The 69,814-nt window shown below is 53.9% G+C and overlaps 1 protein-coding gene across 3 annotated transcripts; it reads right to left on the minus strand.

Annotated features, from left to right (window-relative positions):
- Positions 1–11,366: 11,366 nt before the first annotated feature.
- WNT4 (Wnt family member 4) lies at positions 11,367–39,810 on the minus strand. Of its 3 annotated transcripts, none has more exons than XM_059996734.1 (5): positions 39,502–39,810; positions 24,381–24,616; positions 15,326–15,457; positions 15,086–15,228; positions 11,367–14,267 (listed from the first exon to the last, which is right to left on the minus strand). In XM_059996734.1, the coding sequence occupies exons 1-5, from the start codon at positions 39,576–39,578 to the stop codon at positions 13,899–13,901; spliced, it is 957 nt and encodes a 318-aa protein (XP_059852717.1). In that variant the 5' UTR covers positions 39,579–39,810; the 3' UTR covers positions 11,367–13,898. The 3 variants fall into 3 exon arrangements, with proteins under 3 accessions (XP_059852717.1, XP_059852644.1, XP_059852605.1); XM_059996661.1 differs by having other exon boundaries at positions 11,367–14,366; positions 39,502–39,803; XM_059996622.1 differs by lacking the exon at positions 39,502–39,810 and adding an exon at positions 24,727–24,833 and having other exon boundaries at positions 11,367–14,366.
- Positions 39,811–69,814: the final 30,004 nt, after the last annotated feature.

A 69,814-nucleotide genomic window follows, 5' to 3' on the forward strand; every position in this document is an offset into this window, starting at 1 on the left:
GGCTGTCATGTAGGAATTCTCAGAGGGTAGAGTGTTTGAGCCAAGGCTTACAGGAGAGGGTGTTCCTGATGTCTTGTACAGTGTACATGGCTTATGGAATGATATCCTCAAGTGATATACATGCTACTTCCATAACAGTAGTGGGAGCTAATATTCAGAACCATCTGACAGAAAATTTAGGCTCAGAGTAGCTAAGTAAGTTGCCCAAGATGAAGCTTCAAAATAGTGAAACCATGATTCAGCTTCAGAGCTATCTGATCCAAAGCCAGTGTGTTTCCTACAAAACATGCTTGCCTCCTCCAAGTGTGAATGAACATTCTCAGAAAGGTTGAGCTCAAAATGGAGCCACACCTTTGGAGGACCTCTGTAAAAAGAGAAAGGACCAGAGCTTGAGGTGGGCCGCATCTGCCCTGTTTTTCTTTCCTAGAGTCAGTGAGTGTGTAGATGTCTTAAGGTTTGGGTTCCTTAAGGTAGGAAGAGAAGGCATCCACCTTTTGGAGGCAGAGGCTGCTCAGGGCTTGGGAGGAGGGCATGAAGCAAAGTTATTGTGGTGGCTTTTGATGAGACTGGTGGTAATACTAGGTTGCATCTGTTCAGGCCAAGTAATCAGTGCTGGACTGACAGTGATAGATGATTCTGTCCCCTAAATGACAACTGGAAAGGCCTTTAGAGGTTATTTAGACCAGCCCTCTTACTCTGGGGAGGTGGTGGTGGTGCAACAATTGAGATATAATTCACATACTATACAATTTACTTATTTAAGGGGTACAGTTCAGTGTTTTTTTTCCTCTTCCAGTTTTGAGATATAATTGACATGCAGCACTGTATAAATTTAAGGTGTACAGTGTAATGATTTGACTTACATGCAACATGAAATGATTATCACAGTAAGTTTAGTGAACATCATCTCATGTAGATACAAAATTAAATAGAAAAAAATTTCTCCCTTGTGATGTACTCCCAGCAACTTTCATATATACCATACAGCAGTGTTAATTATATTTATCATGTTGTACATTACATCCCTAGTACTTATTTATCTTGTAACTGGAAGTTTCAGTGGTTTTTATATATTCACTCAGTTGTGCAACTATGACCATGATACATTTTAGAACATTTTCTTTTTTTTTTTTTTTTTTCGGCTGTGCTGCATGGCATGTGGGATCTTAGTTCCCTGACCAGGGATCGAATCCACGCAGCCTGCAGTGGAAGTATGGAGTTTTAACCACTGGACTGCTGGGGAAGTCCCTAAAATATTTTCTTTACCTCAGAAAGAAACCCTGTACCCCTTAGCTATCACCTCCTAAACCCTCCTCCCCCCACCCCCAGTTCCTCCATCCCTAAGCAACCACTGATACTACTTTCTGTTCCTATAGATTTGCCTATTCTGGGCATTTCATGTAAATGGAATCATACGATGTTGTGGTCTTTTATGATTAGTTTCTTTCACTTAACAATGTTTTCAAGGTTCATCCATATTTTAGCATGTATCAGGAATTCATTCCCTTTTGTGGCTAATATTCCATTGTATGGATAACATTTTGTCTAATTAATTCATCCATCACTTGATGGACTCCTGAGTTGTTTCTGCCTTTTGGCTATTATGTGTCACGATCCTGTGAGCATTTCTGTAGATGTTTTTGTGTGGCCTCTCAGTTTGCAGACAGATTAAGTGGGGTGATTTGCTCAATTCCCAGTGCTGTGCCCCGTGTGTCCTGGGGCTGGAGGAGGCTGTGGTACCATCTACTTGACCAGGATGGTAACTAACTCTGAGGAACTTGGAGCATGTAGGGATTTATGGAAGAACTGAGATTATTTTTAGTTCTGGGGCCTTCTGTTCCTCCAGGTGGGTTGGAGGCATGAGGACGGCCATCATATTTTCCACTGACTCTCAGTGTAACCCTGGACAAGTGACTTGACTTCGGTAAGCCTGGGTTTTCCTGTTTGAAAAGTGGAATCAATACCCACCTTGCAGTGTTATGAAGACCAGGAGTAATGTAGATACAGCATCAGCATAATGCCTGGCTGTCTAAGTGGTACCATTATTTAGGAAGATGTTGGAGGGGCTGAGGGAAATGGCCACAAGGTGGACCTGTAGTGCTCCAGAGGAGCCACTAGATGGCAGAGGAACAGCAAGAAGAGTCTGGTTGGTTGTGCACCTGAGACTTAGCAAGGTTTCTTGAGTTTCTGCCTTTCTCATTGCCCCTGGGAAGAGAGTACAAATTCTCAAACTGCTGGGAAAAGAGCCCACTGCCCGCAGTGTCTTGTCATCCATACCTGCAGCCTGTACCTTCAATTCTGAGACCCATTACTACCCTCCAGAGCCAATGATCTTGCCTCTCATTTCTCAAATAACTGAATATCCTTCAGTTAACCTTCAGCCAAGCATCAGTCTTCATTCTCCCTAAGTTTTTTTCTTTAAATTGGATCATGAACCAAGCCTTTGTGCAGGCTGTCTTTGGGGACCTTGCAGACATGTATAGACAGACATGTTCTGTATAGACAGATATGTTCTGTCCCTACAAGCAGCAGCATCGAATTTGGGCTGCCAGAGAAGAGTGAAACATCTGTGTGTGGCATGGGAGTTGGAGGGAATTGGTTTATTTCAGGGCTGTTGGGCTTGGTTGGAATGTGTGTAAGCAGAGAACTCCTGAAGGTGTACACTGGGACCATCAGATGAGATGACCTCCACGTCATCTTAAGAGTTCTGAGCCTAGATGGCCAAAATGGGTGGGTAAGGGGGATTTTCAGCTTTTCCCTGGGGGCATTCTGAAAGATTTCCTACTGCTTGGTTTTGCCTAGTGCCCTTTTGCTCCCAAGGAGGGAAGTTTATATCTAATAGAGTTGAGGCTCTTTAATTTGGTAAGGTCCACGAATAGAGGATGGAAAAATCAAGGACTTAGTGGCAGATTGGTGGGATCCTGGGGCTGGAAGTATCCTTGAAAGATCATGTCTGTATCCTTGCCTGTGGGCAGATGAATGCCTGAATTAGGGGAAAGCTAAACTTTTAGTCCTAGGGCCCCACAGCCAGGCTGAGAGGACCTTGGGCAGGCCTGAGGCTTAAGAAGACCCTGGCCATTCCTCAGCGGGCCTGGCTCTTCAGTTTGTTGGGAGCCAGTTGGCTGTGGTCTCACACTGTCTGATCTTATGTCTCTGTCATCTTTTCTTACCCTGTGTGTGAGCCTCTCCTTGTATCCTTGTATCCAGCATGGTGTTAAGCACATAGTGAGTTCAGATGTTTGATCGGAAGAAAGGCAGCAAGAAGGGTGGGGAGCCAGGAATGCAAAAGAAACCAACAGGGGAAGAAACCACGCATGGGTCATAATACCATCTATTTGTAAAGCTGTTGATAAAATGCTTTTGTGTTCATCTTCAGAAAAGCCTGTGTGGCAAGTAGAACAGGTGTTTATTTTACAAATGGGAAAACTGGCTTAGAGTTGAGCGTCTGTAAGCTTCACAGATCGAATCAGAGTCTTTTGGTTCTGCGTCCAGTGCTCCCTCTCCGTGAGCCCACCCTTCCGTGTGGATGATGCCCCCTTTCCACTCAGTGGGTCCTGTGGTCAGGAAAGCTAGGACTGGCGTTCCACTGATTCACAAAACGGCTGGGGCTCATCCTCGGCACCTCTTCACGTCTGTTTTCCCTGGTGAAGCCACCCTCCCTTGGGATAGGAGGTGGCTGTCACTTGGTCAGATTGAGGTAGAAATGACTCGGGGAAGCCAGGCCGGCAACTGCTGTTTTGGCTTCTAGATTCGGAGTCTGGGTTTTGCTTCCTTCATGAATTTTTCCCTTCAGATGTTAAAGGGTAAACCTTCTTGCTTTGGAATTGAGCAATTGGACATTAGGGAAGAAGGAGCATTAAAAAGAAGTCTGGGGTTGTGGAGGAGTTTTAGAGTTAACACGGAGGTTGCAGGCTTTGGAGTAAAACAGATCTAGGTTTGAAACCATCTGCTTTCGAATACCTGTGACTTTGGACAAGTGCGTTAACCCCTCTCAGCTTCAGTTTCTTCATCCCTAAAATTGAAGAGTTCCTCTGTTGTAGGTGAAGATTGAGACGTATGCACAGAGAATGGCCTATTCCCCAAATGAGTGCTGTACGTTCCACTTAGTTGTGTGCCGCCACGGGATGGACCCTGGATTGTCTTCTGCTCTGGTGAGCTGAGAGCAGGAATCCCAGGCCTGGTTCTTGGGAAGCTCACCCCAGGGGCTATAGAATCTGATGCATTTGTACTTTCCCAGGAGAAGGGGGTGGATGTCTTTAAACTTCTTGCTGGCTGCTGGGCCCTGGGACAAAGGGGAGACAAGCCCCAGGGCTGAGACAATCATGTCTTTATTATCTCAGATGTCTCAGGCCTGTCCCCCGCCTGGAGATATATGGTCGGGAAGGCTAGCTCCATGGCCTCGGCGCGATTCCAGGTCCTAGGAATGTCTGGCTGTTTTATAGCAAACAGGATCACGCACAACAGCCCAGCATCCAGGCATCTCCGCCCCAGCAAGTTCTTTCTCTCTGCCAGCTTGTAAAACAGTGGGACCTACAGCAGTGTGACACAGACCCTATGCCTCTTGGGGTCCCAGCAGCCTGGCACAGGGCAGCAGTCCTGGGCAGTGGTGAACCCATCCAAGGATCTGGGCACAAGGCCACCAGCGCAGGCCTGGCCATACCAAGGGGCCTTCTTTCAGACCAGGCCCCGCCTGGTTCAGTTCTCACTTGTAAGCCTTGGGCCGCCCTGATTCTAGCCTGCTTCTCTCCCTTTTGACTCCTGGGGAGCAGCTGCAGGGAGCCACTGAGAAGGCTTGTTTACAGATGTGTTTGGCTTGAGATGGGGAGACCAGCAGCGATGAGTCCTTGAGTTCCAACTTCCAGCTGCTCCCAGGTGCTGGGGAGCCTTCCACTCTGGGCCCTGAAGAAAAGAGTCCTCACTGTTGTCTTTGGCTGAGGCTTCAGGAACTTGGAGATGGGGAGACCAGGAGACAGTGGGTCAGATGGCTGTCAGGGCATCATTTATAACAAAGCCATGTGAGCTGGCTCTCCGGGGGGTCTTGCGCAGGGACCAGGGCTTGTGGGCTCAGGCCGGGCTTTTCTCCGGGTCCTTGAAAGAGCTGTGGGGTCCTGTAATCCAGGGGTAGTAGTGGATGGAGATAGTTTACTCTCCTGACTCCGTTGTTCTAGAGAAGGAATCTAGAGTAGCAGCCATACAGCTGTAGTGTTTTAGAGCTTTCAAGGATTCGAGCCCACTCCTCTGCTGCCCTTTATCGGTCCAATAGCTCACCTTGTGCCATCTAGTGCTTGGCAGATGGCTGCATTGCATTTTCTTCTAGAGTGCATGCCTCGGGTCATTTGACATTTATTCAAAGCTTCCTGACACTCCCCTGCTCCCTGCCATGTAAAACAGAAGATGCAGATCCCACCCTGAAGGAGCTCACAGTCTGAGGAGGAGCATGTGAACATTAGAAGCAACAGTGTGTGTGGCACAGTGTGACAGGTACTTCAGGGGAGCACCCACCCATTTTTCTGTGCAGTGTATCTTCTGCCAGCTGAAGTCTGGGGAGCGCACCGTGACGCATCTGGCTCAGCAACGGGAGCCTCCTCTGCTGTTAACAGCAGTAGTGATGGCTAATGGCTGAGCACCAGCTGTGTGACTGGCAACGTGCTAAGTGCTTTATGTGCTTTATCTTCACGGTAGCTCAATTTATAACTGAGGAAACAGGTTAAATGACTTACCCAAGGTACACAGCTAGGACGTGGTAGAGCTGGGATTATCTGACTCCAGAGCTTTTGACCACTACACTTCCCTTGAGGGAAGTATTATCAACAGAATAGCCAGGGGACAAATGGTGTATGTGATTTGAAGTGCTTGTTTCAGTCACAAGATTTATTTTGAAATGTCACATAGAACTAACAAAGCAAGGGTTTTGTTGCTCAAAGGCAGGGGGGCATAGGTTAAAGGTTGAGAACCCCTTTCTTGCTAATGAGCTGAAGCCTCTGCTGGGTGAACTGGACGGAGCTCTTACCCTTGAGGGCAAGTTGGAGGGGAATAACCTGCCTTTCTCCTCACCGAGCTGGGGGCCTGCTATCTAACTGAACCCTGCGGGGCTTGCAGACGGGAACCCGAGCAGCACGGGGCCTAGGAATCATATGGCACGTTGAGCTTCCCCTGGTGCTGAGAGGAGAGGGCTGGGGTATGCGTGGCTGGTGGCTTTGGTACCTGGCTAGGTGGGAAGGGAGAAGGGGGGAACACGTGTCCCAGGTCGAAGTGAAGGGACTGGGACAGAGAACTTTTTACTGGACAGCCACCTACATTATGGTCCAGTTCCCACAGTAGCCTCTGAGTTGGCATAGATGGGGAAGCTGAGACTCACAGGGGTTAACGTATCCGAGGTCACCCTGCTAGCGAGAGGCCCAGAAGAGGTTCAGTCCCGGATCTGTGCAACTGCAGCTCAGGCTTCTTCCGGCACCCCGCGTGCCTGTTCTTTTGAAGAACAATTCCAGAGTCCCCTTTCCTTATCCACTTACGATTTGAATGAGCCCTCTGCCGCTCTCTGTGGACTGAAGCAGTCTGAATTCATAGCAGCAGCCCTGCATCCTCTTGGTCACTTCTCTGGATCCACTCCAGCTCTGTGATGAATCAGAGGGGCAGCAGCTCGCCCTGTTCTGGCTGTGATAACCGTCAGCTATTTCTGAAGTTTCCCAGGTGGCTCCAGCCGCAGGTCCAAGAAGGGGGTGAGCAGGAGGCGCAGGCTGCCGGAGGTGCTGAAAGGAGGGAGGAGGAGGGGTGGGAAGACTCCCAGGAGAAGAGAGACCCCACAAATTCTCCTGTCATCTAAACCTCATGGGACGGGAACCTACGATGCCATCCCCACACCCCCATAGAACGCTTTCCCTCATTCTTAAAGAGCCAGGGTGCTGGCTTATGACAACCGTCAATGTCCTTTACAGCCCTTCCCAGTCCACAAGGCACTTCCCCATTCAGTGTTTTGTGTGGTCCTCTGAAAGCCATAGTGGTGGGGGCAGGGTGGGGAGGCTGTACAGAATAGAAGCTTTGGAGTCAGAAGCGAGCTCAGTCCTGGCTCTGTCGTTATCTTCATCTCTCTTTTACCGATGAGATTTAGAGTTTACTAACTTGCTTCAGATTCCACAGGCTGCCAGCAGTGGAGCTAGAATGACACCCCACCCCCACCCCCGTGTCCCGGTGTCTAGAAGGAGGCTTCATGAGGAGAGAAGGGAGAAGTGGCGTCCACAGGGCTCTGGTTAGGTGCTGGTTAAAGTCCTGCTTAGGAATCTGCTTGTTTCTGTGTACTTATAATCTACTTGTTTTCCTTCAATTTCCTAGTAAAAGATCTTTTTGAAAAATCCCTCCCCTTTTGGCTGAACTGAAGGGGAAAAGGACTCATCTATTCATCTATACCTTGGTCCAAGGCTAGATGCTCTAGAGCCAGGTATGGGAGCAGCCCAAAGGGAGCTCACATCATGAATGTCAGCCCCTTCCTGTGGTGGGCAGGATCCTGACAGCCTGTCTGGCAGGCTTGGAACCAGACCTAGTCTTCTGCCACACCAGCCAGGGCAGGGGGTAGTAGGCAGGGCTGCTGTTTCCAGATGTGGCTTTGTCCACCTTAGCAGAGTGACTCCAGCCTTCCTCACCCTCTGCCCTAGAGAAAGCTGTCTACATAGCCATGTGTAGGTTCCCAGCAGAGTGACAGAGTTGAGCATAGCCCAGCCAGAGACAGATAATGCTATTTTTGTGGGGAGCGGTGGGCTCAAGACTCTTGAGGCTTTTTGACCCGGAAGGGTCTAGGCCAGGGTGGGGTGAAGAAAAATGAAGAGGCTTGTGGGTGGAGCCTGGTGACACACTACATCCTGACCAGGAGCCTGGAGGTCTGGGCTCTGGCTGTAGGCAAGTCTTCCCTTCTGTGGGCTTCAGTGTCCTTATTTGTAACGGGGTAAATCGTGCACCTGCCTCCCAGCTGATTTATCCGACAGGAAGTGTTCCTGTTCCATTATTCGCTTGTGACCATGACACGGGATAGTGCTGGTAGGCAGTGTTGGTGTGGGTCGGACCCCGCAGGCAGTAGATGCTCAGTAAACGGTGATAGTGTTGGCTGTTGATGATCAGCAGTGTCGCAAGGGGCCTGGCCAGGCAGGAGGCCATGTCGCTTTCCCAAGTAGACCCTTCAAAGGGGCTGTGGCTCCTGATGTTGCTGCGAAGTCCATGCATACCTGTGGGGGTGAGGAACCAAACTGAGGATAGAGGGTTTGGCTCAGAACAGAGATGCTCCCAGGCCACGGGCTGATGAAGGTGAAATTGGGCTGGACTCGAGAAGCGGGGATGCAGAGCAGGGCCTTGTCTCTGGGCTCGCTCAGTGGTTGCTGGCTTGAACCGGGACCAGTCTGTGCCAAAGTTGGTTCTGGATCCCTCCTGTCTCCCCATTTATCAATTTCTGGGCCTCAGTTTGTTTCTTCTGGGTCCGCCTTTGCCTTCTCAGTTGTGGGAGTTCTGCCGTGGCGTTTCCAAGTTGGGGAAGTGGCCAGTGCGGCTAGAGACTGGCCCTGCTGCAGGGTCCTACGCTAGACTGTGAGCCCCTGAGGGCAGGGTCCAGGTCTGAATTGCCTCTGGGTTCCCGTGTCCAGCGTGGAGCATGTAATCCTCGAGTCCTGCCTAGAGGGCCCGGCCCTGCCGGCCTCAGTTGTGGGGCTGGCTGAGGCAGCACAAGCCCGGGCTGGCCCTTCTCGCTCACAGGTGGCAGGGCTGGGGGTGGGGGTGGGCACTGAATCAGAGTATATGGCTCCTTGTGTCCAGCTTCCTCTTCCTGGCTGGCCAAAGGCTTGGGAACAGTGGCTGCCTTTCTGGGGCAGCCAGGGCACCTGGCCAGAGTATGCTCTGTCAGGCACTGTCCGCTCTTCAGCGAGCCCCGGTCCTCCTCTTAACCTCGAGAAGGCCCCAGGTTATTGGTGTTGTTCTTGGCAGACCACCGGGCCCCTCAGCAAACAGGGAGGCGAGTGTGTACCCGGCCTGGGCCTGTTTGTGTTGGCCTCGCCAGGCGGGGGATTAGCTCAGCTGGGCTGCTAATTGCCTCCAAAGTGCCGGCCGGGATGCTGACAAGGGCTGGGCCTCTAGGCCCCTCCTACCCAGCAGGCACTATGCCAGGCTTGGGGACCTGGCCCAGAAGGGCCCCTTCTCTCCCCTGTCAGCGCCTGCTTGGCCTAGACCCTTGAGATGCGGGCAGGGGGTCAGCAGGGCTGGCGGCTCAGGAAGGAATGGGGGGAGATGCCTATGAAGTCATCGCCTGGGCCAGGCCAGGCCAGGCCACACTCCGCCCCCTCCCCCCATCCCTTAGACCTTCTCGAGTCAGATGCCTTCTCCTGAAGCTCAGCGTTTTCTTCCTCTTGCTAGGAAGCTGCTGGGCTCCTCTGCCCGGATGCCTTCTGGTCCCTCAGCACCTTCCTCTCTTTCTTCTGGTATCTTTCTGTTTCTGTGTCTGCCCTTCTACCCGCTGCCTTTTCCTCACTCAGCCTTTCTTAGCCCCTGTCAGTTGCCCAGAACCCTCCCTGTACTTCCTTCTACCCTTCACTTTCCTGTGTTCTCTGGCCCTTTCTTGGCCCAAGATCCACTTTAAACCCTGCCTCTGGTCTCCCCAAGACTTCCTTGGAGTACTGGCTATAACAAAGGAGCTGAGAAGGAGGTCCACTTTATTATCACACGGTTTCACAACCTTCTCAAAAACCTTCAGGCCTGAGTCTGAGGGCATTGTCAAGGATGGATCTGGACACAGCCTCTCTGCGAGCAGACCTGGCCTGGGAGCCCTGGAAACCTTCCACCCTCACAGGCGGAGCCCCTGGGCCCCACTGCATAAGCTTCCCACAGCTCCGACACACCCACCTCTACTTCTGACTATGGCCTCCTTCACCCCCACTCCCTGTCCTAGTCCTGCCTCTCACCCACATTGGAGCCTGGCTGGATTCAGCCTCTCCTGTTGGTGCCTAGGGGCAGCTTTGCCATTGCTTTGCTCCCTGGGTACCCCGATCCCTTGGATTCTCGGTTTCCTGCCTGGAGATCTCTGCCCTGAGACATCCGCCTGCTTCTGATCTCTGGGATGGGGCCAAAGTAGGACCACAGTCTTGGGGCACACCTGCCTTCAGCCCCTAACCTATCCCACACTGTCTGCTTTCCTCCTCGTCTCATCCTCCCTCGGTTCCCCTCAATCTTAGAGCTCCCTTAACTGCCCACTGCATTCCTGAAAAGGGAATAATAATATTTATAGTAATAGCTGCCATTTGTTGAGCTTCACACGTTTTATTTAACATCCCCAAGAAATAGATTCTATTATTATTTAACCCCAAATTATGAATGGAGTTGGGGCAGGGGGAGCAGCCCCATATTACAAATGAAGAAAATGAGTTCCAGAGAGGGACAAAGAGTTGTTCAAGGTTCCATATAGTGAAGAAGTGGCAGTGCTGGGACTCCAACCCAGGTCGGTTTGATTGCAAAGCCTAGGTCCTTTTCCCAGTTCTGGAAGGTGGTCGGGCACGGACATCCCCACCTCTTTGCTCTACCATCTTGGACCCTCTATATCACCAGTCTCTTTCTCTCTGCGTTTGACCCTGATTTGCAGATGTGTCCTTTTCTATCCTCCCATGCTCTAGACCCCATCCCTTCCCCAATGCTTCACAAATTTGTGTGTACCACTGCTATCCTGAAAGCACTTTGCTTTGGCCCTTTTACACCCCATTAAATTTTTGGAAAGCCAAGCACATAGTAGCCTAACTGTTCCCAGGCTGGTGTGGGTTTACTGCAGTAGGGGCGGAGTGTGGGTGTGGGACCATGGCCCCCTTCGTAAGGCTGAGGACTTCATTCCACTAGACTGAGGTTCCTGAGAAGCCACTTTGGGTCTCCCCAGCAGCTGTGACTTGAGTTATATGGAGTTTTCCATCCAGACTCCTCATTCTGACTGGGCTCCAATCTTGGAGTTTACTTTTAGTCACAGGCCTTGAATTCTTGTGTCCTTGGGCAGGAACTAAACTCTTTTCTATTTGTCCCCCACTTCCTCAATCGACATCCACTTTACCACACCCTCCTCTGTCATCGTATCTGCCCCTCCTTTCCAAATCAATTCCCAAGAAGCGTTCTGAGACCTTGGATTAGGCCAAGGTTTGAACAGCTGATCATGCATGGCTCAGTGAAATGCGGATACAGCCTCTGGGTGTTAAAGGTGAATTCAAACTAGATATTCAGAAGGAGAGGGGTCAAAGGGTGTCCCCATTTCTAGAATTTGATAATGTTTATCTGCTTTTCCCATGTCCTTCCCCAAGTCGCTCTTCTCCCTCTTCTACAAAAAAGTCACTGCCACAATTGCAAGATAAAGAAATAATCATTTTATCGTGCACCAGACTATTTCATGGGGATGTCACAAAGGCAAGGAGCCTAGTATAAAAATCTGGGCGAGGTGGGGGCAGCAGAGGGGGTAGCAGCATCCAGAGCTGGGGCTTGTCCAGCCCAAGGCCTCCGAGGGCACCTTTGCCTTGCGGTAAGACCAGTGGAGAGGGTTTCGGGCAGGGCTTGAACCCTCTGGCCAGCTTCCAGGATGCGTGGCTGTGTCAGTCCTGTGCTGGTTCCTCTTTAAACTGTTCTGCTGGACAGTTTAGAGCTGGGTGTGTCCAAGGAAGCTCCTTTTTCCTGCAGCTGTGGATCCCTTTGGCCTTTGGGGTGCTGGTGGCAGTGGTGGTAGGGCTGGGCAGAGGTTCCTAGAATCTAGTCTGCTTCACCGAGGCTACACCCTTCAGAACGCCGGGAGGATGAGCTTTGAGGGGCCCCCTGGTAGGTGGAAAGGTGAGGCCTATGAATAAGCGCAGATCCTTCCTCTTCCTGGGGCAGTGCCCGTCACACCAGCGTCCAGCCTGAATCTGCTAGTGCCCTGGCTCTGGGGACAGGACTTAGGGGTGGGGGAGGGGTCTCCACTGCTTCCTTTGTGTGGGTCGGGCCTCTGCCAGTGAGGGATAGTATTTTGCCTGGCTCTGAGCAGACAGCTGAACAGAGCCCGCCAGAGGAGCAGTGAGCCCAGCTGGGCAGCTGTGGGGACACAGTCGGCTCAGCTTTCATCCACATCAGAGCCCGCCTGCCCCGAGATTATCCCCACATTTGAATGTGGGTCCAGCCTCTCACTTGGTTTTGGCCTTCTTCTTGGATGGACATGAGCAGAGAGCTTGGCTGGGGGCCGAGGGTGTTGACCCTGTCTTCGTGAGGGAGCCAACACCAGGAGGCACAAACCGCAAGGCCTGGGGGAGTGCGTCTACAGGCTGGAGCCCGTATTCTGGATCTGGGACCTTGAATTCAGACGCTGAACCCTGGAGCCGAGAACTTGGAGTCTGAGAACCTGGAGCCTGGAGCTTAAGACCTCAAACCAGGAGCTGAAAGCCCCGGGGTAGGTGCAGCCTGGAGAGAGGGCTGAGAGTGAGGTCCTCTGGTGGTTGGGAGCCCACCTGAGAAGCAGTTGGGTCAGGCCAGGGCTTGCTGTGTGCAGGTCCTGCGCACAGAAGTTTGGGCTGGGCTCCTGATGGTTTGGCTGGTGCACAGGGCCAGGCCCGGGCTGCTGGTGCTGGCTCTGGGGGCTCTGCTTCAGTACCCTCGGTACCCTCCGCTGCTGAGACCTCACTTCGTCAGCCTTCCCACTGTCCACCTCTTCCCTCAGAGCCTGCTCTGCCCTCCCTTGGGAACCAAGTGGGCTCTGGCTCAGCCTGTGGTCTGTGGCTCCTGCTGCTTCCCAGCCCCTTTTCCTCCAGCCAAAGCCCCATCCCTGAGGCTCAGACCCAGGGGGACCTACAGTTTCTGGGCCTCTGGGTACAGGAGTCCAGGAGGAGCCTTGGCTGGGGGGCTCTTCTGGCTCTGCCTCTGCCTCTACTGGCTCTGGGACCCAGCTGAGCCTTGCCCTTTCTCCTGTAAAATGGGCACAGGCATGCATCCCTGTCTTGTTGGCCTCCCAGGATTGCTGTGGTCATCCAGTGAGATGGCCCAGTACAGGGCCTAGAACAGTATTTGCTCAATAGATTCGGTTAAGGGAGTGAAGTAAAAGTTGGGAGATGGCTTTTTCACGTGGCCCTCTCCTGTGTGCGTGTGGCGTTTCCATTCTTAGTTTCACAGAGGAGCAGCACCGTGGAGCGACGCTCACGGCGTCACTGTGAAGGCCCAGCTGGGGTCTCTGATCCAGGACGCAGCCGTATTCCTGCCTGGGAGGGACCAGGGAGTGAGGGTCCCCCTCTCTGAGGGGAGGCCTGGCGGCTGGGCTAGGGGTGGGGGCACTGCAGCCTTCACTGGCTCTCACCTCATCTGCTGTTCTTGCCTGGAGGGTTCCACAGAGACTGAACCTCCGGCTGCTCATGGAGGCCTGAAATTAACCTTCTGCCCTGGACCTGGTGTCTGCCCATTCCTTTTCCACGGGGCTTGAGAGACAAAGCTACCAGGCTGAAGCTGCCCGGGGTCCGTGTGTAAGTGTGGGGTGCAACTGCCATCAGGCTGGCACCATCCCCTGCCATAGGGCTGCCCCTTTCCCTAGATGGCAGGGTCAGTAGGCATGTGGCTGCGACACTTCGTTACCCACCTTAAGTCTGCAAGTGGAAAAACGTACAGATAACAAGTGAGTGGTCAGCAGTGGCCACATGTGGGCAGCCAGAGGCATGAGCAAAGTCCCTTTGGTCAGTGGCAGCCACAAAGGCCCAGGCTTCAGGGAGGCCCCAGTCGGTGCCCTTGGGGTCGCCTGCCTGGTTCCAGCAATAAATAACATGAGGACCCAAAAACCAAACCAAAACAAAAAATACAACCAGTATCTTTTGGGGTGGGTGGTGCGGGACTGTTTAAATTATCGGCCTTCCCTGGGCCACTAGGTGGTTGCTGGGCACAGGGCTGGGCGGCGGTCACCGGCACGTGTGCAGCTCCACGAGCCGCTGGCACTGCCGGCACTTGACGAAGCAGCACCAGTGGAATTTGCAGCTGCAGCGCTCGGCCAGCTCTACCTGTGCTGTGTGGAAGCCGCGGCCGCAGCACAGCAGCTCGCAGCCGTCGATGGCCTTGGACGTCTTGTTGCACGTGCGGCCCCTCGTGCCCAGCACACCGCTGCGCATGTCCTGCTCGCAGAAGTCCGGGCTGGGCTCCAAGTACACCAGGTCCTCATCTGTGTGCGGCTTGAACTGCGCATTGCGCGGCACCAGCGCCCTGGAGGAGCCCACACGGCGTGGCTCCACCTCCGTGGCGCCGTCAAACTTCTCCTTCAGCGCGTGGCCCACCTGGCGGAAGGGCGGCACGGCTCGCCAGCACGTCTTTACCTCGCAGGAGCCTGACACCCCGTGGCACTTGCATTCCACCCGCATGTGAGTCAGGATAGCCTGCGGGGGGCGGGGAGGGGAGAGGGGCCATCAGGAGATGTCAGGGGAGGCCGGGGAGGGGCGGCTGGGGGGGGGCGGATGAGCGGGGGCAGGGACGGGGGCATGGCGCAGAATCGGAGAAAGATGTACGGTCATGCTTCCTCTGTATTAAGCTCCTGCTGTATGCCACGGTGGCCTGGTAAGCTGTGTTGGGAACAAAGATACTGTCCTTGCCCTTGGGGCACTCGGAGTTGATGGAGGAGAGACATGTTAAAGGGCAGTGTCATACGAAACAGTGAAAAGTGACGTGTTGGGGAAGAAGATGGCTGCATTGAACCTGCACAGGAACCTTGAAGAGTAGGTACTGAGATAGCAGATGGTATTGTAGTTAAGCACACCGTCTTCGCAGTGACACGGAGAAATCCTAACCCTGCTACTTATTGGGGGGTGTGTGCGTGACAAAGGGATGGAGACACACCTGTGTGCACATATATATGTGTGGGCGGGGGCGTGTTGGGGGACGTGTGTGCTACACTGGGGGCTGCTCACACTGTTCTGTGACGCCCGCTTACCTGTCCGCTCCCTCCCCGTGCCCCCCGCCCCATAGGAGGTGCCTGGTACCGGCCAGAGCCCAACAAGTGTTTTCTGAGGGGCAGGTGGGCGGGGGAGAGCGTCTGGGGACGTTGCCGAGCCCGCCCTTTCCCGGCCGGCCGTGAGGGTGCTGGGGCCGTGCGCACTACCTTCCTGCCGGCCTCGTTGTTGTGGAGGTTCATGAGGGCCCGGCTGGACGAGGCCCCCTTGCTCCTCTCCCGCACGTCCACAAATGACTGTGAGAAGGCCACGCCGTAGGCGATGTTGTCCGAGCATCCCGACCACTGGAAGCCTGGGTGGGGTGGGCATGCGGGGTCCGCGGGTGAGTGAGGGCCTGGGCCCCGGCCCCTGCCCCTGCCACGCATGCCCTCCCCACCGCCCGCACTTACCCTGTGGGCTGACCCCGTGTACCGTCCGGTCACAGCCGCACTTTTCCAGCTCTCCACTGCTGCACGCCCGCGTCACCGCAAAGGCCACACCTGCCGAAGAGATGGCGTACACGAAGGCCGCCTCCCGAGTCCCTGTGGGAGGGAGGCAGAGGGAGGGCAGGGCTGGGTCCCAGTGCTCCTCCCCGCACCCTCCTTTTTAGAGGAGAGGCGTAGATGGGACTCCTGAACGACGGAGGCCCAGGGAGAGAGCAAGGCAGGCTGACTCCCGTGGGGCAGGAGTCACGCCGAGCTGCTGCTTATTCTTACCCACCAATGGCCAACATACTTACACACGCCGGACACTGCCCTGCGGCCTTCACGTGTGCTGGTCATTTATCCTCCCCGCACCCGTCAGGTGAGTATAATTATTATCCCCGCTTTCAGAGGGATTAGCCAACTTGTCCCAGGCCACACAGCATGTGGTTGAGCAGCCAGATGGTCCAGCTTCAGTGCTCTGAGCACTGTCAGTTACTGTTCTCACAACCTCTCCGGGAGGTTAGTGATGTTAACGTCATTTTATGAGAGACAAGACAGGCATGGGAGAGGTGAATTAACTTACCAAGGCTACAGAAGTAGCAGGCTGGCCTGTCAACCCAGCTCTTTTTGTGCCTATTCCCCAGCTGGCCCCTCTAGGCTCTGATGGGGTCCCCCGCCCGAGGAACCTGCCCCAGCCCTTCCTGCTGAGGCTGGGCCTATTTCTGAGACCACCTTGCTTCCTTATACCTCTAAGAGTAAACCGTAATGACAATGGCCCCACCGCTTACCAGGATCACTGCTGAAGAGGGGATGCCCTCTACCATCGGAAGCTTTATCTGTGCCCAGTTCACAGATGGCACAGTGCGGGTTTGGGGAGGGGAAGTGGGTCGCAGTCGTCCAGTCAGCAAGTGATAGAACCAGGACTCAAACTCTGGTCTGCCCGCCTCTGCTGCCTGTCTTTCCCTTCCGCCCCATGACTTCTTGGTGGTTCTGTGTTGGTGGCTGCCCTGTCTCTTGCCTGAATGGGTGTTTTTATCCTCCTAGGAACTGTGCCTCAGGGGGTGTAGCTGCTATGTAGACCCTTTCTGGGGGTGTGGGTGGTGGGAGGGAGTGTCTTTGTGTGTGTTGCGTGTGTGTGTGTGTGGTGCGTGTGCACACGGCTGGCTGGGTGTGTGACCAGACGGGCCCTGCTCCTCTCTGGGCCCTGTGAGGGCCTCTGTGTGCCCGTGACTGTCCTTCTGTCTCTTGCTGGAGTGTCTGTGTCCACAGGAGCAAAGGGGGGAGGCTTTGGCCTCGTGGTTGGCAATTACCTCTGTGACACCCAGGCCGGTGCTCTCGGCTGCCCTGGGGAGCAGTCGCCGTGGTCAGACAGAAACAATCACCTCCTCTGTGCCCGTGTCTGTGGACAGGCAGTGGAGGCCGAGCGCTGGGGTTGGGGGCAGCTCAGGCCCCCATGGCCCAGGACGCCCTGTTCTCGGTTCGGCCCTTGAGCTGGGGATACTGCTCGCCACCCACTTTCTACGGCCCACCCTCTGCCCTGGCCTGGACGCTCTGGGCCGGCATGAGGGGGCCTGGCTGGAGCCACGGGGGCCTCGACAGCCTGAGATGGAATCCTCTCCAAGTTAATCGAGGTTAATAGCAGGATCATGTTGGTTGGTTTTGCGCTGTGGCCGCCCAAAGAGAGACGACTTTAGTTTCTGGTATTTCTGGTATTTCCAGGCCTGAACCAGCACAAATCTTTGCCCCAAAGACCAAGGGGGAAGGGAAAGCAGGAGATAGTAGGGTGGATGGGACTGGCAGGGTGGCCCCAGCTCCTGGCCTGGCATGTTCCTTTCTCCTCTGCTTCTCTGGGCCCTCAGGCAGCCCCTGGCCTGCCCCAAGCTCTCGGCCCACCTCCTCCCCTGAGCGCTAGCAGCCTTGGGTGCAGGGCTCCCTGTGAGGTGGCTCAGGGAGACCCCTGCCTCATCCCCAACCAACACCCATCTGCCAGGACTACAGGCCCCCTTCTCCTGGCCTCGGGAACAAGGGCACTATAGTTCTCTCCACTTGGGCTTGAAGGAAGAGGTTCTGGAAGGAAGATAATAAGACGAGCTAAAGCTTAGAGAGAGCTCACTCCGTGCTGGGCACTGTCTGAGCACTTGACATAATTTATATACTCTTCACAACACCCCTGCGAAGTAGACACTTTTACTCCCCATTTTACAGATAAGGAAACTGAGGCACTGAGCCGTGAAGCACCTGTCCAAGGACACCCAGCCAGGAAGTGGTAGAGCCAGAATTCGGACTCAGGCAGCCTAGCTCCAGAGTTTCAACCTTGACATGATCCTGCCGCCTGGAGCCCAGAGCCTGGAGCCCCCAGCAATATACAGCCCATCTCTTGCCACCTCCATGTGTGAAGCCACGAGCTGTGGGACATGTCCAGTTCCTTTTGTGGGTTCTTCACTGGGGGATGGTGAGCAGTGGGCCTGTGCTCAGCACAGGAGGCCCCAGAAGGCCTGAAGAATGTGGCTGAGCCACTGTGTCCCGAGAGCCGATGGCAGCATTTCCTCCAGCCTTTTATGACTGGCCCTGGGTCCCGATGCCTTGACTCCAGGGCTGTGGCCCCTCCTGGCTCATCCCCTCTGCCCGGCTGGAGCCTTGCTCACCAGTGGGGCGCCTGGCAGAGACCGCTGAGACACAGAAAAAGGATTGTGGTGTGGCTGTGAGGGTGGCAGAGGGGAGTTCCCCAGTGACCTGGTCGATAACTGCTCCCTGGTCTGGGGGTTTGCCTGTTCCAGCTGCAGGGGGAGGACTTTGTCCTCCTGGGACAGCAGAGCCGGCCGAGGGAAAGGCAGAGCTCTCGAAGGTGCTAGCAGCTGCCCTACAGCCTTCTGCCTTTTCCATAATGCCATTTGCCCCATTCCACACCCAACTCCTTTCTTCCTGCTCTTTCTTCTTCCCTGGCTCCATTGGTCTAAATCCTGAGCGTCCTCTAGGTCCCACGTCACTGCCATCTTTTCCAAGGTGCTAAGGCTGCCTGGGGCCGGGAATTCAGAGTTGTCCTGGGGATCCAGTGATAACTACCCTTTCTGAGGGCCTGCGATGTGCCAGGGCCTTTCCATGAGCTCATGGCGACCTGAGCAACCAGCTCTCTCCAGCTCTGCTCTGTGGAGGAAAAAGTGAGGCTCGGGGGCTTGTCTGGGGTCCCTCAGCCAGTCGGTGGCCAAGAGGGAATTGGAACCGCGGCCTGCCTGACTCGAGGCCAGTGCTCTTCTGAGCACATCACATGCGCTGTCTCCCCAGATGCTGGATGGAAGGACATTTGAGCAGGAAGGAGTGTTTGGAGGAGAAACAGATGAGGCTGAGTTGGGCTAGAAAGGAAGCCACGGGCATGGGGATCCCCGGGGCATCAGGCAGGTGTCCTGATGGCAGTGTCATTCCGAGCATAACTTACATGTTTCCAAAGCAGACCCAGCGGGAGTCCTCCGGAGGTGGGGCAGGAGAGGCACGGCCCTCTGAGAAAGGCACCGCCCTTGTCATCTCCCCATCCCTGCCCCCACAGCCTGCCTTTCCAATTTCCTTTGCTCTCTTGTCTGCAAAGGCTCACCTTTTCTTGAAACCACCTCCAGGAAGCCTCTTTGGATTTAAGAGACAATATAGGGCAGGGGAAAGAGTAAAGGCTTTGGAGCTGGACAAAGCCGTGTTAAGACTCTTACTAGTGTAGTGACCTTTCCCGGTTCTAACAGGGGGAAAGTAACACTGGCCCAGCAGGCCAGGCCCTGGTACTTCTGCGCATCCCTCCTACCATCATGGATTCCTGGGAGCCCAGGTGCTCTGGCTGGCCTGGCTTGCCCTCCCCGCGCAGTCAGAGTTGGACTCAGACTGTTTCATCTTCTAAGTGTCTTGTGTGCTTGTCTGCAGCCAGACTGGAAGCTCCAGGGGCCACGCTGTCCCTCACCACCTCCTCTGCCCCCCTCGAGCCCAGTACAGAGCTGGCAAGAACAGGCCTTTCCCAGCTCCCTGGAGACAGAGGTGGGTATCGGGAGGAGCGTGGATGCTCAGCCTGGCGGGCCTGAGATCTAGTCCTGGTTCTGCCACTTCCTAAACGTGTGATTTCAGTTGTTATGTCCATAGAATGGGGCTGACAATAGTTCTGACCTCTTCAGGTGGGTATGGAAATCTAATGATGTAAAACATGGGAAGTGCTTAGCCCCTGGCCTGGAGTAGGAGCTTGAGACATAGTAGCTACTGTGAATGTTATTGTTGGGTGATTAATGCCATTTTATTCATTCGCTAACAAATACCGGTAGGGCACTTACCCCCTGAGGGCCACGTGTCCACATATTTGCCATTGGGCTAAAAGCTTCCTTAGCGCAGAGACACCTCCTCCCTCACCAGACGTTTATTAGCCACCTGCTGTGAGCCAGGCCCTATGCCAGCATGAGGGAGATGGAGGTGAGTTTGTCCTCAAGGAACCCCCAGTGCAAAGTGTCTCTGGGGTAAGCCCTCCCCAGACCTCCTGTGATGTATCGGATGGCACCAGAAGCTGGCCCAAGAGGTCCCCAGAAGAAAGGCATGTTGTCACCCTCATTGGGTCCAAAGTGATGCCAACATCGAAGACAAAGGTGAGAGCACGGGTGTTAGGGAGTCACAGCCCAGGACTGAAAAGCATCTACTTCTTAGATCCAGCCTGAAGTTCCCGTCAGTCAGGTGCCCTGAGGTTAGACACGCGGGGACTGCAAACACAGCCTGGGCTGAATCCTCACTCGGCTACGACCAGTGCACCACATCGCCTCCCGACATGGCAGTCAGAGCCCAGAGGGGCCGCAGGGCTCGTGGGGTCCCCTCTCGGGACAGGGACACCATCAAGCTCGCAGAGCAAGGTGTGAGAAGGCAGGGGAAGGCTCGGCGTTGTCTACAGATGGAGGGAAGCAGGCGCAGAGGCATCTGCACTGCCTTCCACGCCTCTCCCCGTGCTGCTCGGGCCTGCCCGCCCCGAGACCCCAGCACATCCTGCTCACGGCCACACCGAACTTCCGCCAGACTCCCTGGCCTCTCCCTCCCACCCTCAAACCCTCGTCGTTCATTCCACGAATACTTATCAGTCACCTACCTCGTGCAGGTGCTGCCCCAGGCACAGGGATTAAGCAGTGACCGAACCGCACAGAGGCCATCATCCCACGTCTGGCCCTGCACGCCTGCTCGGCCAAGAACCACCGGCTGCCCCATTCCTGGCTGCCCCCGATGCCACCTTCACCAAATTTCTGGCAGATTCTCAGCCTAGAGCACAGTTTGGCCCTGACTTACACATGTCCTCACCAGTCACCATTATGTCACCGTCAGTCTTGCCTCTGTAGGCCAGGAGCAGGGGGTCTCCACTGCCTGGGAGGGGAGGGGGTGCGGGTTGGAGCTGTACGGCCTCGGGCAGTGCTGGCCGTAAGAGGGCTGCTCCCACCCCCAGGTGCCCTGGGAGCCAGGCAGGTCTTTGGAGACATCATCTTTGAACCCTGATGGGAAGTCCAGGAGCTGGGGCCTGGGGTGGCCCCACCACCCCCCATCCAGGGAGGAGGACGCTGAGGCTAGGACAGGGGATGGACCTTGCCCGGGAACTCATGCCAAGAGCCGTCAGGCCCCGGATCTAGGTGCATCACACTCTCTGCTGGGCCTCCTATCTCAGCTGTAACGTGGGGACAATACTACACACTCGGACTTGTCGTGAGGGCGGTCGGATGCAAGGCGGCACCAAGGAGGCCCTCAGCAAATGGGGCTCCTTTGCTCCTCCAAGTATGGCCTGGCTCCTGGAGGGATCTGTGAGCTATTACCTTTCCAGGTCTGAGGTCAGGACCCCAGCCAGGCAGCCCATGAATGCGGGCACTGGCCTAGCCCCGCAACCCCTAAACCTGGGGGCTGTGAGAAAGGCCTGCCCAGCCGGCTGCTGCCCCAAATCACAGCAGCTGGTGAGCACGGATGGCTTTTCTGGGGTCAAGGTCCACCCTAAATGGTGATGCCCCTATGAGGTAAGCACACGTGCAGGTCCTCCTGACAGGTGAGGAGACCGAGGCTCGGAGGAGTGAGGTCCCTCCCCCAAGGTCATGCTGCCCGTGCTCTCCCTGCATGGCCTCATCAACCCTGGACCCCCCAAGAGCGGTACTGTGGCCTCGGGAGGGACAAGTCCCGTCTCTTGTTCAGTGGAGATAAATTGAGACTTTTCCAGGAGGAATTTTACTAGGGAAGAAAACAAAAAATGCAAAAGCGAGGGGATGGACGAATGGGAAGAGTTCAGACTCCTCCAGACACGACTGCCCTTGCCTCGCATGTGGCTGGCTTGGCGAGTGCATGCCCTGACTCAGCCCCGAGGAGACTGGATGCTTGACCAAGTCACTTGGACTTTAGTCCACAGCAGGTTCCAGCCAAGCCTGGTAGGACTCTCAGCATCTCCCTGAACTTGATGAGCCGGGGCTGGGCCCCCTCTCTGGTTCCTGGTGCAAACACAGGTGAGGAAAGCACTTCTTGACGGGGTCCCTCACCTGCATCAGGCCACACTGACCCATGCCTCCCCTCTTCTGCCCCTTGAGTCCTTGCCCCGACTTGCTCTCTGCCACTGGATGACACCCCTTGACTGTCTCCTCCATGCCAGGCTCTGCCACGCGCTGGGAAACTGGTAAATGAGACATTATCCTTGCCTTGGAAGAGTTCAAGGTTTAGGGATGGGGGAGTGGGGTGGGGGAGACAGGCATCACAGTTCAGTGTGAAAGGTGTAATGAAAGCCACGTGGACACAAATGGTTTAGACAGAAGTGTGTCTGTGTGTACATGTGTGTGTATTAAGGGAGAGAGAGAGTGAGAGAGAAAGGAGAGAGAGAAATTGATAAGTCAAATGGGTTAAAATGTAAACAGCTGGTGAATCTAGGTAAAGAGTATACGGCAATTCTTCACAGGAAAAACTGAACTCATATATTCAGAGAACAAACTGGTGGTGCCAGAGGCAGAAGCAGGGATGGGGGCTGGGCAAAATGCGTGAAGGGGTCACCAAGTACCAACTTCCAGTGATAAAATAAATACGTCATGAGGAGGTGATGTACAGCGTAGTGACCACAGTTAATAATACTGTATTGCATATTTGAAAGTTGCTAAGAAAGTAGATCTTGAAAGTTCTCACCACAAGAAAAAAAATGTTTGCAACTGTGTGGTGATGGATGTTAACTAGACTTACTGAATCGTTATATTGTACACCTGAAACTAATACAATATGTCAATTATACCTCATTTTAAAAAGAAGAAAATGAAAGTAGCTGACTGAATAAACCCATCACATAGAGATTTTTTAAAAAAGAGTATATGGGAATTCCTTGTACTAGTTTTGCAACTTTTCTGTAAGTTTGAAACTATATCAAAACAATTACCAAAAAAAGGGGGAAAAACCCCAGCATGAACAAAGAGCTTTGGAGCCCAGTGGAAAAAGCAACCACCTGCTTGCAGGAGCTGGGCAGACTGGAGGAGGGAGCTGCTGAGCTGGTGGAGAAAGAGGGTTGGGTGTTTGGGGGTGGAGGAAATGGCATGTGCAAAGGCACGGGGGTATGCAGGGCCGGGCACACGTAACCCTGCCAGTCTATTCATCAGTCCACCTAAAACACGGAACACCTACTGTGTGCCAGGGGCTTCCTGTGCCCAGGGTCTGCTGTTTGAGCCTAGTGTCTGGGCCTCATCAGACAGACAGCCCTGGGTCCTCGGCAGGGGCACCGTGGTCCCGGGAGGGCCTCTGCTCCCAGGCCACTCACTGGGCCTTTGCTGCTTCTCCGAAGCAGCAATGTTCAGTCATGCCAAGCATAATCGTGCCTTTTTGGCCCCTGCCAACTCCCAGGAGAATGGCTTCCAAATTTCTATCCCAGTTGGTTTCCAACAACATCCAAATGGTTTTGCCACAAGCCCAGCAGCCCTCGCTGTCCAGGACCACAGGTGCCAAGACAAAGGTTGGCCCAGGAACGCTTTTCTGCTGCCTGAGCAAGTCAAGGGGTCTGTGGACTAGTGTCAGTTTCACACTCAGGAAGTAGTAAAAGAGGCAGCTGGTTTAGAGCGCTCCCTCGAGGGCAGCGGCTTGACCCGGTGACCTCTTGAGGAGACTTCAGTTGCATGGAACGTTCTCTAGGCCCTGGCCCATCTTCCTCTGGCTTGATGCCTTCTCATGTTTCTGGTGTCAGCCGAGGACCCACTCCTCGGGAAAGCTTTCCCTGAGCACCCGCCCTGGCTGGGGCAGAGGTCCACCCTTGTGCTCCCGAGGCTCCTGTGTCCCCTCTCATCCTGGGCAAGAGCAAGACCCTGGAGCTGGACTGCACGGGCTCAAGTCCTGGCTTGGCCACCTTTTGGTTCTGTGACCTTGGGCGAGTTACCTAACCTCTGTGTGCCTCAGTTTCGTCATTTGCAATACGGAAGCCCATCTCCAAGGGCCAGATGAGTTAATATCACTTAAAGCACTTAACCAGTGTCTGGTCCCTAGCTGGTGCTACAGGTGTGAGAGCCACTGCCCCTACTGAAGTGTCACTGTTGCCTCAACTGTGAGCCCAGGAGGACAGGATCTGGGTGCTGCTCTTCCCGGGGTCTCAGGGCTGGGCAAGTGAGGCTCAACAGGGTTCGTCAAAGGTACGGACGAACGAGATGCGCTTGCATAGGTGAGACCAGTGCTAAGGGAAAAATAGCACAGGGCTGGGGGGCTGGAAGCCCAGGTCTGAATGCTTTTCTGCTGTTCACCCTCTGAGGAGCCCCGGGCAACTCCGTCTTTTCCCCTGCCTGAGCCTCAGTTTCCGACTCTAAAACAGGAATGGTGGCTCCAGGACTGAAAACACAGCACACCGTATTGTGCTGCACAGCCAGAGAACGGCATCCTCCTCCGTCGGCCCTCCCGCAGGGGACTGCCGCCCGCTGGGTCCCGCCCGCTCCCATGCCTCCATCTGCATCCTGTGATGAGTGATGGACCCGTCAGGCCACTCGTGAGCACATGATTCCCCACCCCAGGAAACAGTGGTCCCTTCCGGGGTCCCTAGCACCCCCGCGAGCCCCTCCCTCACCTTGCGTCACCACCTTGCCGAAAACAGGCAGCGAGTCGAGCGTGGAGCAGTTCCAGCGCCGGTTCCGGAACTGGTACTGGCACTCCTCAATGGCGAGCTGGGCGCCGCGGCGCACCGAGTCCATCACCTCCAGGTTCCGCTTGCACATCTGCACCTGCCTCTGGATCAGGCCCTTGAGCTTCTCGCACGTCTCCTCCTCTGAGATGCTCCCAACTGATGACAGCTTGGCCAGGTACCTGGGGAGAGGGGGGTTGGGGATGGGACGTGAGGCTGAGCCCCTTCCCTCCTCCTTCCACGCCCCGGCTGAGGCCACGCCCTGCCCAAGTCTCTAGGAGCCAGTTCGTACCAGGGATGGGTCCTGGAGGTTGGCTTCTCTCTGGATCCAGTGACAGCCATCCTGCCTGGTTCCCAGGGCCAGAAGGGGGGAAGTGCTGTCTTGCACAAGGCCTCCATCTCAAGTTAGCCAAAGCAGGGAGAGCACTGGGAGGGCGGTTGACAGACCCCCCTGGGATCCCTCCCTGCCTGGGTGGCCCCTGCACTGGCATCTGTACCCCGATGTTACCCTAGACCTCGCCCACGGGCTCTAAGCCCTTCGTGTCAAAATGCCCTCTAGATGGGAGGCTGGAGCCACTGTCTGCCCTGGTGTGTCTCTTTCCCTCCCAAGGCAGAGACCCCAGTGACCTAAGCCCACCTTTGGCTACAAGGTCATGATCCTCACTGCCAGCCATATCCCAGGGCCACCAGGCAGAGACCAGCGTCACTACTGTAGCACTTAGGACAATAAGGGCAGTGAGGGCTGGGGGGCTGGGGATAGTGCTGGGGGAGGGGGCTTTGAAAACAAAGTGTGCCATGCTCTCCCCTCCGCCCCTGGAGTCCTTATAGCCAGAGAACGGGGCACCAATGCTTGCCCCACCTCACAGGGTTATAGTGAGGATATACAGTCCAGATGAGATAGCTTGTGTCGAGGCACTCTGGGGCCAGGCATACGTGGGAAGGGGCTTTACTGCATCCCTTTCAGCAGAGTACAGACAGCACTACTGTTGGTTGGACACCTACCATGTGCTGTGCTTGGCGGCAGGCCCTTCTTCCTGTTGCCAGCTCACCCCAAATCTATGAGGTGACAATTATTACGACCATCTTATGGATTCCAAAATAAAGGCTAAGAGGTTACCATGCCCAAGGTGACCCAGGTAGCAAGTGTCAGAGCCAAGCTTCAAACCCCTCCAAACCCCATGGGCCTTTCCCCTGCCGACCCCCTCCATGAGGGCCCTGGAAGGCTCTGCCCTGTCTAATGACGGCCACTTTGTTTTTTTGTTTTTGGCCGTGCTGCGTGGCATGTGGGATCTTAGTTCCCCGATCAGGGTTCGAACCCGCGCCCCCTGCATTGGAAGCATGGCGTCTTAACCACTAGGCCACCAGGGAAGTCCCTAGTGATGGCCACTTCGCAATCTGGGCCAGGAGGCAAGGGGGCCAGGAGTAAGACACAAAAATACTCACCAGGGTGGGAGCAGAGCTAGGGAAAGACCCTGTGAGGAAGAAACTGGTTTTTCTCTCGAGGGAAGGGTGTGCATTAACAGAACACCTACTAAGTGCCAGGCATGTTTCAGAGCAGTGAGATGACCATCAAGGTCACCCAGCTTGTAGGGGCAGACCTGGATTGGAGCCCGGGTCTGGATGACCCTGAGGCTTGTGCTCCAACCACTGCCCCTCAACCTGTCCCCTCACCCCATCCCAGCATCCCTGGCCAGGGCCCAGTGCACATAGTAGGCACACAAGTAGCAGCCTAATGGTGGAAGGAGAGCTGAGTGGTGACTCTGGAAGGCCTCCTCTCCCTCCCCTGCCTCCCTTTCCCCGCTCTTCAGTGGGAGACGCACCTGCCACCTCCCAGGGCAGGCAGGGCTGCCTGGAGCTGCCTTCCAGATCCTGGGAGGAGCAGCAGGGTGCATGGAATCACAGCCTTAAGGCATGTTCCCTGACAGGTGGTCTGGTCCAGACTCCTTACTTTACAGGTAAGCTCAGAGGAGGAAAGGGGCCTTCCCACCACCTACCAGCAGGAGACTCAGACCCTGGCTCTACCCTCAGCCTCAGCCCCACAGATCAGGGGCTCTGAACAAAAGCGGAGCAAGTGTCCCACTGCCCCAGGGACCACAGTGAACCAGCCCAGCAGCCCAGGTCTGCTTGCTGGGGGCGGGGGGGGGGGGCAATGGCTCTCTGGGTGGTAGAGGTGAAGATGCCAGTGCATCTTTACCAGGGAAGCTGTACCGATTTCTTGTCCGAAGAAGGACAAAGGCCACTGCTCTCTGGGACTCAGTTTTTCCACCTGTAATGAGGGGGAGACCACCGATTGTGGCCAAGTCAGGGAACTGTTGTCAGGCGCTAAAGGGATCCTGTATGTGAAAGATGGTCTTACGTGGGGCCTCAGGCAATGGGGTAGGAAATCGCTCGACATCTGTTTACTTAGTGAAGGAATGAATAAATGCATGGTACCCAGATAGAAAAGCACGCAGAAAGCCTAGTAAGATATGGGAGATTTTAAAGACAATGACAATAAGAATAGCTAACTTGTATGGCCCTTAATCAGTAAAGCCTAAGACTTTACTTACGTGATTGCATTTAATCCTCCCAGCAAGCCAATGAACCCCCAATTATAGAGGAGGAAACAGAGGCACAGACAAGTTAAGTACTTTGCTTTGTGTGCAAGGTCAGACAGCTAGTAAAGGCAGAGCCAGGACTTGAACCTGGTTTTGCCCGACTTCAAAACCTTTGGTAGAGACAGTATTCTTTTATGTGGCTCAAGGACTTGAATGTCACCCGTGGGCAGAGGCTGCTGAGAGCTGGGTTCGTCTGACCTAAGCATGCGGGCCAAGGTGCAGTTGGTGGGCCGCCTGCGGGTTGCTGAGCTCTCCACCCCCGGGGGTGTACAGTCAGCAGCTGGATTCTGTTTGTCAGGCACGTGGGCTGGACCAGAGCGATAGTTCTCATATCTGGCTGCGCATCGAAACATCTGTGGGGTTTCCCGAAAGTGCAGGTATCTGGGCCCCGCTCCAGGCAGGGCTTGGTGGGCATCTGGGCTTTTCACACGTTCCCAGCAGCAGCTGTGAAGCCAGGCTGGCAGTGGCCTGGAGGGCACTTTAGGGGAAGTCTGAGTAACCACTGGGGATGTTTCTTTCTAAGTCCCAAGGAATCTGATTCTGGGACCCTCTCTCCTCCTCAAAGCTGCAGGGCCTCTCTGCGTCTGGCTTTCTTGCTCTGGCAATCCCACAGGCTGCTGTGAGAAATTAACGTGATTTGACGTGGCTGGTGCATCTGGCTCTCGGCTGGCGCATCTTGGGTGCACCGTAGCTGTGAGGATCTCGCCCTTCCCTGGCAGCTGGGGCTGGTGGGAGGTGGGTGGTCTTGGGCTGAGGCAGTCCCACCTCCCCTCACTTTTCCTGAATTCCTTGCCTCCCGGGAGCCTCACAGCCTCCTCTACCAGGTCCTGCCCAGAGGATGCACAGAGGCTGGTAGTGTCCCGAAGAGGCCTGGGCAGAAGCCTGAGCTTCTCAGAAGGGAGACAAGGGTGGGAAGGTGGCTGGGGGTCCGGGGAGGGTGCATCTGCAAGGGGAGGGGGCTGACAGCTCCTCTGCCCTACCTAGGTGCATCCCCTGCCTCTACCAGCTACGGAGCTAGTCCCACCTGGCGCTCTTGGCCTGCAGGGGGCACCAAGAGCCCGGCTACTGGCCGTGGGCCAGGTACACGTTTGGGAAGCCACGGGTGAGGGGACTAGCAGCTGGGCCTAAAGCCGGAGCCTTTCCTGCTCAGATGCCAGGGTTGAGCTCTAGGAGAAGGTGGGGCCCCCTATTCCCTCTGTGACATGGGGGCACAGAGCTGGCCTGTCCCCATCTCAGCCTCTGCTCCCTCTGTGTCCTGCCAAGGGGCCAGGTGGGGCTGTGCTGGGGCCCTGGCTTCTGTGTTCAAGGCAGGGGTTCTCTGGGCAGGAGGAACAAGCTGGGGAGGCCTGGCTGAGCCACCAACCCACTGTGGGACCTTGGGCAAGTCCCCGCCCCACTGGGAGCCTGTCTCCTCACGGCACCATAAATGAATGGGTCTGTGTCAGAGTCCGCTGGGACGGGGGATGGGTTCAAGCCTCAAAGTCCCCCTGGCCCCATGCCAGGCAGACAGACGGAGCCCCTGCCATTGAAGAGGCGTGAGATGGACCTGAGGGGCCACCCACCCCCGCCTCCCGTAAGCTCAGGACTCAACGAGGGACATGGGCTGAAATAACAGTAATAGGGATTTAGGGGTGAGCTGCTGGCCTCCATGGGTGTGAGTCACTGGGACAGCTTCCAGGAAGAGGCTGAGAACCCTCTTCCGCTGAGGAGTGTCCCTGCCCCCAAGGTTGGCACCAATGCCCACCACCCCCAGCCCCTGCCTTCATCTGGCTCCACAGCTGTCCCCTTCCATGCCACAGGAGGCATGGCCCCAACGCACCCTGGTTCTCTCAGATCCCAGGGTCTTGCCTGGGAAGGGCTGGGTATCAGAACTGGAAATGGAACTGGGAATGGAGTGGGGAGAGTTAGGACCCCAGGCATCACACACCCTTGCCCACACTGCTTGCTCGTTCTGGTATCTGGTTAGGGTGCCTGGCCTCATTTTACAGATGAGCAAACTGAGGCCCAGAGAGGTGGAGTGACTCCCCAAAGTCACACTGCTAGTGAGTGGCAAAGCTGGAATGCAAACCCAGCTCACACTGGGACCTCTCTTTCCCCTGTACCCTGGTTGTGGATCTGCCTTGTTTGACAGCTGCAGGGGGCTAACACCACCCTCGGTGTCACGTCCAGTCTGTGGCCTCCTCGATGCCTAGCACAGGGTGTGGCACCTAGAAGGTGCTCAATACATGCTTGCAGCATAAATGGATGACTCTGTCCTGACTAGGTCCCCTCTGCTCCCCTCCTGGCAGAGTGCTCAGGGTTGGGGGCGGGGCGGTGAGGGGAGAAAGTGGAGGCTCTGTGGCTTTTTGCTCTGCTGAGGACTTGGAGACCCTTAGGGGCAAGGCCCAGCTGGTTCCAGGGGCCTCAGGAATCCCCTCTCTGCACCCTCAGGTGGCTCAACCTTTCTTCCAGAGACACGCGTGCTACTTACTGACCTGGAGCTGGGCCGGCTCAAATGTCAACTGCACAAGCCATTCCTGGAGGAGACCAAGAGCCTGGGAGTGTGCGGGGGTGGGGGTGGGGGCGCTGACTGCGTTGGGCCGGGTCGGCCTGTGGAGGTCCTCGGCCATCCCTGCTTCTTCTCTCATTCTGGTTGCATCACCCCAATGTAGGCTTCTTCTTGCCACTGCTGAGCACAGGCTTAGCCATTTGCTACCCGCTGCCCCGGCCACGCAGGACTCCAGCCACAGCCGTGCCATCGATCAGGTTACCCCCCCCACCCCCAACCCCGGGCCGCCTCGCTGCCAGGCAGCTCGTGCCCCGTCTTCTCCAGCGGGGGCTCCGGTCCTTCAGGCTCCTCCCAGGAGGCCCTCCCCACGCCTGGCCCGTGCCTGCAGCCTGCGAGGCTGGAGGGCCCTGGCCCTGCCAGGGAGATCAGATCCTCTCGGCCACCTGCTGTTTTCATTAGAAACTAAAATTAGCTGGGCTTGTCCCAAGCTTTTCCAGGTTTGCTTGCTTTTTTAAAAAAATATACAAATTCCTAGAGGAAAATCCGCACCTCTTCGCGACTCCTGCCCAGCTCCCGCTCTGCGCGTCAAGAGGACAGGGGACGGGAAATAGCTGGAGCGTTTGGGAGGCCAAGCAGATCAGCGTCGTGGGTCCTGGCCCCATGGTCTCCAGGTGGGGGCTGGGACGCCAGTCCAGGCCTCTCTACCCCCTCCCTCTGGCTTCCCCACCCGGCCGGGCCACATTTAGAGCCTCCTCAGGAGCGGTCGTGCCTGCCGGCGACACCAGGGGGGAAGGAGGCCAAGCGGCAGGAGGAGGAGCCGGAAGGAAATGAGCCCCTGATGAGGCGAGAGCGGCCTGGGGAGGCGTGGCCTGGGGAGGCGTGGCCGGGTGAGGGCGAGAGGGACCCAGACCCATCCGGGACTGTGCTCCTGGCAGGTGGGGAGCGCCTCGTTCCCTAGGAGCCTTCCACACCTACAGTTGTCCTCAGACCTTTGAGGGTTTCTGTACCCGTGGTCTTAGTCTCCTGCTGTCCTCTTCCCTACAGTGTCCCGGTCCCGGAGACTCTTATCCCTTCGCGTGGCAGGCAGCGTGGTGCACTGTGCAGGAGAGATGGACAGTCTGGGTCAGCGTCCCATCTCTGTGTTACTGAGGCAAGAGAGGGAACATCTTTGAGCCTCAGTGTCTTCACCTCTAGAATGGGGAGAAGAATAGTTCTGATCTCAGGAGGCTTAAGTGAATTAAATAGTCACATAGTAGGCACTCTTCCCCTGTTGGCAACAGTATTACATAATCATCATTAAGATGTTTATCATCACTGTCATCATCATCATCATCACTGCCCTCTCAAAGCCTCGTCATAGTCCATTGAGCTGGACCCTCTTCTGGACCCCAGACAGTTCTAATTATTTGTCTTCTTTGGCTTGGTTCCATCAGCTCTCTTCCACCTGGGTTCCCAGCCTGTTTTTCAGCTGAGCACTCCGGAGGGCAGGGCACACGCCCATGGGGCACAGTGGATCACTTCAGCCTCGATCCCAACTGTCGATTTTCTTTTTTTTTTTTTGGCCACGCAGCATTCGGGATCCTAGTTCCCTGACCAGGGATCAAACCCGTGCCCCCTGCAGTGGGAGTGAGGACTCTTAACCACTGGACAACCAGGGAAGTCCCCCCCAACTGTAGATTCTTGATAGTCTCCGGACAGAGTATGCAGAGTTAGAGAACGTGTTTCCAGCGATTCTGGCCCATCAGATGGATCCTCCAAGGACTGGGAGTATGAGGGATGGGATGGGGGGGGATGGTCCTGTTAGGAGATTAGGAGCTGGGGACACTGGGGTGAGGAGGGCAGGGACAGTGGGGATCTAGGACTAGCTCAGGTGTGCCCAGGGGACTTGGAAACCGTTCATGGGACTAGATGACTAGAAGAAAGGGACCTCATGTCCCTTGTCACTTGTGCTCTTCAAACAACAGCCACGTCCTTTACTATATCCTTATATGGATATATATCCATATATCCATGCAGGGTTGTCCAGGTGGGTATCATCCCCTCCATTTAAAAAAAAATAAATTTATTTATTTTACTTATTTATTTTTGGCTGTGTTGGGTCTTTGTTGCTGCGCACAGGCCTTCTCTAGTTGCGGTGAGCAGGGGCTACTCTTTGTTGTGGTACGCGGTCTTCTCACTGTGGTGGCTTCTCTTGTTGTGGAGCACAAGCTCCAGGCATGCGGGCTTCAGTAGTTGTGGCTCACGGGCTCTAGAGCGCAGGCTCAGTAGTTGTGGCGCACGGGCTTAGTTGCTCCGCGGCAGGTGGGATCTTCCCAGACCAGGGCTCGAACCCACGTCCCCTGCATTGGCAGGCGGATTCTTAACGACTGTGCCACCAAGGAAGCCCCATCCCCTCCATTTTACAGATGAGGAAACTGAGGTTCAGAGAGCCATGTGTTCAAGGCCGTGTCAGTGGTGGTCAGGATTTGAAAACAGGTCATACTGGCTCCTAAGCCTGGGCTGGCTGATCAGGCTCCAGAGAGGGCCCAGGGCATCGAGGGCATGAGAGTTTGGCATCAGTGGACAATGATTTGAGGAAGGTGGTCTTCTTCTTTGATTGATGAGTCTTTCTAGAGCCCCATGTCTCTTCTGAACTATGGTGAAGGCATCTTTCAGGGCTGCTTTCAGGAGTGAGGGGTGCTGGGGAGGGCAATGTCTCAGGGGTTATGTGGCTGCCTGGACAGCATCTGGGCCGGTGGTCTCTGCAGCTACTCAGGCCATGGAAGGAGTTGCTGTCACTGGCCTGAACCCCCTGGAGGGGCAGCCAGCGAGGAGGGGCTGGCCTTGGAGACATTCCCAGTGGTGGTGGGGTGGTGGGTGCTGCGTCCACGCCACCTTCTTCCCAGGTGTAGCATAACTCTAGAGTTCTCAATGCCCAGGTCACGTTCTCTTTGTCCCCAGTGCATTTCCCCAGCTGGGGGGAAATGACAGCCTCCTCTGGAGCCCCAGGCCCCACTCCTGTACCTTAGGGTGCTAATTCGCCCTCTACCTGTCTCCTGGGATCCCTAGCTCCCTTTACTCCCCATCCGCAGAAGCCTCGGCACCCGTATTTTCCGTCTCTTGACATCCCAGTTTCCATTATTTTCAGCTCCCTGTATGTCTTTCCTGTCCCCCACCTCTTATTTGGGAGCCCCCCCATTTCCCATCTCACAGTATTTGTTCCCAGGGGTGCTGGTGGCTGACTCAGGGCCAGGAAGTAGCCACTCAGACCTGAACTTGGATGGTTCCAGAGCTGTGCCAGAGGTGAGAATTCTTCTTCTCTCTCTGGGGCAGGTGTGCTTGTGGGGTGAGTGGGTGTCAAATGTAAGGCACTTCCTCACCTTGCCTTGCCCCCCTAATTTACCAGCAGAGAGCTTCTCCCTTGCAAAGACCCATCCAACCCTCGTCCCCAGGGTGCCTTTCCTGCCCTTGGAGACATCGAACCATTGAACTGTCCTCCCTAGCTCGGCTGAGGGAGCCCTGGGGTTGAGGACCAGGGAGGGATGGGGAAGCTGCGCGAGCTGTCCAGGGCCGGCGCTGGCTTCCTGGAGTGAGGCTCCTGCTCTGGTGGCTTCAGGTTTCTAGCGAGTTCCTTGGCCTTGGTGCACCCCTTCTAACGGCCCAGTCGTGGGAGAGCCTGTGGCTGAGCCCGCACGCCCACCCCAACAGGGCAGATGGGAAAACCTTGGTTCCTCCCTTGTCGCTCATCACCTCCAGCAGAGATGACTGGCTAGGTGTATGGGCTGCAGCTCTGCTTTCACCTGCTGCAGGGAAAGTTCTGGGAAGACAGTCAGGAGACCTGGGGTAGAGTTCCAGCTCTACCACTCATATGCTCTGTGACCCCAAGTGCCTAGCACAGTGCCTGACGGAGCGTAGGTCTGGACAAGTAAGTGCTTGACATGACTGAATAGGGCTTACCAGGCACTCACTGTCCTGCTTGGAGGCTCTGTGTCCCGGGAGGGGGCTAAGCTGATCACTTCTGAGAACCCCTCTGACTCTGATGGCTGTGATTCCGCCCTCTATGCCTGGGGCGTCAGGACAGCTGGGCATCACTGACTCAAGAGGAATACCCTGCTGTCTCCAGTCCTTGGCAAAGAGTTCCTGGGACCCAACCCTGCGATGATATGACTTGTGTGTGAACAGAGTGAGAAACAGGGTCTGAAAGCACCCTCCAGGGTCACAGCAGGGAAGAGGCCCCTCTAGTTTCATCAGCAATTTCATGCTGCTTCCAATGGGCCGCTCCAAAGTTCCCCCGTGAACTGCGAGCTGTCAGGGGGTTCCTTCCCTCCCAGGACACATCCCTCCCTCTTTCCACCCTCCCCGCCCAGCCTCTCTTCTCAGACCAGGTCCCCTCTGCTGCGGGGGTTCTGACTTGGCCAGGGAACTTTTAAAACAGAGTTTGGTTTCAAGTTTGCCAGGAGATGGGGGAGGTGGAGAGGGGTTTGGAGCGGGGAAGGGGGAGCTGGGGGGGGGGGTCACGGCAGGGAGCGTGCCTTCTCTCGGGTTTGGCCGAATCACAGAAGACACAGTTCAGGACTCAGAGATAAAACCTGGCAACTCCTGTAGAAATCTGGACAGCAACCATGGGGTCGCAGCTTCGCCTCCCAGCTGAGTTTGCTGAGCAGCTCTTGCAAGCTCGTTTGGAGCGGGGGGTGACTGGGGTGGGGGCAGCTGTGACGCAACCCCCACCCCCATCAGCAGCTCCCTGGCCAACTCCGTGCCCAGTTGGCTCAGGCCAAGCCCTTCTTCCCAGAGGGAGGAACAAGAGGAGGAGCCGTGGTACAATTGCTCAGCTTTCCAAATGCACCCACAGGGCCCGAGTTGGGCGAGTTTCAACAGGTTTGGGGAGCACTGTCTTGTCAGATGCTGAGTTGCTCAATTGCTAATCCAGGGTTGAGGGAAGAAAGTCAAGCCATAGCAGACAGCTGGGTCGTGACTGCTGCCTGAGCAAACCCCTCGGGCAGAGCCTGGTCCCGGGGCCCTGGGAGGAGGGTGAGGGGAGCGAGCGCGTAGCCTGGCTCTGAGCGGGTGGCCTGGCCGGGAGCTGCGGGCCAGGACAGCGCATCTGCCAGGTGACAGCCACACGTCCTGACACCCACTTTGGCACATCTTAGCATCACCTGAGGCTCAAGGCAGTAGAGCAGAGCCTCCCTCCCACTCGAGGTCTTTGAAAGTGGGGCACGATGTGACAGCAACTTACAACCCTCTGGAGCGAACAGGCCTGTCCTTTGTTTGTTTATCAAATGTTGACCGAGCCCCTACTACATGCCAGACATATGCCAGGCACTGAGGCTGCTGAGCAGTGCTGATGCCACAGCCTCGGCCTCCAGAGGTTTCTAACCTTGTAGAAGGAGCCACATTATTAGACTATAGTTATATACAATATGAGACAGTTCTATAGGCAGGGGATAAAAACCATGAGGTCTGGACATGTGAGAGCAAGTTCAAGTCCTGCTTCTGACGTGCAGAGTGTCCTTGGGGAAGTCACTGCACCTCTGGGCCTCTGAAGTGGGGCTGAAGACAATACAGACTCCCTCCTCTGAAGGGGGAGGGGGAGAGGTTATGTGGTTCTTATAGGGAAATGGCTGTGAAAATGCTTTGTCGGCCACCGATTCTCAGCCGGGGGACATTTGGCAATGTCTGGGGACATGTTTGGTGCTCACCTAGTTGGGCGGGTGCTACTGGTGTCTAGCGGGTAGAGAGGCCAGGGATGCTGCTAAACTTCCTACGGTGCACAGGACAGGCCCCAATATCAATGGTGGATTTGAGAAATCCTGGTGTAGACTGTAAAGAGCTGTGCGTGTGTAGTGATTATGACTCAATGCCCAGAGCCATGGGAGGTGATCCAAGGGGGTGGGGTTTTGCTGTTTAGAAGGGAGCGAGGGATCCTTTATAGCTGGAGACTAGGCTGACACTTCTTGGGGGAGACAGACCACACCTTTACCTGTGGGGCTGGCACTGCACATCTTGGCTGGCTCTGCCCACACCTGGTCCAGCAAGTTGCACCCAGAGTGCCAGGCCTCACTCTGCTCACGGGCAGGGCAGTTACACACCTCTGCTGCGTGAGCAGGCACGTGGGAGCTTGGCCCGGAGACGGAGGTGCACACCTGCGGGGAGTCAGAGCCAGTGCGCAGGGAGATGCCTCCCCCAGGGGCACCGAAGGGCACTCCCAGCAGCAAGTCCTCTGGCTGGCAGGATTTGCCCGGGAGCCCGGCTGGTCTCCCTGGCTCTGTGAGGCTCTTGCAGGGGCCCTGGCTGAAGAGCGGGGAGACAGCAGCCTAGGATCCTCCCTGTGTGACCTGTGTAAGATCACAGGGTCTGGACAACACAGTTTTGGGTAGATGGCGCTTGGGGGCAGCAGCCTGAAGGCCCGTTCCCTCCATCGTCTCTGTAACCAGGGGCACAGCTCCCCCAGTTCAGTGACAGCTGCCCTCCACATCCTGCAGCAGCCATGGCTGCAGTTTCTATCGCTGTGCCTGGCACTGTTCTCAGCATGCCACATGCACGGGCTCTCTCTGGCCTCATCAACCCCAAGCATGGGTACCGTTTTACAGATGAGGAACCCGAGGCTCAGAGAGGTTGAGTAACATGTCCAAGGTCACTACTCTTGTCAGTGGCAGACCATCTGTCCTAGCCACTCTGCTGGACTACCTTTGAGTGGAGCACAGGTCCCCTGCCCTCGCCTACTGGGCCTCCGCTGGGGCCCCAGCATAGCGCATCACTGCCTTTCTTCAGGAAACGCACAATGATGAAACTTTAGTTTATCTATTCTCTAACTCTTCCAGTACTTCCATTTGGGGTTCAGAACAATCTGCTGAGGATTGTGGCCCAGAGGGAAAAAGAGGCCCATCCAAGGCCGCCCAGCACTGGGGACCAAGCTGGGACTGGAACCCTGGTCTCCCGACTTCCAGCATAGCCCCAGTTCCGGGGGGAACATTCAGAGACATTTATGAGCCCAGGCCTGGGGCAGAGTCCGGGCCTTCCACCGATGGACTGTTTTTATTCCTCCATCCCTCCCTCGATGGGAGCTGCTACAAGCTGTCAACTCACTCCTGGTGCCAGACGCAAGTCTAATCAACAGCTTCCAGCTTCTCTGGGCTTGCCCAGGCCTCAGGCTGCACAGCCCTCCCATCTCCAAGCTCCATCCTGCCCAACAGCTGCACGCAGCGGGACACCTGGCCTCCCCTCCAGGCCACCCGCCCTTCGGAGACAACAGATAGCACTGGCTCTTGCAGCCGGCCAGCCAGCCGACCCTGGACGGAAGCCTGACTGCAGGTACTGCAAGGGGAGTGGACACCCAGGCCTTGCCCCTCTGAGAGCGCTGCCAGCCATCCTCTTGGGGCCAGACCTCCAGCGTGGCCCACACTTGAAAAGACACAGTGCCAGCTACCATGCCCGGCTGGACATCTGCCCGCCAGAAGCTTTTCCTTCTAGAGGTAGCTTTTGGGTCAGATGCCTCTGTCATTTACTAGCTAGGTGACTTGGGGCAATTACCTCTGTGATCCCCAATTTTCTCATATGTAAAATGGGATTCAGATGTTGTCAGGATTTAGCTAGTACAGGGGGAGCGGCTATAATCATTATTGTCATGATTCTACAACCTCCAGGCCAAGTCCCCTCCATGACCGCTCCAGCTCACACTCAGCTCTTTCCTCTGACAGCAACAGCGTGTTCATGGTTCATGGTTCATTCGTGATCTGCTTTTATCTTGTCTTCCTCTTGGAGACCAGGCTGTGACATCTATTTCCCCCAGAGCTGGACCAGTCCCTGGCCTGGGGATGGACCCTGTCTTGGAATGTGCCCAGAGATCTCTTCTCCATCATAGCCTGTCTGGTTTGGCAGCGTCCTGGGAAGCCCCTTGTTCTTCCTGCCTTGGGCTGAGCAGAGAGACCCTTGGCTCGAAGCCCAGGGTGGAGCAGGAGTGAGCTGGGTCATCCGGAGACCTGCTTCGTGGCAACCTGAACCATCACGGCTGCAGAGAACAGGTTTGCCAACCTCTCTTCTCTCGAGAAGGCTGCCCCTCCTCACCCCCCCCCCCCCCCCCCACAGCGCAGCACGAGAACTGAGCTGCTGGAATTCCCCATGGTTTGTGTGACCCAAAGCTGGGGCTGCCTCCCTGGCTGGGATTTCAGGCTGGGATGTGGCTGAGGGTGGGTGGTGACACCACCTGGGCCACACTGGCTCAACCTTGGGACGGCTTCAGGGAAGGGCGTGTGTCACTGGCTGGGAGTCAGAGCACCTGGGTTCAGTTCTCAGCTCTGAGTTTGAGCAAGTAGCTTCCCCTCCCGGGGCCTCAGTTTCCTCATCTGTAAAATGAGCCAAAACGCTAGATGCTCTTGAAGGACTTTGCACTGTGGATGTCGTGCTCTTTCCCGACGGCCCGGGTCAGACCCTTGAACTGCCGCTTCCTCCTCTGCCTTTGAGCAGCCTTCAGCCCTGGGCTGGTCACACCCAGTTCTCGCTCATGCTCCCTTTGGAGACCCCGGCTCTGAACCCATGCTTTCCAGAGTCAACTCCAGGGACCCCAGACTTCCCCAAGTCCAAATCAGCTCCCCTCCTCGGCTCTGCGACCCAGGCCCCTCTCAGGGGGATGGCCTACTGGGGGTAGTGGGAGGGAGGTGGTGGTGCCATGGTTTCTGTACACTTTGCCACTGCCCCTGAAGTGTTAATCGAATTCAGTCTCCAAGAAAAACAAAAGCTCCGCAGCCACTTCAGCCTGCCTTGGAGTCGCTCACTCTTGCTCTTAGAACAGCTGGGAGAGTTCCACATCACCTCCGTCCCCCAAGCCCTGGGTGGCTCTGACCCCAACGAACACACTCCTTCCAGCCTGCGGGGCCCTGGAGGCTGCAATGACCTCATAGCAACAGCCATTGGACACTCGGGGCAATTTCATGGGAGATATTTGTTCTTTGGTCTTGATGCAGAGAGAATTTTTTTTCCTCTCCTGCTGTCTCCATGGAAACCCCAGCTACACTGTTGGCGATCCCCCTTCCCACCTCATGCTTTTCAGATCAATATTGGAGCTTGGCTCCCCACTGGCTGCCCACAGCCGATGGGGGCAGAGCTCTGAGCAGAAGGAATTGGGACCAGGGTTAAGCCTGGGACTGGGGGAATGGTCACTGAGGGAGATGAAGAAGGGGTCCAGGGTCCTCCTGCTTCCCTGTTCACCCACTCATGGAAGCTCATCCTTTAGAATACCCCCACCCCCCGAGCCAATCTTCCCAGGGAGTCCCCTGAGCCAGGCCCAGTCAAGGAGAAACAGACAGGTCATCAGCGGTCACTACCCCTCCCTCCTTAGGTGAGACTGAGGGAGGTGGAGGGCTGCTGTGCTCTTTAAGGTCTGGACGGAGTTTCTTCCTGCCCCAGGGAGAACCAAGGCCGTCCAGCGTCGGCTGCGGTCTCTCGGATGCCGGGCGTCCCGTCCCTTCCCTCCTTCTCTCCCGGCTCCCGCCCCCCAAGCAGAAACAGGTCTCTGCACGCCTCCAGCCCAGCCCGCAGCGCCGCGCGGGGCAGGTCGGCGCGGGGAACTAGCCCCTGTACTTCTGGGGATTAACCTGTTATTAGGAGCCAGGGTTCTTCCCCGTAATGGGCTTCCTCGGCGACCTGTCAGCCCAGCCCGGTCTGCGCCCCGCGCCCGGCACCCCACGCCGGCCGCAGTCTCGCTCTCGCACCCCTTGCGCTCTCGGGCTCCCGAGGCCGCCTAGGGGTGCGGAAGCCGCCGCCACCCTTGCAGCCTCTGGGCTGGAACGCGGGCAGAGGGGTGTCCGGAGGGAGGCCCGGGCGGTGTCGGCGGCAGTGCAGAGGGCGAACGAGCCTCGCGTCCCGCGGCCGAGACACCTGCCGGGCGCCCCCGCGCCCGCTGCCCCGCGCTGCCTGGCACCGACCGCTGCCCCCGGGGCCTGCGCCGCGCCGCCCCGCCCCGCCCGGCCCCCGCCCGGCCCAGCCGGGTCCCGGCCCGACTTACAGCCAGTTGCTCGCGGCGGCCGAGAAGACGGCGAAGACCAGGAGGCGCAGCGAACGCAGGCACGAGCGGGGACTCATGGTGCCGCCGCGGGCGCCCGGCCCCGGGCAGCGGCTGCGGCCGCTGGGGGCCTCCCGTCGGGGCGGCAGGTGGGCGCCCCGCGGGCGGGCTGGGGCGCGGCGCCGGGCGCGGGCCGGGGCGCGCGCGCGCGGCGGGGCTCTGCCTCCGTGCCTGCCGGCAGCCCTGCCCGCTGCTGCGCCCGCTGCCCGGCGCGGACCAGACTGTCAGCGCCGCCCCAGAGCCGGGATGCGGCGACGGCGGCGGAGGGAGGCGGGCGGCCGGGGGGGCGGGCCGGGGGCGGGCCGAGGATGGGGTTACCTGGGCGGGCCCAGCGGCCCGGGACACCCCCCCGGGGGCGGGCCGGAGCGGCGGCGGCCGCGGCCGCCCTGGCCCGCGGGACTGGCTTCTCCGGGGGCCTCCCCGGCCGGGCGCCCGAGAGGACTTGGGGCCGGAGTCCACTCCAGGCACGCCTGGCTGCGCGTCGCCTAGCTCGGCCGGGCTAGAGGCGAGGCGACCCAGCTGCCTGGTCCCCGCCCGAGCCTGGGGGACAGGCGGGCACAGCTCCCCCAGCCCGCCGCTGCGGGCACTGCAGCGTCGCCCTCTCCGCCCCGCCTCGCCCCCCGCCGGCGCCTCGGAACCCGACCCCGGCCCGACCGTGGCGGACTGGCCCGAGCGCGGCTGCCGCTCGCGCGCACCCAGCCGCTTGCGCTCCGGGCGCCAGGAGCTGCGCACCCGGGCTGCGCACCAGGGAGTTCGGTGCCGCCCGGCCGCCCCCCGCCAGGCCCCTCCCTGCCTCCCGGCCGGAGCGTCCTCTGGCCCAGCCCCTCCCTGGCGCTCACCTCCCTCCAGCCTTCCGGGAGCTGGACGGGGCCTCCCCAGCTTCGGGCAGCTTGGGACAGTGGCCGGAGACTGCCGGAATCCGAAACCTTGCTTCTGGCTGGCCACAAGATCTGGGCGCGCCCTAAGCAGCAGGGTCTTGACCGAGCCCCTTACCTCTCCAGTCCCCCTTTTCTCCTCCAAGAAATGGACATAAGACCTGGGGGTTGTGAGGATGGAAGAGATTAGGGAAGGTCTCTTTTTAGCACACTCGCCAAGTCTTGCTTTGCGTTTGTGTTTTCTGTGTGCCTGTTTTATTTATCCTTCCAGATCCGGCAGATCAGCCCCTAGCTGGCAGAGCGTGGGTGGCTGCAATGTTTGTGGAATGAATGAATGAAATGAAATGGGCTGCAGCCTGTGCCTCCCTAGTGCGAAGTGCTCAGTTCCATACCTTACTGACCGGTGAAAGCTATTTGCCCATCCCGAGGTCACGCCCTCTCCAGGTCCCTGATCTAATTGTGTCCTTCCTCACCCTACCTTAGCCTGGGTACCAGAGCCTCTCGGGGCTGGAGAGATCTCTTGTCTAAATGGGGGAAACTAAGGCCCAGAGGGGGGCAGGGAGCTGCCCACCTCACTCGGGTTGGGGCAGAGCCGTAGACCAGGCTCACACCCTCACCCCTGACACTGTGCTCTTCACTGTTTTAGAGGCAAGAGGTTTGCTGCCACGTAGATGGTCACGTTTGGGTGCCAGGAGGGTGCCCTTCACTCCATGGAGTCCCCTGGGCTCAGCACAGAGGAGGGACTCAGTAACCATTCGGTGTTGAGAGTGGGCAGAAGGTGGCAGGGATTTGTGGGGCTGAGCAAGAGTACAGGTGGAGGTTCACATACCATATGTCTAAATATTTGCAAGTTATAAATCAAGCTAACAAAATGTGAAATAAAATATGTTCTATTCTCCTACCTAGACAAGCACACTTTCATAACAACCTGGAAGGCTAGCTCTGAATGTAGAATTCTCAGACTCCTCAGAGCCTGCACTGGAGCATGGTGGTGCAGGGGCCCTGTGCACGCACGTGTAAACATCTCAGCCTGCACACACAAGCTCGGACCACCCCACCCCACCTCCAAAAGAGCTGCCCCTGGCCACCCCTCGGCCACAGGGCAGGGCATATCTGCGGTGCCATCTGACCTCAGGGGTTGATCTGCAGAAGAGACCCACCCAGGTCTTGGAATTGGGCTTAGGGCCATCTGGGCAGGGAATCTCAGGGTCCTGGGCACCCAGAGTGTGGCCCAGAGGGGCCACAGTCTCCAGATGACACGTCCCTTTGGCCCCATCGTCTCTCCTCCCTGTGGTGAGAGCTTAGCTGGAGGACCAGAGTTTGGGGTCCCCAGGGCAGGGACCACTTTCACCTAAGATCAGTACTGAATTACAGAACGACTTTGAGCCAACATATTTACTCTTAGAGTCTCAGCGTGGTATGGTGGAAAATAATAATAATAATAAAATAATAATAATAATTTAAACAGCAATGGGCAATTATTTTAGGGTGGCCATATAATTTTCTTCCAAACCAGGACATTTTTGAGAGTGACTGGTGACTCTAACTGGAAGATTTGCTGGGGTATCAGGCATAAAGTAGGACTGTGCCAGGCAAACTAGGATGTCTTGTTTTGCTAAAATATTGAGCCCTCATGTGCTAGGCGTTGTTCTAAATGCTTTACATGCTGTCGCTCATTCAATCCTCACGAGAAATCGAGGAAGAAGGTACTGTTCTTTTCTCAATTTTACAGATGAGGAAATGAGGGTTAGAGAAGTGACTTGCCCAAGGACAGTGGTGTACCCAGTGCTGCCTGGTGCCTGGGGCTCTGGTGTTTGGGTCCCTGTCCCTCAGCACATGCCCCTGACATTTGGGGAGCTGCTGGACCTCCAGTGTCTGTACCATCAGGTGGGGACAATGTTACCTGACTCACCTTCTCCTGGGGCTGCTGGGAGACACACGTGAAGCAGTGGGTGTGAGTCCTGTGAGCTGGAAAGAGATGAGCCCGGGAGGGAGGGAGGGAGGGAACTGAGGGCCCCGGCCAGAAAGGCACGCCCTGATCGTGATAAGGGAGAGGAGAGTCCTTTGGTCTGAGTCAGTGGAAAGTCTTAATGTGAAAGTCTCTTTGAGAAAATGCTCTTCTAACTTTCAAGAGCGACTCAATTGTGAAGATATAAATACAAATTAATAAAAAGTTCAATCATCAATAGCTCTTTCATATAATAATAGCACCGTGTATCTAGTGCTTTCTGTGTGCCAGCCACTGTTCCAGATGATTTGCTCATGTGAACTCATTTCATCCTGGCCACAGCCCTAGGAAGTAGGTGCTGTTGTTATTTCCATTTACACGTGGTGAAACCCAGGTGCTGCTCTAAAGTGCTTTAAGATATATCAGTGACCCTCTGAATCGGCATTATTGTTGTTACTCCCATTTTACGTATGGAGAAACTGAGGCACAGAGGGGTAAAATGGCTTGCTTATAGTAAGTGGCACAGCCAAGGTTTGGACACAGGTGTTCTGGGTGCTGAATGACCCACTACATTGTTTAGTAGACAGGATTCTTCCACATGTAAGGATTAATGTCTGGGTCCAGAAGGGGAAAGTCATGGGGTTTCTCTAGGCTCCTCCTGGCACTTTCTGTAAATCCTCTAGGACTGAGGTGGGGTCTCCCCGTCTGTAGCTCCTCTCTGTGTCCAGTGTGTTGAGTGCCCCACACAAATGGAACCTGAACGTGTATTGGTTGTTTCCTGTTCCTTGGTTGAAGGAAACGATTCCTTAACTTTTGGAGTATCTTCTTTTTTTTAAATTGGCGTATAGTTGATTTACAATGTGACGAGTTATACATATATGTACATATTCTTTTCCATTATGGTTTATTACAGGATATTGAATATAGTTCCCTGTGCTATACAGTAGGACCTGTTGTTTATCTATTTTACATATAGTAGTTTGTATCTGCTAAACCCAAACTCCTAACTTATCCCTCCCGCTCTTCCCCTTTGGTAAGTTTGTTTTCTGTGTCTGTGAGTCTGTTTCTGTTTCGTAAATAAGTTCCTTTGTGTCATATTTTAGATTCCACATATGAGTGATCTCATATGGTATTTGTCTTCCTCTTTCTGACTTACTTCACTTAGTATGATAATCTCTAGGTCCATCCATGTTGCTGCAAATGGCATGATTTCATTCTTTTTTATGGACGAGTAGTACTCCATTGTAGATATATACCACAGCTTTATCCATTCATCTGTTGATGGACATTTAGGTTGCTTCCAAGTCTTGGCTATTGTAAATAGTGCTGTTTCTTTTAGAATTACAGTTTTCTCCGGATATATACCAAGGAGTGGGATTGCTGGATCACATAGCAACTCTATTTTTAGTTTTTTAAGGAACTTCCATACTGTTTTCCATAGTGGCTGCATCAGTTTACATTCCCACCAACAGTGTAGGAGGGTTCCATTTTCTCCTGGAGTGGCCCTTTTTTGGAGTGGATTCTCCTTCTTTATTAGTAAAACTATGAAAATTCACCAAGGACAGGAAACCTGGCCAAGTTTTTAATCAGAAAGAATCACATACTGCATGTCTAAATTATTGCCAGCTCTGGGTGAATTAGTCCAAAGCAGGGTGGTTGGCTGTGTCTCCAGCCCAGTCTTAGAAGCACTGAGGAGTGGAACAGCTGATGACTGGGATTTCCTGTCCAACTTCCCAGGTTTTTGAGATGGAGAAACCAAGGGCCTAGGCTTGTCGTCTAGAGCATTCTTAAGCCTATACATACATTGTTCAAGGAGATAAAAAGTAGAGGGTGGGGCTTCCCCGGTGGCGCAGTGGTTGGGAGTCTGCCTGCCGATGCAGGGGATGCGGGTTCGTGCCCCGGTCCGGGAAGATCCCACGTGCCGCAGAGTGGCTGGGCCCGTGAGCCATGGCTGCTGAGCCTGCGTGTCCGGAGCCTGTGCTCCGCAGCGGGAGAGGCCACAACAGTGAGAGGCCCGCGTACAGCAAAAAAAAAAAAAAAAAAAAAAGTAGAGGGTGCCTTTCCCGCACCATCTCAGGCTTGTCTGGCTGGATCGTCACTGTCACCTTTTCTAGAGCTGTCTGCCCTGGGGCCCTGTTCCAGAAGAGCACAGGAAACCTGGTCAGTCTCAGCCAGCCAGGTGTGTCTGAAACCTGGTCAGTCTCAGCCAGCCAGGCAGCCAGTTCCCTGCCCCTCTCTGGGCCTGGCGTTTGCTTCCTAAAGACCCTTCTAGGAATCTAGAGAGGGGGTAAACTGGAACTTCGAGTTCTCAGGAAGACCTATATTTGTTTCCAGCCCTGCCAGAACTCTTCACCAAGCTTAGCCTCCGTTTCCTCATCTGTACACTGGGGATCATAAGGGATATTGTGAGGAATCAGTGTGATTCTGTGTGTAAAGCCTTCTACGCCCGGGGCTCAGCTTCAGTGAAGGTTAGCGCTTCATCTTGTTCTATGGTTTAAATCAGAAGTCACACTCCAGTGGTCTGCAGGTGTGTTTTGCTTGGCCTGCCCAAGGTTTTTAAATATATGAATTTGTTGACAACATTTCAAGATTGGGAGGTTTCACATAAGAAGCAGGATCCCCAGCTTCTCTTGAAAAATGGGGAGATTTGGCAACAGGACACCGACATTCTCTGATGAAGAAAGTGAGCTCTGCACATCTTTAACGGCTCACGCGTGTTCCTGCAGCACCTCAGCAGAGCCCTAGCGGAAGGAAGGAAGCCAGTATTTCCTGAGCATCCTACTGTGTGTCAGGGATCATGTCAGGAGTTGTGCCTACGAATTGCAATTTAATTCTCACCATAGGTTACTCATACCCTTATTTGCCAACGAGGAAATAGGGGCTCAGAGAGTTGGGTTAAGTTGCCCACTCTGTCAGCAGACGGTACAAGCCAGGACTTCCAATCAGGCACTGTGTCACTTTTCTCTTCTGGGGGCTCTCCTTCCACCCTCAGCCTAGCACAGGGTCCATGGAGACATCTTGCTTATTACCTGTTGATGGATTGATAGATGGATTTAGGCATGTGATGTCAATGCCTGTGGTTCCCATTCTTTATCTTCAGATCCCTGGGGGGCTGTGGAGTTAGGGTAGGAGTCCAGGAGTCAGCGTGCATACCTAGAAGTCTTGGAATAAAGCTCTCTCGCTTATATATAAGATGATTGTAGTCTTAAATGTTTTATTATGATAACGTTCAAATAGAAGAAAACTGTAGTATAACAAACTCCCATGTATGCATCACCCAGATTCAGCCACTATCAATATTTTGTTCCGTTTGCTTCATCTACTCTTTCGTTGTTGTTGTTTGTTTCTCTTTTTCTTTAGGGCATTATTTCCGAACACATTCCAGATGCCTTGTCACGTCTCCTGCACACACTTCAGTTTGGATCTGAAACCAGTGGAGTGCTGGAGCCAGCTGGTTCTGGCTGCCGAGAGCTGGTTGTGTGGTCTCTTCTCAACTTGGCGTTCAGTGATGTCATGTTGGTAGCTTGAAATCATCTGTGGTGGGAGTATTTACACCATGGAAATTGACAAAAGCTACAAACCAGGGCTCCCTCCACACCCCCACCCCCCGAGAGCCGGTTGTTAAACATTTACCAGTACACCACTGTCAAAAATACACGACCATTTTCTTACATAACCACCATGCTATTATCTCCCCTAATGAAATTAATGCTCACATCCCAATCAAATGTCCCCAGTAGTTTCAAAAATATCTGTTTACATATTGTTCATCTAATCAGGGCTCAGACAAGGTCAAATATCTAGCTATGATATTGAGTTGTTGCATTTCTTCATTTTCTTAATCCAGGGCATGCCCCCTTATCCCCCCGCCCCGCCGCCGTGTTTATGTTTCTGGCCTTGATCGTTGGAGACATCAGGTTGGTTGATCTGTAGCGGGTCCTGTTCTGCTTTGGCTGGATGTTCTGTAAGTTAATGTGCTCCTCCATGCCTGTATATCTGCTCTTGAAAGGCTGAATAGATTCAGCTTTTTTTTTTTCCGTTTGTCTGTGTTTTTGGAGGAGTGGGGACAGAAGACTTCATAGATAGTGCTGGGCTGTACAATTAATTGTTTGATGCTTGTAGATGATTTTGTGATGAACAAAATGCAAAGTCATAGACAAGCATTAAAACACTTATGGTCGCTTTTTGCTCTTTCACCATCACCGTAGACAGCAAATACACCCACTATGGAATCTTTGGCTCTGCAGGAGGGGTCGTCAGACTCAGGAAAGCTGGGCCTCTCTGATTGGGCCTCACCAGTCTGGGCAGGTCTTTCTACATTCCGCTCTCAGGGACGAAGAACTGCCGTTGGGAGTTCATTCCAGGATGCTGTCACTCGGATGGTCAGCTATTCCTATCTCATGTCTAACTGCAGTCTTTCCTGCTTTAGGTCAAGCCCATTTTCTCTACCTGGAACCCTGGAATTTGTTTTGTTTTGTTTTGAATTTTATTTTATTTATTTTTTATACAGCAGATTCTTATCATTTATCCCTTTTATACATTCAGTGTATATATGTCAATCCCAATCTCCCAATTCATCCCCCCGCCCCACTTTCCCCCCTTGGTGTCCATACTTTTGTTCTCTACATCTGTGTCTCCATTTCTGCCCTGAAAACCAGTTCATCTGTACCATTTTTCTAGATTCCACATATATGCATTAATATACGATATTTGTTTTTTTCTTTCTGACTTGCTTCACTCTCGGTGACAGTCTCTAGGTCCATCCATATCTCTACAGTTGACCCAATTTCGTTCCTTTTCATGGCTGAGTAATATTCCATTGTACATATGTACCACATCTTCTTTATCCATTCATCTGTCGATGGACATTTATGTTGCTTCCATGACCTGGCTATTGTAAATAGTGCTGCAATGAACATTGGGGTGCATGTGTCTTTTTGAATTATGGTTTTCTCTGGGTATATGCCCAGTAGTGGGATTGCTGGGTCATATGGTAATTCTACGTTTAGTTTTCTAAGGAACCTCCATACAGTTCTCCATAGTGAAACCCTGGAATTTCTTAATCTCTCCATTCTCCAGTCTCTTCTAGAGCTGAGAAGAAAAACAAACCAAAATACCATGTGATTCCAGGAATCTAAATCCTATACTTGAAGGAAGTGGTAGTCATTTCTCCCCAGAGTGGTTCTAACTTTGCTGTGCCCTCAGCTCCTGCCCAGGAGAAGTTGTGCATACCTTCTCCACCCACCTGCAGGATGGGGGTCCTTACCGATCAGGGCAGAGGGCATTCTCCTTTACCCATCATCCTGGGGTCCCCCTGCATTCCCTGGCTGGCAGGCCTGGGGTCTTGTACACAGACCCAGCCTTAAGTTGTGTTTCTGGTCCCCCACAGCGTTCTTGTCCTGGTCACTCTTCCCATCTGGACCAAATTCCGGAAGCTGCTTCCCCTCTGCCTTCGTTCTCTGGTCTGCTCCTTTGGGCCCCGACCCCACCTTACTGAGTCAGCTGGGAGCTTGCTCTTTCCTTCCAGAAACAGGGCTGGGGTGAAAACACTTCTCGAAGCTGCACCTTCTGCTTGACTCTTGAAAATAGCTTGAGCTAGAAGTGATGCTCGTACCTTCAGGAAGCCAAGCGGCATCTGGGGAACGTGGAAGCTTCGTTAGCGCGCTGCCTTGTGCCAGAAGTTTGAATCTGAGTTTGTGTTGAAGCTGCTCTTAGGACCCCACCCAGGAAGCAAACTCTTCAGGGGTGGGAAGGTCCCGTGGGACCCCTCCCTTGCACATTGCGGAACTGTAAAGCAGCTCTTTGGCCTGAAGGGAACTTGGGGGTGGGCAGTATGAACTTCACTGTTTCTCAATTCACATTACCTACAAGTCCTTGGATACCTGTAATCCTGGAGTCTCAGAAAAAAGGTCTGATTTGTAGAGAACTATCTAAGGTAAGTTAGAAGAGACATTCTGTTAAGGTCATGGTAACAGGGAATGTACCTGACAGGTAAGGATTTCTGCATGTGGTGCCTAGTTGCTCTGGAATGTTTATTTTCTTGACTTGTTTTTATTAGGGCTTAAAAAAATGGGTGGCTAAGATGTCTTCATAGAGGACTTAATTTTCTCAAACATTCTCTAGCAGAAGAAGTGATACTAATCTCTGTGTCATGCTCACATCTGAAATCCAACTTTCTGGACAAGGAGGCAGTAAAGGAGGCAGCTCCCGTGCTGTTTTCCTTGAGCATCAATCTGCCCTCATGTTGGGGAGGCATGAACAAAGGCCCTGGGGTCAGCTAGCCTTGGGATCTGACTTAGGCTTGTCCCTTACTGGCTGTGTGGCTTTCAGCAAGCCGTCTATTTTTTCCCTCCTTCTCCCCTTCAGGCCTTTGCATGTGCTGTTTCCCCTGCTGGAATGCTCCTCAACTTGCCTTTTACTGGCCTCATTCCTTTCAGGTCTTGGCGTACACATCATGTCTGAGAAGGCTTCCTTGGTCTCCTGGTTACATATATTCTCTCAACCCCCTGGACTTTTCCTTTGAAGCCCTATCAGCCTAATCACAATGGTTATTAAACAGTTCTGTGTAATATTATCTGTGTAATGTGTCTCTTCCAGTGGATTATGATTTCCAAGAGGGTGGGGATCATGCCTGTCTCGCTCCCTGCTGTGTTCTTAGTGCCACTGTGTGCCTGGCACGTGGTGAGAGCTCAGTTAATAAGTGCTGAATGAATAAATGAAGTACAATTCCCTAAGGCTCAGTTTCTTCATCCAAAAAATGGGCTTATGAGTATCTTTCTTTTGAATGGGAATAGATATACCTCACAGACATTAGTTCCTTTCCTATCCTCAGGCCTTGCAAAAAACTCAGAAGAAATAAATGGTCTTTTGAATTGTTCACCTGAAAAACCCACCTGAAAAGGAGTTTCATAAAGTTGGAATTGTAATTCTGGAATGACTGAGATATCCCTGGTTTCTGCCACAGGGGGATGGACTAAATGACTCTCTCAGATCCCGAGGGGAAGGAGCATTTTCTCCTGGGGATGAGAGAGCTGGTTTGCCTGTGTGTGCTCCCCTACTGCTGGCCAGGGGAGACCTCCTGGCTGAGGTGATATCTAAGTTCAGGCCTGAAGGGGTAGTAAGGTTAGTTTAGCAAAGGGTGAGAGGAAAAGTATTCTAGGCTAAGGGAATAGCAGATGCAAAGGTCTGGAGGTGAGATGGCATGATGTGTCGGAGGAATGAAGCAAGTTCAGAGTGGTGGGTGGGCAGAGATGGAGAAGTGGGTGGGTCCTGTGATGAAGCTGGAAGAGGGCAGCAGGGGTCAGGGCAAGGATAGAGAGGGAGGAGGCCACCAACACGTGAGGGATGCCCCGGAGGAGACTGCAGCTTGCAGGACACCGTATGCATGTGTGAGCGTGTGCACGTGTGTACACGTGTGTGTGTGTACATGTGAGTTTATGAGGGGGCAGTTTTGGGGGCAAGGGCGGCACCCTTGGCCTCCAGCCAGGAACCATGCACGCAGATGCCCAGCTGGCATCCCCACAAATGCAGACACCCCGGCCCTGGAGTGTCAGAAACCCGCCGGAGCAGGAGCAGCTGCTTCTAAATCAAGGCCAGAGGCAGCCGAGAGGCCGGGTTGGGTTTGGTGGCTCTGCCCTGTGGGCTGATGTGAAGGCTGGGGCTGCAGGGGGCTCTCCGTTAGGGGCTCTGGGCCAGAATGAGCCCGGCTGGTTTGGGGAAGTTTATTTTGGAAGCTGGGATGATGCAAAATTAAGTGGGGAGGAAAAAATAGATGAGGCGGCGGTGAGGGTCTGTCTGTGGCTGGCGGGGCTGAAAGCGTCCAGCTAGAAGAGCGTTGTGTGGGTAAACAGATGGGGGTGGCAGCTTTTCTGCATGTCCGCTATAAATACCCGGCAGCTCGGCCGCCCTGCTGGGGTTTCCTGGCATCGTGGGTGTGGAGATCAAGGTGCAGACGGAGGGCACTTCTGGGAGCAGCAGAGGGTGGCCAGGGCACTGCTCAGATCCTAGTCTCTTGAGGGTTGGAGCTCTGAGGCTGAGGCCCTGGGCAGGGGCAGGAGGTGCTCCTTTGTTACTAACTGACTGTGGATCTCAGGCAAGCCCATTACCTCTGCGAGTCTGAGTTTCCTCATCTGTAAGATGGGGTGATAAAATAAGGCAAAGGAAGTGTCTCTCCTGGCAGTGACAGGTCCACTGCACACACTCAGGAAATGCTCTCTCCCGGGGTCAAACCTCTTAGGTGCTCTGTGACCTGGGTGAATTCTCTCATCAATCTGACCCTCAGTTTCCTCATTTAAAAGATGAGAAGAAGCAAGGTCTGGGAGGCTGAAACGGACTTGTGGGCGTGGCAGTGGACTGCAATGTGAGTGGTATTTCAGGGCTAGCTGTGGGCGGGGCTAGAGCTCTCCCCCAGCTCTCTGAGCCCCGGAGAGATCTCTCCCATCGCTACATTATTATAGCACTTAGGAATAATGATAGCAATGATGACAACAGCCATGCCCACTGCAGGCTTGTGATGATCCGGGAACTTTGCAGACTAAGTTATCTAAGTCCTTTGTTTTCTGAGTTTATTTTCCCAACCTGCCATCTTACAGATAAGGAGCCTGAGGCTCAAGAGAAGGGACTGCCAGGAAGGACAGATCTGGGATCTGCAAGATCCTCTATCGAGTCAATAAATACTCGGTGAAGATAAGCCACGTGTCAGGTGCTGGGGATTTAGAGGGTCCCTGTGTCCATGGAGCTCATAGCCTTGTGGGGGAGATGGGCTATAAATCAGTGAACAAGTGATACACAGACAAGCATCAGGTATCCGGCATGACCTGGGACCTCCTGTTCTCCTGCACCTTTAGCGGATGTGTTTGGATTCCTCCTAGGACAGAGGAACTTTGTCATCTAGTCACGCACAGTGCTGGCCCTGGAGTTGGCCGGCACCTGCTGAAATGAAATCAAGAATAAATCAATTCAGGGACTTCCCTGGTGGTCCAGTGGTTGAGAATCCGCCTTCCAATGCAGGCAGGGCTGAGGGGCCGAGGAGTGAAGATGTCCAGGGAGATGGGGCCAGGGTCTTTGTTCTCTGTTTCCCCCTGCCCCACCTGGTCTTCATCCCACTGACCCTGGGGACAGTGACCCTAGGCGGCTGGAGTGGGGCACAGTATGTGTGGTGACCTTAGAGCTGTGGACAAATATACAGGTTTACCTCTTTCCGGATCCGTGGTAGGAATGCACTGTCCATTCCCTTAAAGTTAGGGATGATGGTGTGACAGGCTTTGGCCAATGAAATGTGACAGCAACCAGAGACTAGCAGGGTGGTGGTGGCTTGGTCTGAGTGAGGGCAAGATGGGGCAGAGCCCCCACCAACCCACAAGCATGTAGTGTGAACAGGAACTAAACCTGTGCTGTTTGGAGCCATTGAGGTTTTGGAGTTGTCTGTTACTGTGACATAACCTGTGTATCCTGATTGATGGGTTCTGGGGTGGGGAAGCTATGGGACAGCAAGAGAGACTGCAGCCTTGGAATTAATCAACTGATCCTTTTTCCTTCCTTCTTTTATTTATCCAGCCATTCATCTGTCTGTCTGTCCATCCGTCCATCTGTCCATTCATCTACTCATTCATTCACCTACCCATCCATCCTCCCATCTGTCCATCCATCTGTCTGTCCCTCCATCCATCCATTTGTACATCCATCCATCCACCCATCCATCTGTCCATCTAAGGATTCACACCCAGGTCTGCCTGGCTATGAAGCAGACCTCCTTTGTGCCAGGATGCCTCTTTGGAGAAGACGCGTCCTTCTCTCTACCTGCCCCAAACCTCTCTGTCCACCATGGCCTGTTCAACCCTCCCTCCCCCCAAGAAGACTTGCCTGACCTGCTCCCAGGCTCAGCGAGGGTATCCAGGGGGCTGGAGAGACCACAGAGCCCTAATCACCGTGACCGGCCCACACGTGTGTCGACTGAGTCACAACCTGTAGGCACAACTGCACTTTCCCAGAGAGAGCTGAGGCATCATGGGAATTTGGCTGCAGTGACCCTGGGACCCTGATTGCCAGAATGGCCCCAAATGCACATACATGGGGACCTTGTCCTCGGCAGGCCTCACAGGTCCATTTTGGGTTTGGCAAATGTGATCATTCTAGAAATGTGCTCCCACCACCACAGCTCCATTCTTGACCCCTCCAGGGTTCAAAGCAGCCCTGGGGTCCACCTTGAAACACAGGTCTTACTTTGAAAAAAAGGAGGAGGAGCCCTTGATGGAGGGAAATTGAGTTTTTAGTGAAATTATCACATGCTGAATGGTTAGGGGAGCCACTCAAGCCTTGCTATTTCCTCCGGGGTCTCCCTAGCAGCCCTTGCTGCAGTACTGAGAGAGGAGGCTTCCCTCAGCCTGGGAGGCAGTGTAGCCTAGTGGTAAATGCATGGGCTTTACAGGCAGACAGTGGGGCTTGAGTTCCTTTTCACCTCCTTGTGGTCCCTGAGCAGAAACTTCACATCTCTGAGCCTCAGTTTTCACATCTGTAAAATGGGATTTTCCTCGGCTTGAAGGGTTGTTATGGGAATGTGTCGGGATAGTGACAGAAGTGCCTGGCACACAGTAGGTGTGCAATAATGGTAGTCACTATCAATGGTGGTAACACTGTGCACTGGACAGGACCTCACTTGGTAACAAATGTGCAGAGATTTGGTAGCAAGAATGAGGGTGATGGTGGTGATTTATTTTTGAACTAAGTCCAGTTCCTCTTGTTGAGGGAGCTTAGTCCCTGGGGTTAAATGTTAAGAACCAGGATCGAGGGCACAGTTCAACTTACATTTATAAGAGGAAGGGAATTTTTCTTTTCTAAAACTCCTACTGTGTGCCACGTGCTGAGGTTAGCAGAGTAGGTGCATAATTTCTTGGGAGCTTCGCATGGGCTTTAAGGGGGATCATTAACCCCACTCTACAGATGGTGCAACTGAGGCTTAGAGGCCAAGGGTCTGGTCAAGGCCACAGAGTGAATAAAAGATGGAGTGAAGATTCCAGCCCAGGTCCCAACAGCCCCACCTCCTGTGCTCTTTCTTGCACAAACAGTACTCAGGCCTCTGTGCTGGTCGCTCTCTCCACTGCCAGTCAAGGTCATGTGATGGCCCAGGCAGCTTTGCCAAAGCCTCTCCTCGTGCCCACAGGAGGCCACCTTGCCCTGGGGCTTGCCGTTGGCTGCTACCCTGGCTGGAGTGTGGACTCAGGTCTGCTCTGGGTCAAGCTCCCTGGGGGCCCAAGGACAGGAAGGGGGCAGGAAGTGGGCCGCTGGGCAGCAGGTGGCAATGGCACTGGGGAGTCAGCGTGTTGCTTCCTGACACCTCATTCTTACTCCCAGGGTCCTTCCCCTACTCAGGACCTCCACCACCTTCATTCTGGAGCCCTCTTCCCTTCTCAGGGAAGAGAATCAGCCTGGGGTGCCTGCACTTGATTTAGGCCACGGTCCCCACCGTAAGGAAACTGAGGCCCAAGGACAGGAGGGGAGACTAGCCCAAGTGGCAGAGCCAGAACTGAGAACCTGGTCTCCAGATGCCCTTCCCAGGGCCCTTTCTCCTATGGAACTCCCAGGATGATCCTACTTCCCAACAAGTCACTAGCTAGTTCCCATGGGACATGGGAACAAATGATCTGACATCAGAACAGTCAAGGAAAATTCGAGACACAGTCAGCACAACTAAACCCCACAGAGTCCCTCCTCTTGCACCCGCCGTCTCAGCGGCTAAATGCATCTCTTCTTCCGGGAGTGAGGATGCAGGTCAATGCTTAACCCAAATCCCCAGTTCTCACGGTGATATTTCCGGCATGGTGGCACCTGGGCAGGGCAGAGATTTTGGAACTTGGGGAGGAACATTTCTAGCTTCTCTCTTTCCTACTCCACGCGGCCTTTGGGAAGGCTGACCAGAGCCCTTGCACCAGGCGGGGCCTCCTCAGAAGACTTTTTCTGTGCCTTCCTGTTGCGGTTTTGACTTTGGGGAAATGCTCTGGCCTTGAACTCATCGAGGGTCGGCCTCATGTGAAGCTCGAAGTTTGTTCAGCCGTTTTGGGCTCCTGGTGGCAGGGAGCTCGGCCTTAAGCAAAGTCCAAACTGACCGCAGGCTTCCAGGGTGACTCTGGAGCGGTCGGGCCTATTTATATGTGGTGGGCATTATATCACCACTTCCCTCCACGCTGAGTTTGTGAAGGTTTTTCTCTAGGGGTGGAGCGTGCTCTTCTTTCCATCATCATCCTTGCTTTTCCTGGCTTCTCAGAGTTGGGGGGCTGACCAGCCAAGGGAGACAGTGCTGCAAAGTGGTTAAGGTGTGGACGCAGACAGATCTGGCTTTGAGTCCTTCAGGTCTCAGGTCAAATGTCACCTCCTCCAGGAGGCCTTCCCTGTCTGCTCTGCCCCTGTTTTATTGTCTTCACAGTATTTACCACTGCCTGGATGATCTCATCATATATTGATTTGTCTTACTGTCTCCCCCACCTGGATGTCAGCTCCAAGGTCAGGGGCTGTGTCTGTTCACAGATGTATCTTCAGTACCGAGCACAGTGTCAGGCCCACAGTAGGTGCTCAATCAAAGGATGCTGAATAAATGCACAAATGGGGTATGTTCCCTCCAACAGTGGTTCTCAAATTTCAAGGAGCCCCAGAGCCCCAGGGTGCTTGTTAACTATACAGACTTGGGTCCTGCCCCAGAGAATCTGATTCTGTGGGTCTGGAGTGAGCAGGTATCTGCAGCAGGTCTGGAGGCCATCCCTCAGGAAACACAGGCCCGGGGATCCTGGTCTGCCGAAGGGCCCCGGGCACAGCAGGACTGGCGCTGAGCTGCGGCTGTGGCTCCCCTACATCCTGCCTTGAGGGTCTTGGGAAGGGGCTGTGCAGCAGGAGGGGCCTTGGGCCCTCAGTGAGGGTAGCAGAGGGTGTACCCCCTACCCCCCACAAGTGAAGCCAGGCTCTCTCTCCTTTCAGGCATCCGAATCAGGGTCTCGCTTTCATAGAATTCCTTGCTTAACGTCTATTTTCTCTGCTAGACTCTAAGTGTCGCAAGGGCAGGGCTGAAGTCAGTTCTTAACCGCCCTTACACGTAGGCAAGTGAGGTGCTGGCCTTGCTCCTGGACCCTGATCTGGTGCTCTGTTGCCTGCATTGCATCCCACAGAGTGAGGCACCAAGGGGATGTGCCCACCCAGAGCTCATACTGTTGATACATCCCCCTGTAGACCACCTTCCGGATGCTGGAACCCCTGCCGTGCTTGAAGAGGCCTGAGCCTGCTTCCAGGGTCTGTGTGGGCCCCTTCCGCAGGCCTCTTCCCCCGAGGGTGGACTGCACTGTGGGTGTGAGCCCTGCTAGGCCGAGGTGGCCGTGGAGCAGATGTCTGAGGGTCATGGGACAGAGTTTGGACATGCGGGCTGAGGTGTCCACACACTGAAACCAGGGTGGGAAGAGAAGGGGCCAGGCCATGACTGGAAAGTTGCAAAGCTTCGTCTTGTGCTCACTCATATTCCAGGGCCACTCAGGGCATGGCGGCGGCCTCACCTTCTTCTTACTTCACCCCTGGCTTCTCTGCTTTAAGCCTGCCCCCTCCTTAGACAGCAAGCAAGGGAAGGGTGGGGGGATTCCAATACGTGTCATTTCCTTGCCACGTATGTTCATCATTTACGTAGGGCCTGCCATGTCCAGAGCTTCCTTAAGTTTCCACGTTTAATCCTCACAGTGTCCAGGGGGTTAGGTAATGTTTTCCCCATCCTAGGGTGCTCAGAGAGGCCAGGTGACTTGTCCAAGGCCACAAAGCCAGTAGAACATCCTCACTTGCTGACTCCAAAGCTAGTGTTCACAGGCTGGGGAACAGATGTTTTAGGAAAGAGTAGCACTCTGGGGATATTGGGTGGGTGCATGTGCTGTGTTTCTGGAGTGGTGACAGGGTGATGGGGAAGGAGGTGGGTATGGCTCTGAAGATCCTCAAGAGGGCAAGGGGGGGGCGGGTCCCCGTCACACAGCAGGACTGGGACCAGCAGGGCGTCAGCAGTGTCCAGGGACAACTTGGGAGCTCTTCAGACCCCCAAACCACCGTCGGACATCCCAGAGCCTCCCCCCAAATAAACAAAAGTCAAGTTAATACAGGGTACTGGCTACACAAATGAGGCACCAGCTCAAACCCGCTGGTTGTCTTCCAGCCAGGTGGCCGCCCCTAAAACAGGACTTGCCACGGGGTGAGGCAGGACTCTCCCAGCACAGCATCCCCCCAGGACAGGGCTGAGCCCCTGGAACAGAGCCCCTCCAGTCAGTCAGTGTTTAGTCACACGCCAGGCACTAAGCCAATTTCATTGTCACAACAGCCCGAAGGGGTGGTTACAGGTACTATCCTCATGCTACATAGGGAGAAACGGAGGCTCAGAGAGATGAAGTACCTGGCTTGAGGTCACAAGGCAGCAGGTGGACAGGGGCATTTGGACCCAGGGCTCTGTGACTCCAGAGCCCAAGGGCTTGATCTCCTCCGTCTGCCTGGCGTTTGCTGATGCCTTGGGCCGTGTGGCTGGAGGAACGGGAAGAGGTGAGTTCTGACTCTCGCTCCCCTCGGCTCCCAGACAGACCAGAAGGTGAGTGTGTGGTGCCCTGGGGCTGCGGGGAGCCAGGGCGGACAGGAGCAGTAGGGCGTGTGGATGGGTTGGAAACCCAGCCTGGCAATGCCAGCCCCAGCAGGAAACACCTTTGCTTGTTCGGCCAGGCTGTGGGCAGAGGGCAGCTGTGTTGGGTGCCTACTGCCACAAGCTGGAGGTGGTTTCTAAGGGCAGAGGGTAAACAGTTGCCTTGGCTACCTGGGTGTGCACCTGGGTGATAGGTCAGCTCTGGCGTGTTCTGGTAAGTGAAGGAGGGAAGCCAGAGGCCTCGTGCTCTGAGACTGAGGTGGAGGGCACCAAAGGGAGGGCCCAGGACGAGTCTGCTGTCACAGAAGCTGGCCCTGGCTGGGCTGGCTTGGGGGCTGGCATTGTCTGCTCCCCAGGAAGGAGGGTCCTGGAGTCGGGACATCAGGGAGGCTCTGCTCTGGTCAACCTGGCAGCATCTGTGTGACAGGAGAGAAAGAGGACATCACCTTTCTTTCTTTTTTCCTTTTTAAAGTTTATTGAAGTATAGCTGATTTACAGCACAGTGATTCAGTTACACACACACACATACATATATTTTCTTTTTCAGATTCTTTTCCCTTATAGGTTATTACAAAATATTGAGTATAGTTACAGTAGGTCCTTCCTGGTTATCTGTGTACATCTCCTTTCCTTCTTTCTTTCTTTCTTTCTTTTTTTTTTTTTTTTTACAATAAGCAGCCTTTCAATGCTGATTCATTGTTTTATTTTTTTTCATTTTTAAAAAAACTTTTTACTATAGAATGTAAAAACGACACCAAAGTACAGACAATTGCTGTTTCCATTTCCCTCCTTCAACAGTCATCAATACGTGACCAGTCTTGTTTCATCTGTACTCTGCCCCACTCTCCACTCTTCACAGATTGTTTTGAATCAAATCTCAGACATCAAATATTTCATCTGTAAATATGTACACCACCCTTCTTAATCATCACTCCTCCTTTCTGTCCCACACTATGGGCTGTCTACTTGCTATTTCATTTCTCATCCAACAAACGGTAATCAAGCCGGCTCTGAGCTTGGGGTACAGCCCCGAAGTTGCCAAACTCACAGTCTTCACCTCCATGGAGCTTCAGTCTAGAAATCTCCATATATTGGTTTCCTCTCATCTGTTATTTGCAAGGTGAAACCAGCTCAAGCAAAGCAAAACAAAAAAAACACAGCGGGGGAGGGCATCCTGTGATCAGGAAGACTTTCCCATGCTGCTGGCTCTAGGGCAAAAGAACATTTCAGGCTCAACTGCTCTGTCTCCATCTCTTGCTTGTACCTTCTCTGCCTGGGGCTTCATTCACCCTGAGCATTCCTTTTTTTAAAAAATAAATTTATTTATTTTTGGCTATGTTGGGTCTTCGTTGCTGCACGTGGGCTTTTTCTAGTTGCAGCAAGCCGGGGCTACTCTTTGTTTCGGTGCACGGGCTTCTCATTGCGGCGGCTTCTCTTGTTGCGGAGCACGGGCTCTAGGCGTGCGGGCTTCAGTAGTTGCAGCACGTGGACTCAGTAGTTGTGGCTCGTGGGCTCAGTAGTTGTGGCTTACGGGCTCTAGAGCGCAGGTTCAGTAGTTGTGGCAAACGGGCTTAGTTGCTCCACGGAATGTGGGATCTTCCCAGACCAGGGATCGAACCTGTGTCCCCTGCATTGGCAGGCGGATTCTTAACGACTGCGCCACCAAGGAAGCCCCTCACCCAAGCATTCTTGATGGGGCCCTGAAGATGCCTGCCCCAACCAGGATCCCTACAGCTTCCCCTTCCCTAGCAACACCCACATAGCCAATCTAATTTCGGACCCACTTCTGAGACAACTGGTGGGGGGCGTTCTCTCGAGCAAGAGGCAAAAATAATGTGTCCATGACTGAGAAGACAGATATTCAAGGACCAATGTAACCAATACTTATATAATTGTAATTGTGATTGGCGTCACAAAGAAGTACAGGGTGAGATCAGTAAATGAGGGAATCTGATCTGGTCTGAGAAATCAAGGAAGGCTTCCTGGAGTAATTAGCCTTTGAATAGGGGTTTGACACAGAAGCGGGAATTAACTGACATAGAATGGGGAAGAGTGTTTGAGACAGAAGGAGCTGAACAGCTTTGAGGTTGGGTGCAGAGAGTCCTGGGGAGAGAGCAAGAGATGAATGAGTATGTTAGCAGTCAGCCCATGTGGGCCTCTCTGTGGAGGCAACAGTAGGAATTTTGGCGTTTCCTTGAGAGCCATGGGAAGCCCTTGGAGAGTTGTAACTTGGGCTGGCATCACAGAATATATGTTCTATAAAGATCTCTTTGGCTACACTATGGAGAATGGACTGAAGGGGGCAAGTAGGCACCGAGAGACAGTTGGCTACAGCAGTCATCCAGGCAGGAGGCGATGGTGGCTTAAGTGAAGGAAGTGACATAGGAGACAGGATGAATTTGAAATACATTTTGGAGGTAAAATTAATAGAATTGGGGAACTGATTGAATGGTGGAGGGGTGGGAAGAGATAAACATTTGAAGGACGGCTTCTAGGTTCCTGGCTTACACAGAAACCTATGGAGTGGGAATTATCGGCTCTCATTTAACTGGCTCTGAAAACGGAGGCTCAGAGACAGGAAAGGACTTACTCGAGGTCACACAGCATGTGAGCGGCCGAGCCTGGATTCTGACTCAAGTCTGCCTGTCTTCAAAACCCGTGTTCTTCTTCTCCATGTTTTTTTCTCTGCAATTCTCTCTTCCATGACGGCTTTGAGAAATGAGTGGCAGGTTTAGAGAGGTCTGAGGAACCCAGCTCCCTGTTGAGGGAACATCTGCAATGAGGTGCCTGAGGCCTCTAGAATGTCCATAGCTAGGAGCCCAAGCCAGAGGGCTGGACAGAGAGAAGCCTACAGGAGGGTGACTCGGGATGAACGCAGCCTCCTCCGTCCCTGACGGCCAGGATATGTATAGCCTGAGGAACTTCAACATCTCGGGACGAGCAAGGACCCTGAAGTCAGGCCTGGGGGGTGTATTCTGGCCCCATGACTTCTGACCTCTGTCTCTAGGACTCAATTTCCTTTGCTTGTAAAGTGATGTCTACATTCCTACCTTGCAGGGTGATCACAAGACAGGTGAAGCCTTGGCACCGAGAAGGGGTGTAAATTGTAGCTATTAAAATTCTCTTATGCTAACCTTGGGGTTTGAGCAATATTGAGAGAGCCAAGCAGGTTTGAGATTCTGGGATGGGAATTCCCAGAGGTGGGAATACTGCAAACACAAATCGCCAGAGCGTGCGGGGGAAGGGGCCGGCACCGGTGCCAGCCTGGGGACCTTGAATCTGTACCCTTACTCTCCATGCTCAGAAAAATGTGTTCCTCTCCAGCCCACCCCAATCCACAGCACATCTCCCCTCCTCCAGGCCACGAATTCTCAGTGAACTTGTACCCGTCATGGCTGTCTTCTTGCTGATCTGACCTTTGTGAGTGACCCCTCAGCTTCCAGAAAGTGAGACCAGGTAGAGTTGCCCAGGCAGCTGAGTGACCTGACGTGACTTAACCTTACTGTCCCCCTGCTAACTCAGGAATCCAGAAGTGATAAGACCATCTTTCCCAGAGTATATTTAAGGATTCAATGAGATAATGTATGTGAAATGCCCACCAGAGCAATAAATAGTGCTTCCCATTGGGTTGTCATTATAGGTTTGTGCCTGTCTCTCTTTCTAGGCCATGAACTTCACAGAAAGTAGAGATCATACCTCTCTGACCTCTGAGTACTCAGAGGCTGGCAGGATGCCTGACACATAATAGGTTCTCAGTTAAGCCCTGTTAAATAAGTGTGCTCCCTTTTTGGAGTCCCCAGCAGTGACTTCCACATTATTAAGAGGAAGATGGGGTACAGGTTAGGAGAATGGATTGGGGGATCAGATAGATTTTGGGTTCATATCTTGTCTCTGACTCATACCAGCTACGATGCTTCAAGTCACTTCACTTAACCTGCTTCCTTCTCTGCAAAATAGGATTAAAAGGCCACCTCCCAGGATTCTGTGATCACATAACTCATGCATGTGAAATGCTTAATGCAGTTCATGATGGGAGCTGCAATTATGATGATTAATCAACTAACTCCCATGTATTGGGTTGGCCAAAATTTCGTTTGGGTTTTTCCGTAACATCTTATGGAAAAACCTGAATGAACTTTTTTGGCCAACCCAATAGGTGGCTGCCCAATGCAATGGGCCAAGTGCGTAGCTTTCCCAGCAACCCCCTGCCCTCCCAGATAACCTTGATTGTGGTTTGGGGAGCCATGTAGTTGCAGGGACTTATTCCACTGCTGGTGCTAGGCAGGAGCAGGGCTAAGGCAACAAGGGTATTTCAACCCCCTGGCTCAGTGATTGGTTTTGTGCTGGGCATATGATCTAGACCTGTCACATCAGAGCGAACCTTAGGACTTTTGCTGGGAATTCTGGAACAAAGATGCTTCTCTGATACCCTACTGATCACAAATGAAGCGATCTTTTTCTTGGGAACTGCTGGGAGGTGTCCTGGGACGGTAAGGGAAGCCAGTTTTGAAAAAGGCAAGTTGAGTAAGAGAAGGAAACTGAGTCCTTGCTAGCACTGTTAAGCTGCTGGATCAAGCCTTTCCTGAAGGACTTCTCAAAACATGTGAGCCAACAAATTGCCTTTATTATTTATGGTTGTTTGAATTGAGTTTTCTGTTCCTAGTAACCAAAGTCACCCTCACGGATACAACACATACATTTCTCCACCTTGTGTAGCTGTCACTTCCTTTCTGTGGGTGTGGTGACATCAGCTCAGGCCACATTTCCTCCATGAGCACATGGGCTCTGTGAGAACCAGCTGACACTGCTGCCTGTTGGAAACCAGACCACCCAGGAGCCGAAAGATTATGGAAACATAAAGAAAACCAGAGCAGGGAAAAATCCAAATGAATGCTTCCAGAATAACCAAAAAGAAAGAAAGAAAAAAAAAAAAAAAACCAAAAGTGGTGGCAACGCTAATAGCAAAATAATTGACAGCCACACTCCTGATTGAGGAGGGTGTATCCCAATCTAAACCACCTGAAGGGAGTATCATCCTTGCAGGGAATATTCCTTGCTTCTGGCTGTCAGCATCTCCTCCCCTGCAGGCCAGCACTCTGGTTTCTTTTCCTGGAATTATGGCAGGGGTCCCACCTTCCCTAGCCAAAGGTGGGCTAAACAAAAGCTCCTTTACTGAGATGGAATCTTGAGCAGAAGAGGCTGGTCCATCTATCTCTGTGTCAGGATCCTCACCATACTATTCCAGTCGTGAACCCGATGTACCTTTTGGATCTAACTTCTGCAGCATCCTTGGTTCCCAAGCCTGGTGCTCTGGCCCCCTGTGGATCCTGTGAACTCCCAGTAGCAGCCTTCCAATATTTTTCCTTTTGCTGAAGCTAGCAAGATTCATTTCTGTTGTTTACAACCAAAGAGTCTTCAGTGATACACCTGCTGAAGGGTCTGCAGCAAGGTGGGAGAAGAGTCTGTCATTCATTGAGAAGCCTCGTCAAACACAGGCTGGGTGATTTCCCACAAGGCTCTAGCGATGCACTCTGTGGGTCCAATCTTGGGAAGGCAGACTGGGTAATTGTGAAGGGTGTCCTCAAAGTCGTAGTGCATTGTCAGGCATTGTCTGCAGGCTGAATACATACATATATAATGGTGCTATAAATACAATGAATAAAATACAAATTTTATTTGTATTTTATGATGAATAAAATACAAATTAGTTTCAAGGAATTTCTGAATTCACATGTTAAAAAACCATTAGGTGGTTTATCGTCTAATCAATACTAAATGTAAAATCTGGGAAAACGTTTATATGGAAAAGGCGTGCTCCTCTTGAAAATGTTACAATCACAGCTGTGAGGGTGTGATGAGGCGAGGGTGTGTATTGCAGGACCATAGTGGTCATCTGTCCTTCCTGCCTCCAGGACCCATTCTTCCTCCCTGCAGGACTGCACCCTGATAAACCTCCGGGAGACCGGTTGCTCCCACTGGCTCCAAAGGCGGCCTGTGACTCAGATCTGGCCAATCAGAGCACTGGATTTCCCTGGCCACACTGATTGGTTCGGGGATGGGGAAGTGACCCAATCAGAGCCAATGAGAAGCAACGGGAGTATCGCTGGGGCTTCTGGGAAGGAGCCACCCACCGTGACTTGGAGGATTTAAACCTGAAGAGGCGTGGAGGTCAGTAGTGGCCGAAGGTGATAAGTTCTGGGGGCAAACTTGCCTCTGAACAGGGCCAGCACGCAGGAGAGGGGAGCTGAACTGGAGAGGGAGGAGCTGGGTCCTTGGAGGGCGGTTTGTGCCTCTGCTGAGGCCTCACAGAGCCAGCCCGCCCCTGGACTCCTCAGTGACAGGAGCCGAAGACTCCCCGTTTCCTTAAGCCGTTCAGGGGTCCCAACGGACACATGGGAGAGGTGGTGCTGGAATTCTGAGACTCATCCGGTTGTCATCACCCCAGAGAGTCCTGCTTCTCGAAAGGGCACATTCAGTGTAATTCAGCCGAGGTGTATCTCACCCCTGGAGGGGTGAGAATTCCACTGGGACCCACCTCACCCTGGGGACTCATTTTAGAGTTGCCAGGTTTAGCACATAAAAATATAGGACATCTCCTTAAATTTGAATTTCAGACAAACAACAAATCCTTTTTTTTTTTTTTGTAGTCTAAGTATGTCTCATGCACTATTTGGGACATACATATTATACTAAATAATTATTGTGTATCTGAACTTCATATTTAACTGAGCTTCCTGTATTTAATGTGGAAAACCTACCCCAGACTTCCCCTGAAGTCACCCTGGACGGGTTCATTCACGAGGTGAGGAGGAGGCGGAGACAGGCGTGGTGCATGGCGAGCTGTCACTGGATGGACAGGGAGCCTGGAGATGTGAGAGGTGACTGGGGAGGAGCGAAAGGAGGGGAGGGAAGAGAGCAGAGAGGAGTGGGGTCACCGAGGGTGTCAGCAGATGGGGAGCCTGAGGCCCTGCAGGGGAAGTATATTTTGCATGGCCATCACTGTGCCTGCAGTGGCTACCACCCCCTGGGAGAGGAAGCTGTCCCATCCTCACCCCTGCTCAAGGAGTCCACGTTTGCACCTCATGACCCCCCCAGCCACAGTTCGTTGGACAGGAATGGGTCCTGAGCCAAAGGCAGCCAATCCAGGGCCAGAATCTCATTGTGACTCAGTGAGAAGAGCTAAACTGGCCTGAGCAGATCCCAGACCTGAGCTTCGAAATGAGGAGAGACCGAGGCAGCCAGAAGGGGGATCTGAAGCTGGAGGAGATATGGAGAGAGGCTGAGAGGCCACGAGGGGCTGTGCAAAGGGGGGGCATGAGGGAGGGAAGCTGTGTGAAAGAAGAGGCTGAGAGGTCAGGAAACTAGGTCCCGAGCTAGGTCTTAGGGCTCCAGATAAGACCCCACTCTTAAGAAGCTCTCAGTCTAGTGGGATCAGACCCCTAAGGAATGAAGACTGGGACTCAGTGTACAGATAGTGAGATATACAATATACTTCTGGGACTTAGAGGAAGAAAACTTCAACTCTGCCTGGCAAGAAAACTTCAACTCTGCCTGGAAAATTGAGGAGGGCTTCTTAGGGGAGGTGGCCCTTGAGCAGGGCCATGGAGAATGAATAGAAGTTTACTGGGAAAGAAGGCAGGAAAGCGGTTGAAGCCACTAAAAAGCAAGAGTTCCTGATGTGGTGAGGTTGGATTAGAGATGAGGACTTGGAAGTTGCCTGTCTTGAGGTTACAAGTGGATGAGGCTGGCCAAGGAGAGAGCAGAGACCAGGGTCACAGGCTGCTGCTTTTGGGGGCCAGGCGGGCACATGAGTGAGCTAAGTTGGTCAGATGTGAGAGAGATCTTACGGCTTTGTGGGTCTGCTTCTATTTCCCATTTTTAAAAGGGCAGGGATCCAACCATTGCTCTCTAATTAAAACAAACCAGTGAAATGATGAAGAACAAATGTCTCCGTGGCCAACTGGAAAGTCCACAGTCTGCCTAAAACAAACTAGACTAGCCACTAGAAACACCAGGGGCACTTTTACAAAGTACGATTCCTGGACCCCATCCCTGGAGAATATGACTTTATTGGTCCAGGGTGGGGCCTGGACAGCAAAATATTTTAATAGCTGCCCAGGTGATTCTGTGGTTCTAAGGTATCACCAGAGGTGAAAACCAGTGGTCCAAAAGGAATGCCACTTGGTGCCTTGCAGGAATGTGTCTTCCCAAATTTTTGATTTTTCTTTTCCTTCCTTTTTAAAGAATATTTATTTATTTATTTATTTATTTGGTTGTGCTGGGTCTTAGTTGTGGCCTGCAGGCTCCTTAGTTGCAGCAGGCGGGCTCCTTAGTTGTGGCTTGAGGGCTCCTTAGTTGTGGCTCACCAGCTCCTTAATTGCAGTTTGTGGGCTCCTTAGTTGCAGCTCACCGGCTGCTTAGCTGCATCACACAGGCTCTTAGTTGTGGCATGCAAACTCTTAGTTGCGGCGTGCATGTTCGATCTAGTTTCTTGATCAGGGATCGAACCCGGGCCCCCTGCATTGGGAGCGTGGAGTCTTAACTACTGCACCACCAGGGAAGTCCCTTGATTTTTTCAAGAAAAGCCCGAAATCTGGATTTTTCTGTGAAATAGCCTTATTTTAAAATGTTGGCTCAACTTCAAAGGTAAAATTGGGTAGTACTTACTATGGGTTGCTCTAAGCTCCTTTTCCTCACAACAACTCTATGAGGAATTTATCTTGTTTTGCAGATGAGGAAACAGAGGCATGGAGAGGCTGTGTAACTCACCCAAGGACCCGAGCTAGATAGGGTCAGAGCAAGATGCATACCCAGGCAAGTCTGGTTCCAGAGCCCATGCGTTTATCCACAGAACCCATCTGCAGCCTGGCCTCCCCACCCCCCCCAGCAGTTTGTGACCTCTGGTGGGTGAGTAAGAGGAGGGAAGGGCCGGGGGCAATCTTGGTCCTGATGAGAAAGAAGGCAGAGTGGCCAGAGGATGAGTGAGCTGCATGGTGGCTGCCAACAGACCCCCTTTGAATGAATGGAATGATGGGGCCCTTTGCCATCTGTAATGGCCTCCAGCATCTCTGGAGCCCCACGTGGCCCTGCCTAGGGAGTGGAGCCCAGCGGCTCTGCTTCCTATGAGGCCTAGCAGGTTCAGACTTAGGTTTTCATCAAGTGCCCTGCCGGCCCTGGCAGCGCTGGCGGCGCTGGCTCTGCCAAGATGCTGCCGATAAATGGGCTCACCTGGTGGTGGGGCCGTTGCCAGGGGAAGTTTCAGGCTTTGTTTCTTGCTGTGACTCAGGGTAGGTCATCATCTGGCAGCCATCGCACCTCATGCCGTGGGCTCCAGGCTGGGGCCCTGGACGTGTCTCCTTCTGAGGCTGGTCGGACCCATCTAATGAGCCCTGCTCCAGGAGTCACCTTATAAGGGAATGTTATCTTCCCACAGGCTTTGAGGATGGGGCCTGGGGCGGGCTGGGAGTGGGCATTCTGGGAAGGCAAGAGAATGGATTCAACTAACTGGCAGGATTGATTAAGGACCGGAAAGTGGTCACATTCTATGGATCTGCTGTGTCTTGCTAGGCGCCTTTGCATCCGATTTCTTAACATTTACAACAGTTCTGAGGGGTCAATGTTGTTATCTCCATTTTACAGATGAGGAAGTTGAAACTCAGAAAGGTGAGGTGATTTGGCCAGGTTTTCATGGCTTGTAAGTGGAGCTGTGATTTGAGTCCAGGTTGTTCCCTGGTCATTCACCTTCTCTAGATATGTCCTGAGGCCTCTCCTTAAGACCCACCCCAATCCCACTCACTCCAGACCCCAAGGCTTGATTGTCCTGCCCTAGCGGGTCAGGCTGTGTACGCCTCAGTGGCATATTCTCAGGTCGCAGGCATCTTGGACTGACTGGACCGAGAGATGACAAGTCTATGGAGACATGTGGGCGTCTGTACAGATCAATTGCAGAGAGATTCGGGGCTGGTGATTGTTAACACACTGATCGAATCATACAACACATCTGTGGCCACCAGGCAAAGAATCATCTTAGTTGAGTTAAAACTAAGAACAATGTTGTATGTCTTTAGCTAAAAAACCAGTGATTATTTTGCTTTGCAGCTCACTTTTAACTTTATAAAAGTAGTTTAAAAATCAACATTGTTGTCTTTTCATCTCTGCTCAGCACTCTCTTCCTGCCCTCCTGCAGACAGGCTGCCCAGGTGGCATCTGGGCTCCTGTCTTTTGTTGCTTGTCTCTCCTCACTTGTCTGTTCAGCCCCACTAGGCATGGGCATAGGCTGTATCCGGATGAAGGCCTCACCAGGAGGAGGGTCTGAACCTGGGTGATGGGGAGTTCCCACCATGGCCCAGGCAGGAGCACTTCGTAGGAGGGTCTTATTTTGTGGGGTGGCTGGACTCTGGGCCCCACTGGGAGGGAGGAGAACACGCCGAGCCCCAGTGGCTGCCCAGTCTTTAGTGAGAGGCCAGTTTTTTGGCCTGGTGTTCCAGGCCCTTCCCAGTCAGACCCTGGTCCACCTCTCCGGCCTCGTCCCCTGCCTCACCTCCCTGGCTTCAGTCCTGAGCCACTCTGCAGTCTCACTGTGTCACGCCTCCGTACCTTTGCACAGGCTGTTTGCTCTCCTAGGATCACCCTCCCTTACTTGCAGGGATACCCTGTGTGAAAGAGGCCAGCACTGGGTTAAACGCATAATCAGTGCTTAAAAGTGCACCTTCCATCCTCCCTCCCTCCTCTCTCCCTCCCTCTAACGTGGAAACATGGCCCTTCCTGCTCTAGGGGAACAATTAGTATGATGTGAGAGGCACAGTACCAAGCCAGAGAAGCCTCTAGTCTATGTGGATGGAAGAAACAATGCCTACAGCACCCAGGATCCCTGGGCATTCTCCCCTGTCCTCCCAGTCCACTGTCTTGTGTGACTCTTCCCCCTTAGAGGTGGAACGTGTGAGTTGCCTAAGCCAGCCTGGTCATCGTGTTCCCTCAGCCACAGGGTTTGGTTCATTCAGAGCCAGTGGGACATCATGAGATGCTGCTGGGACTGCTGGACAGACCCAAGCCCTCTTCTCCTGACTTGAGTCTGGACCTGGTTCTCCAGCCTGCCTGCCACTCTGTGAGCTCTCCACAACCCCCAGTAAATACCCTTCAAGCTTAAGGAAGCCAAAGGGGAGTCTGTGGCTGGCATTCAATGCACACACCCTACAAATCTACGAACTCCTGGGATAGAGGAGCTGAGAGTCAGGGCTCCAGTGGGGAGGAGAAGGTGGTGGTGAGAGTGTCTGGACGGAGGGGGATCCCATCTTGGCCCTGGATGGGACCACAGGGGTCAGCTGTTCAGTCCCTGAGTGGTGCCCAGTGTCCAACTCCAGGGGCTGCCTGGGGCAGGCAGCCAGGACTTTACCCAGAGGGGCCTCCTAACCCCAAACCTAGTCCTTTTTGCTGAGACCTGGGAGTGGGGATGGTGGGGCGCAGGGGAGGGAAGGGGGGACTGCCCCTTCTAGGCTGGCACCATGACCATAGCCACATTCCGGTGCCCAGAAGTGAATCCACGAGTGGGGGGGAAAAAGTCCCTAAAGCTAGTTCGAGGCCGAGGAGAGAGGCAGACACAGGCCTTTGTGTCCACACCTGTCCTTCCACAGCAGAAGGGGATGGTGAGGGCCCTGGGAGAAGGGGAATGGAAAGAGCATAGGCTGGGAGCCAGATGGATCTAAGTTTGAATCTACCTCTGCCGCTAATCAGCTGTGAGAGCTTGGACGTATCACCTTACCTCTCTGAGTCTCAGTTTCCTTGTGTGTAAAATGGGAATAATCCTACATGCATCCCGGGATTATTGTGAAGAGTGAACAAGGATGAATCATGTAAAATTTTATACGGGTGCTTGGCCCAAGCAAAGAGTCCACCAGTGTTTGCTTTTATTGTGGTGAAGAATAAGAACCCTGCTTCAGACCAAGCTTGGTCAGTTTCCTAAAGAGTTGGCTTTGGTTTAGTTCCAGTTCTGAGCTGGTGAACCTTGGGCAACTGACCGTGGGCTTCCTCTTCAGGTGTCAGTTTGCTTATCTGTAAAATGGGGATAATAGCATTTCCCATTTCAAGAGTAGATGTGGGGATTAAATGACATAATGCACATAAAGTGCTTGGCATCATGCCTGGCACATAGTAGGTGCTCAGTAAATGTCAGGTCCCTCCTGCCCACCTCCCTGCTTTGTACTGGATATGAAGGAGCAGGTGGTGTGGGGAGCAGAGAAGCCCCAGACCTGGAATCAGAGAACTAGGTTCTGCCCCAGGCTTGGCATTGAATTGCTGGGCTTTCTTTGGGTGGGATCCTGACCCTTGGGTCTCTGTCGACCTCTCATCTGTTAAATGATGACCTTGGACTTGATGGTCCTGCTTCTGACTCTAAAATTCCATTCTACGAAAACAAGAACATTGCTACTTAAATAAAGGACTGAGGGCAGCTGCTCCTCACTTGAGATGGGGCTGGAACAGAAGGAGGCTGCACTTTCACTTCAGAAAACCCCCTTTTTTTCTTTCTTAAATGTTTTTTTTCAAAATAAATTTATTTACATATTTATTTTTGGCTGCGTTGGGTCTTGTTGCTGCATGCGGGCTTGTCTCCAGTTGTGGCGAGCGGGGGCTACTCTTCATTGCGGTGCACAGGCTTCTCATTGCGGTGGCTTCTTTGCTGCGGAGCACGGGCTCTAGACGTGCGGGCTTCAATGGTTGTGGCGCGCGGGCTTAATAGCTGTGGCGCACGGGCTTAGTTGCTCTGAGGCATGTGGGATCTTCCTGGACCAGGGCTCGAAC

The sequence above is a fragment of the Delphinus delphis genome, chromosome 1, assembly GCF_949987515.2.
Source record: "Delphinus delphis chromosome 1, mDelDel1.2, whole genome shotgun sequence".
Taxonomy (NCBI): domain Eukaryota; kingdom Metazoa; phylum Chordata; class Mammalia; order Artiodactyla; family Delphinidae; genus Delphinus; species Delphinus delphis.

Coding starts and splice junctions, on each gene's coding strand:
- WNT4 (XM_059996622.1), bottom strand. CDS start 24,833: ATGGAGGCCTTGTGCAAGACAGCACTTCCCCCCTTCTGGCCCTGGGAA. Junction 24,617..24,726: donor ACCTCCAGGACCCATCCCTG/GTACGAACTGGC, acceptor CCCTCTCCCCAG/GTACCTGGCCAAGCTGTCAT. Junction 15,458..24,380: donor CGGCAAGGTGGTGACGCAAG/GTGAGGGAGGGG, acceptor TCCCTCCCACAG/GGACTCGGGAGGCGGCCTTC.